The sequence below is a fragment of the Lagopus leucura genome, unplaced genomic scaffold (assembly GCF_019238085.1).
Source record: "Lagopus leucura isolate 7727_CA_CO unplaced genomic scaffold, USGS_WTPT01 Super-Scaffold_100001, whole genome shotgun sequence".
In the NCBI taxonomy this organism is placed as follows: domain Eukaryota; kingdom Metazoa; phylum Chordata; class Aves; order Galliformes; family Phasianidae; genus Lagopus; species Lagopus leucura.
The window spans coordinates 102613843-102685166 of record NW_024962262.1 but is presented as its reverse complement, the minus strand read 5'-3'; the positions used below and the strand labels follow the sequence as shown (position 1 = coordinate 102685166).

The window sequence follows — 71324 nt, the reverse complement described above, 5'->3', positions numbered from 1 at the left end:
AGCTGACCTGAGGTATGAACTGTTTTGGAGTAAATGAAATAATCTTGAGAGAGAACTCTGGATGGAGAAATGCAGACTGGAAGGAATGAGCTGTGCAGCCATGATTGTAACCTCTCCAGTTTACAAAGCTGTCTCTTGGGAGAGGCCTGGGCCAGAGCAACCACTGGCCTATCTATACTATCTAAGTGATTTCCACGGCTGGGAGTTGCCACAGAGGAGTAAGCTGTTTGCTTCCACTCTGCATCCTAAACTAATGTTGGAAGGAACAGTAGGAACTCCAGTTGAAAGATCTATCTGTCCATATGAAAATGAAAACGTGTATGCCAAATCCTGCAAGAGGCTTTATCAGGAATAAAATGAGGACATCTACTAGAATAGCATTCCCTGTGCACCCTGTGTGACAATCCCACTTCAGAGATATGAGGAATGACCACATACCCAGTCACTTCAAACACCCTGTTTCTCAAGCAGACATGCAGAATTTTGCAGGGACTCCTCCTCTAGGCTAAGCTTAAAAAATGTGCTAATGTACTGAAGTACTTTCCATGCATTGAGTAGGTATCATGGAATCATAGAATGGCTTGGGTTGGAAGGGGCCTCAAGAATCAAGTTCCAACCCCCCAGCTGCAGGCAGAGATGCCAACAGCTAGATCAAGTATTAAATGAGGTTGCTCAAGGGCCCATCCAACCTCACCTCAAACACCTTCAGGGACAGGGCATTCACAACCTCTATGGGCAGCCTGTTCCAGCTCCTCACTGCCCCCTCTGTGAAAAAACTTTCCCTTGACGTCTAATCTAAATCTTCCCTCCTTTAGTATAAAACCATTTCCCCTTTTCCTATCACTATCTACCTGTGTGAAAAGTTTATTTCCCTCCTGTTTATAACCTCTCTTTAAATTCTGGAAGGCTGTAATGAAGTCTCCCTGCAGCCTTCCCTCTCCAGACTGAACAAGCCCAGCTCTTTCAGCCTGTCTTCATAGGAGAGGTGCTCCAGTTCTCCAATCATCTTTGTGGCCCTCCCCTGGACCTGCTCCAACAACTCAATGTCTTTCTTGTGCTGGGGGCCCCAGAAGTGGATACAGTATTCCAGGGCTGGTCTCATGAGAGCAGAGCAGAGCAGAGGGGCAGAATCAGCTCCCTTGGCCTGCTGGCCACAATTCTCTTGATGGAACCCAGGATATGATTGGCCTTCTGGGCTGCAAGCACACACTGCCAGCTCATGTTGAGTCTTTCATCACCAACATGCTCAGATCCTCCTCCTCAGGGATGCTCTCAAGCCATTCTTCACCTAACCTGTACCTGTGCTTGTGATTGCCCTTACCCAGGTGCAGGACCTTGCAGTTAACCTTGTTGAACTTCATGAGGTTGACATGGTACACCTCGCAAGCCTGTCCAGGTCCCTCTGGCTGGCATCCCTTCCCCCTAGTGTGTCAACTGCACCACTCAGTTTGATGTCATCTGAAAACTTGCTGAGGATGTACTCAAACCCACTGTCCATGTTGCCTACAAAGATGTTAAATAGCATCAATCCCAGCACTGATCTCTGAGGAATATCACTTATCACTGGCCTCTATTTGGACACTGAGTGGAGACACTGTTGGATCACAACTCTCTGAGTGCAGCCATCCAGCCAGTTGGATTTGAACAAGTCCAGGTAGATGATGTCAGTTTTTCTTCCTTTATACATTGATGCTGTAACTCCATCATAAAAGGCCACCAAGTTTGTCAGGCATGACTTGCCCTTAGTGAAGCCATGCTGTTTTTTTACCACCAATCACATCATTTCTATTTTCCATATGCCTTCTGTAGCGCCTTCATGATTTTGCCAGGCACAGAGGTGAGACTGACTGGCTTGTAGCTCCCCGGATCTTCCTTTTTTCCCTTCTTGAAAATGAGGGTTATGTTTCCCTTTTTCCAGGAACTTCACCAAATTGCCATGACCTTTCAAACATGATGGATAGTGGTTTGGCAGCTTCATCCACCAGTTCCCTCAGAATCTATGGATGCATCTTGGCAGATGCCATAAACTTGTTCACCTTCAGATTGTTTAGGTAATCCTGAATCTGATCTTCACCTAAAAAGGGCAAATATTCCTTCTCCCCATTCTTATCTTCACTTTCTTCAGCTTGGCCAGTGTGGCTAGAGCCCTTGCCAGTGAAAACAGGCAAATAAGTCATTGAGCTTTCTCCATACCCCTCATGACCAGGGCTCCAGTTTCCTTCTGGAGAGGGCCCACATCTTCTTCAACCTTCCTTTTATCACTGATATACCTGTATAATTTTTCCTTGTTCCCTTTTATGCTCCTGGATTTAATTCTATCTGGGTTTACCCTAACCTGATCCCTGACTGCTCAGACATCTTTGTAATTCTCACAGGTAATCTGTTCCTGCTTTCGTTCCTTATAGATTTTCTTTTGAAACCTAAGTAAGTCCAGAAACTCCTTGTTGATTCATGGAGACCTCCTAGCATTCTTGCCTGCCTTGTTCTTTCTTGGGATGAACTGCTTCCTGAGAAATGAATGGGATCTAGTGCATCAGCAACTTTCTGAGGATGCACTAGATCCCGTCATGGATGTCATTGATAAAGATGTTAAAGAGAGCTGGTCCCAAGACAGTCCCTTGGGGAACACCACTCATCACCAATCTCTACCTGGACATAGAGCCACTGACCACAACCCCTCTGACTGTGGCCTTCCAACCAATTCCTTATCCACCAGCCTTCAAATTTATATATCTCCATTTTAGAGATAAGGATGTGGTGGGGGACCATTTCAAGAGCCTTGCAGAAGTCCAGGTAGATGACATGAGTTGCCTTCCTTTTGTCCATAAGTGTCATCACTGCATCAAAGAAGGGCACGAGATTGATCAGGCATGACCTTCCCTTGGTGAAGCTTTGCTGGCTGTATCGAATCACCTATTCATCCCTCCTATGCGTTAATATGTTTTCCAGGAGGATCTGTTCCATGATCTACCCAGGCACAAATGTGAGGCTCACAGGCCTGTAGTTTCCCAGATCTTCCTTTCTCCCTTTCTTATAGATGAGAGTCACCAAGGACTTTGCCTGACAGCCATGACTTTTCAATAATATGGTGAAGAGCAGCTCAGCAACCACATCAGCCAGCTCCATTAAGACCCTGTGATGTGTGTTATCCAGCCCCATAGACTTGTACACAGCCTTTTGAAGCAGTCTTGGACTTCCTTTACCCTTATAGTGGGGGTCAATTTGCTCCCCCAGTTCCCACTTAGAGTTTCAGGGATGTGGGGTTTAGGAATATGAGAAATAAGAATCCTAGCTGACAGTGAATACTAAGGCAAAGAACTCCAATGAACTACTACGAGTACCTCAGCTTTGTCCCTATCTTTTGTTGCCAGTTATGCTTTCTCATTTATCAGAGGAGGTATGTTCTCTTTGGCCATCTCTTCTGACCAGTGTACATGTAGAATCTCTACTTGCTGTTACTAACATCCCTCACCAGGTTCAGTTGCATCTGTGCCTTGGCTTTCCTAATCTCATCTCTGCATGTCTGGACAGTATCCCTGTATTCTTCATAAGTGACACATCCTTGTTTCCACTGCCTGTACATGCCCTTCTTTTCTCTCCATTTGACAAGCTGGTCCTTGCTGAACCATGGTTTACTGCCTCCTCTGCCTGTTTTTCTGTATGGGGGGACAGAGAGCTCTTGTGCTCTCAAAAAGGCATCTTTAAAGGGTAAACAACTTTCCTTCACTCTTTTGTCTCTAAGGACAGCTTCCCAGGAGATCTCATCCAACAATTCCTTAAGTATCCTGAAGTTCGTTCCCCAAAACTCAGGGTCCTAACTCTACTCTTTTCCAGGCCCCCATTTCTCGAGATCACAAATGCAACTAGGGCATGGTTGCTACAGTTGAGGCTGCCTCTTTAACAATTTTCTCACATTGGTGAGCACCAGGCCCGGCAACACTTTGCCTCTGTTTGGTCTGCCCAATACCTGAACTAGAAAGCTATCATTAGTAGACTCCAGGAGTCTACTGGGTTGCTTGCAGCTCACTGTGTTGTTTTTGCAGCAGATATCTGGATGATTGAAATTCCCCATCAGGTTAAGATTCCATGAGCACAACATAGTAGCATGCAGACAAGTGTTTTAGATGTTTTAATGTATTCTCAGATATAAAAGCATGAGCATATATATATATTCATCGGTATAAAAGAATAGACGCATGCACATTTCAATATTATGAATTAATGCACTGGTAATCTCAGACACTAGTATTTGTACAGGAAGTAGCACAATATCACATATCTGTGTCAGAACTGAGAACATTTTATAAAGAAAAGCGAGAGTGATGTAGACCTCTGAGAATCCCCCCCAGCAGTTGTGTATTCAGCAACCTCACATAGCCAAGTGGATGAAGGTAACCATGCTACTTTTCAAAGAGATGAGGGGGGCCACAGGCAAGCAGATACATGTGCGTAGAAGTGGAAGTGAGCAGCGGCAGGCAGAGTGCATAGATATTCAATGCAGTGTGAGGAGTACCTAGAGGGAGCAATAGAAGAGCCAGATTGGTTTGCATAAGCAGGACAAAATACATGGCAGGATTATGTATGGTGATGAAGGTGGCTGTAACCCACTGGGGCCCCACATAGCCCTCCTGCAGGGGCTGCATCCTGCTCATCTCAAGCTTCTCTAGCCAGCCCTGTGCACACCGGGGAGCAGTCTTGGGTGTGCTCCCCATCACTGTCCTGCTTCTGTGGTACCATAGCATGGTGCAGTTGTCCATCTGCCCAGAAATGTCACTGACCATCTTCCAAGAGTGGCAACACAAAGCCTTAGAAAAACAGGCTGTCTCTGGAGGGAGGCCTTTCTCCAAATGTGTGGGGTGGGGGCAAGCCCAGCAACTGCGCTGATGGCCTGAGTTTCGCAAGAAAAAGGAAGGCAAATGAAGCATATGCAATCGATGTAAGGGAGATGCCCACTCCAAGGTTGCTAGTGTCCTGGATGAGAGGGCAGAATTGCTGAGGTGGGAAGGAAGGACTGTGTGCCATGATGCTTTCTACCCTCTCTCTGATGGCTGGCAATGTGGAGCTAGACTGGTGATCTAAGGAGGCTCGTCCTAGTCATGATTTATCCTCATTCTTCCTGGTGCACTGTGCATGGAGAGGAGCAATGTGTTGCACTTTAAAGTACTCTTCACATCACCTCCTTTTCCATTCTGCTTGTAATAGACTGCTGCTTCTACTCATTGCTACTGAGCAGCAAATACAGGATTCTGTATGACATGGGGGAAGGGGTAGCACTGCTATGGGACAAGTCAGAGCATCTCCCTGTTCACTAGCTGGCTTAGCCACTGTGAGAAACACTGTGTGAAACACTGTGTAAAAGAAGAGAGCATGTCTCAAATCCCATCTTCGCTGAGTTCAACAGCAGCTGATTTTAATCAGCAGCAGTGAGGTGAACAAGACTGCAGAGCAGAGTGGTTATCCAGAAGTTTTATGTCCTTTATTTATTTGTGAATCTAATTACACATGGTCTTACTGAGGCAGTTTTCACAGTCCCCGCTTTCTCCCTCCAGGCTACAACCCTGCATGGAACTGCTGGGAAATACAATGTGATTCAGGCCATGTACTAGGGAGCAGAATATATGGCATGTTGAGAAATGTCTCCAGCAGTGGTATTTGTGAATCTACAGCTATGCTTGAGCCTAGTTATATGTGAGTGTGTTTGTGTCTGAGCTGCTGTATTAATATACTTATTTGTCTAATATATGTAACTGAGGGAGAGTGTGTGCATAGTGGGTGGGTTTGCCTCTGCATACTGCGTGTGTATGTACTGGCTGTGTGCATAGCTTTCTGTTGCTAATGTTGGGGTGTGAAAAGTATGCCTAAATGGGAACAAGAGATAAAGCGGCTTACACTGCTGAAATGTCTCCACCCCATGCCATGGTGTGTGGGCCAAGACTGGCTCTATGTGCCAGCAGACAGCATGCCCTGGCACTTACTGCACTTCTGGATTGGCCAGGCTAGGCATAAAATGCTGTGAGAAAGCAAATGCTTTCTGGATAGTATCTGTATTATTGCAGTGTTACATTTCTTTAAGCAGAAGAGTACACCAAACTTCCTGTCATCTGTCTTTTGGGCTTGCTCAGTGCTCTGCATGTACTTGAGAGGTTTTCTTTTTATGCCTTCCAGAGGAAAACTGTTTCCCATTAAGAAACAACACCCCCTTCCCCCCCACCCCTTCTGAATATATTGTTCTGCCAAGAATATGAAATGAAGATTATTTTGAGGAAGACTAATAAAAAAAAAAAGAACACTCATTATGATGCTGTTCAATCCTCAAGAAAAGAAGGGAATGGTCTCAGCAGAAGATTCAACTGAACTGCAACCATTACTTCCTCATCTGTCACCTTCTATTCCTCCTCTGATCTCTTTATGAATTGATCCCCAACCAACCACTCTACTGAACCTAGTATGCTTTCCTGTTGCCATGATGCTGGTCAGCACTTTGCTAGTAAAATATCTTTTTAATTTTACTAGTCTGAACTTTTTTTTCTCCATTTATGATTATGTTTTTAAATTGAATTTAAACAGCCAGTATGTTTTCATCCATTGCCTCTCAAATTCAGTTTCTTGCTTAGGGTAGAGAAAATTCTAGTAAGATCTATCGACTGTTAAAAACCTTGCCTCAAATATTTAGGCCAAAGACTTTTCCTTTTGTGCTGCAGCCTCCTGGCAACTTACCCTTGAGTTACCAGCACAGTTCTGCCAGTGCCTTCTACTTCCACAGCCCCTGCAGCTTCTCAATCCTGAGAAGCTTCTGAATTTTTCAGACAGCTCACCTGTTGCCTGTTGACGCTAGAAAAAAGGAAGCCAAAATGGAGAAGGATCATATAAAGGACTGTTGGTTATGAAAACATTTGTACAGCATTCTCCACGAGTCTCATGCATACACTTCATTGTTGCTATTCTTAGATATGAACCAATATTAAAGACTGATAAAAAGACAGTACAAGGAAAAAAAAAAAAACATTATCAAAAGCAACAAAAACAATTACAGAAATATATGGCTTCTGTCTACAGTAGAAAGCCTGGTTGCCTTTCTAATTTAATCAGAAAAAGAATAGGTAGGTGGCTTAGAGCGAAAGAAGTGGATGAGGCCTGAAGTGCCTCAGGTGGAACAAGGGAACCTCAAACTACTCTCTGGGTGTCACATCTGTCTTGTACTGAAGAGTTGGGTGCAGGAAACAGTTCTCACCATAATGCTATTGTTCATGGTTTGCTCTCCTACATGTTGCAGAAGCAGGTTTGTTTTTGTTTGTTTCTTTTGTTGTTTTTTGGGTGTTTTTTTTTTTTTTTTTTTTTTTTCTCGAAAGAATTACTTCCCCTTTGCAAGTGATCATTAAAGTATTAGAAGCTTTTGACTGTAACGACTTGATTAACAAACTGGGGTAATTGGGTAGGTTTTAAGAAGCCTCATCTACATTTCACCTTGGAAAAACGCAGAGGTTAAAGTAGACTTTGGATTAATGATAGTGCTGTGTGTGTGCTCTCCTTCTTGATGATTCCACAATTTCTTCCTGTACTTCTGCCTGCTTGTGCTTGCCTTTTCTATCAACTCACCTGTTATCCTTTTTCTCTCATGGTCTGCTGCTGCCATTTCCTTTGTTTTCTCTTTTATTTCTCTGCTTTGATCCTCTAATCTGTTTAATTCTCTCTTTTTCACTTTAATATGCATTTTCGTTTCTTGTTCTGTTTTAGTTTGGTTTTGTCTTCTGTCTCTCTCTTCTCTATCTCTCTTCTCACTCTTTTAACATTCTGCTGTCTGCAGACTAACCTTATTCCTCACCCATCATCTTGTTTCTCCCTCTTATCTTTTCTTCTTTCTCCCACTCTTTCTCAGCTCTTCTCAACAATGAAAGTTACTCACGGGTTAGTGGGGGATGCATCTGGCCCCTGCTGGCTCTTGTTCTCTCTCCTTTGTTCTGAATACGCTTTTGTTAGAAACACAACAGAAAAGTGCAAAATCATCTCTCAAGGCAAACGCTGCATAATAATTCTCCTTGTTTATTCTCCTCTTATCTCTGAAGAATTTGTTCTCCAGGCAAAACGGGAAGAAACATGAGAAGGGATTCACCGCAATCCTTTGGAATTTGAATGCAGAACAAAGAGGGGTGGAAAGTAACTTAAGGAGAAAAAGAGGCAGGAAAGAATTTCGTGGAACATTCCCAGTTGACTAAATACTGAGAAGATATGACAAAGCAGCTAGGCTAAGGTGGAATTTATTTTGCCAGGAGCTTACTTGGACAGCAAGTGTAATGATGCTAAGTTGATCAGTTCCTGCCGATCAGTTCCTTCTCCCAGTAAGTCGTGGAGGCATGGATGATATAATTTTTTTTTTTTTTTAGTACTCAGCTTCCTATGTCTTCTCATTGTATTTTCTGAGCCAAGACCTTGTGGATATGAAATGTGTTTGCCAGAGAGAACCATGCCTCTTGGTGCTCCACTGCTATACTCAAAAAGACAAAACAAGGTGCTTCTGGCTGGACCATTTTCCAGCTCCAACCCTTGTGATAAAATATGAATAGGCTTGCTTGTTGTTGGAGTTCTTTCTTAATGCTGAATAAGCATTCTCTGACAAAAACAGCTGGAGAATGTAGGTTACTTGGAAATGAAACATTATTTGGCATGCACCATTTTAGTTACGTAAGAGTTCCAAGCAAAATAAATGAAGCTTCTCAAGTATACAATGAGTCTTTCCCAATTCACATTGTTCTATGGCTAGGATACTAGTGTATCCTATTGTGGGGCACTCAGCATGAAGTTCTGCCTGGCCCTTTCCTTGAAAAACTGGCTGGCTGACAACTGGTAACGTGCAGTGAGCCTCCATCTTCATGCAATTAATACACTTGCTCTCTACAACTACCTGAAAGCAGGTTGTGGTGAGGTGTGGGATCAGTCTCTTCTGCAGCCTAACTAGCGATAGGAATAAAGGGAATGGCCTCAAGTTGTGTTCAGGAATATTAGGATATTAGGAATAATTTATTCTCTGAAAGAGTGGTCAGGTGCTGGAACAGGCTGCCCAGAGAGGTGGTTGAATCACCATCCCTGGAGGTGTTCAAGAAACGTTAGATGTTATACTAGGGCAAATGGTTTAATGGGGAAATATTGGTGGTAGATGGACAGTTGGAATAGATGATCTTGGAGGTCTTTTCCAACCTTGATGATTCTATTATTCTATGATTATATTCACGTACATAAAACAACTACAACAACACACACACACACAAAAAAAAACAACAAAGAAACAAAAACCCAATTCACCCTTATTAAGTAGATAGTTTTAATTGGTGCAGTATCAGGTATCTCTGCTAAGAAGGCCTTAAAATACTTTCCCAATAGCTACTCAAAGGATGATCTTCATAAAAACAATGTGGGAAGTAGATGTGTGTACTAGGAAAGAAACAAAAGTGTTATTTAAGAGGAACAGACTGTGATGCAAACTTCAAAGCTATGTATTTCAGTACTACCAGAATAACTGGAGGAAAACCAACTGAAATGGGAGAGTGGGGTATTTTCTCCTCATTTCTTAAGGAAATTTCTTTCTCAGTGATGTATTTTCAGCTTCTGTCTCTTTTTTACTGCTGTTTACTCCATCAGCTCTATAAGGATAAGAAACCATCATTCAGTTTGTTCTGCATCTTGTATCAGATATGTAATTTTCAGTCAAACTTGTATTGCTTCTAAGTTGGACTAGAAGTTAAACATGTATTTAAACTAATTTAATCAAACTTTGTGATTAATGCAATCTTGAAATATGAATTTCCCAGCACTTGCAACTGAGTCATGTGAGCCAAGAAGAAAGTTGTGATGCAATTTGAGCAGATTTTTTTTCTGTCCGGAGATTTCCTCTGAAATTTAGAAATGCTTGGACTCTCTTCAAATATAGCAACTTCACAGATTAGCCAGTAATTGAATATTCAGAGCTATGCCAGAGATTGAGACATCTATGTAATCAGATTTAAGGTGGAGTTTGTTATGCATGCAATTAAGTGGAAAATAAGATAGGAACAAGAAAAATAAATGTGATTCAAGATCAGTCAGTGTTAGGGAACTAGGGCTAGATCTGGCAGCCCTGTAGAAGCAAGGCTCCACAGCTCCTCGATCCCAAATGCAACCAGGCCTATAATCCCAGTAGTGACACATACATGAAAAGATATATTTACCACATAAATACCTATATATGTGACCCCCACACAGGCACAGCATTTACATGAGCAGAAGGGCAGTCTGACAACGTGGCATTTGACATGGAAGTGTATGTGAAGGAAATGAATTTCTCTACGAGGGAAAAACTGCACATGTTGACATTCATTAACCCTTGCTCAGTATTTATGGAAACTAAACAGTGGATGTGAGGACAGTGGATGGTACAGTGGATGTGGTGACGGTGGATTACCTCCACTGGTACAGATTTTTACAAGCACAGCATGAAGGCTCTTTCTCATCACAGGTGAAAATGCATAGCTAATGGTGGTGACTGTGTTGAAAAACTGTGCTTTGTAGCTGAGAATTTGCTCTATCCAACAGTGTTATTGTGCCCTTTGTGTCTGCTGGGAGTTTCCATGGAAAGAAACAGGAGGCATTACTTTTGGAGTAACCTACCTACAGATACTCAATCCATTCCTGAATCACAGTCTTCCCTTTTGCTGGCACCCAGTCATTTGAGACCTGAAGCCTGCAGCCATAGTCCAGTTTCTGACACAGATAGCTCTCTGGCAGCTGGTAGGCTCTTCTGATCCACAGTCCTACTGCAGTGGCTGATACTCAGGCTTTCATGCACACACCCAAAATGGGGTGTTCATCACATAGAAAAAGAGTCGGAAATGAAATTTAGTGGCAAGTCAGGACAGACTGTGCAGGTGAGGCATAGTGAAAAGCACTGGTCAGCCACAGATATAGACGGGACAAAACCTGATTTTCCCTTATTTCTCCACTTTCCCACACTTGTTCCTCCCCAAATGACCCAGACTATTCCCTTCTTCCACTTCTGATTCTTCCCCTTATTGTAAGCCCTGTGAAACGTGCGTCCCGTGCCGCAGTGCACATCCCCACGCCCCCATCCCGGCCTGAAAGGTGCTCCGACATAGCTCAGAGCTTTGGGTTTCACACCTGGACAATGGAGCAGCCCCGGGAGTGGCCCAGTCAGGTGATGTTTCCTCTGAGCCCCTAATTGCTTTCCCATATGCCATTTTGCCCCTCTGGGCATGTAGAGATAACACTTTGATGTGCTGATGGCTCCGGTAATGAGCCGAGGAGGATCTGGGCAGGGCTTTGTTGTATATCTCCTCCCGTTATTGTCTGTCCGTGCTCCTTTGTGGGAGTGCAGAGGATCTTTTATCATGTAACCTAAGAAAAAGGAACATTCAGACTTCCTTTTACACAACAGCTTTTCTTTTTTTTTTTTAACTTTTCCCCTAATGGCGACAGGATTTCAGCAACACAAAAAGGCCCGTAAAAGGAGTGAGGCAAATTGTTACCCTATGTGAACTATAAATTTTCAGTTATGTACCCATCTGCGATCAGGTGGCAAAGAAACAGTAACGTAGTAAGTAGTAGCGAACTTAAAACGTCCCTCAGATTCCTCGGAATCTGGTAACAAAAATGATGAGCAAACCCCAGATGATTTTCCATTGCAAGGAAATGACATCATGACAACCTCCTCTGACTGCAACTTCATCCCTGCCCCGAGTCTGATCTGCTACCATTCCCAAAATGTTCACAAGAATTCAGTGAAGATGTCTGTTGTTTGACAATATTTTTGTCTGGAATTGGAAGTACAGCTCTTCGTTGCTCTCCTGGTAGTTTTGGCAATTTTTTTTTCTTAATTTAAATTTAAATTTTATTTTTTACCTGAAGGATGGGCTGCAAATGAATTTATAATATAGGAGCCAGGATGATTGGAAAGTGTGCTAGTATGGGACTAAGTGCAGCTGCAAAGACACACCCCAGGCTTTATAAGCCATTGCTTACAGCTTTTTTTTTTTTTTTTTTTTTAAATATATATATATATATATATATATATATATCTTTAAGCAAAACAAGTAGCGAACAAAAACCACACCCAAGCATCCAGAATTCTCCTCCAGAAAGTACGAGTTAGGAATTAGCACCCAGCGCTTTTGCCCATGTGCGCTCGTTACCGTGTCCAAGCATTTTTAACTACAGCTTCAAAACAACGTTCTCCACGCAATCCACTGGCGTGTACTACCATCAGCTGATACCTGCGCAGCGTCAAACCTGCAGACAACTGCAGGAGCTGCCCCGCACCCTCACAAATTTTTCCTGCAGCCGAACAGCATCAACAACTGGCTGCGCATCCCGAACCACTTCGGCGCACGGCAACCGAGGGGCGGCACCGGCCGCCGCGGCCACTCCTCCCCCGGCTCCTCCTCTGTCCCCCTCCCAGAACTGAGCCCATAAACCCCCTCCCCTCCCCCCCGGGGGGCTGTTGGGTGCGCTGTCACGCAGACGCCGCAACGGTGCGTGCGCGTGGGCGGAGTAGCTGTGGGGTTCAGTTAGGCTGAGTGCGGGCGCTGGAGCGGTTCGTTGCGGGAGATGGCTGACAAGAAGGTGAGGAGTTGCGGGCGGTCTTCTCGTCAGAATTGATGCAGAGCTGGAGCCGTTGCCCCGGAGTGCCGGGGGCCCTCAGCGGGAGCGGGGGGGATCTGGTCGCGGCTGGCGGCGGGTCGCGGTTCATCGCCGTAGCGTCACGCGCCGCCTTCGGGTTGCGAACGAGGAGAGATGTGGTGGCGGGGCTGGCAGGCCGCGGTTCTCGGCTGGCGGCTCGGCGAGATTCTGTATGTCACGAAAGGACGGGGAGCTTATCTGGCAATGTTTGTGCAGGCCGTGGGGTTGATCCGTTGGTGCGTGTTACCGGCTGCCCGCGTGACGCCGTCTATATTTAATTCGCTTCGATCACGACGTGTCTTTTGTTGGCTGGGTAGTGGTCATCTGTCCCAGAGTTAATAGCAGCGGATTCGTGATACTTAAATGTTTTGTTGGGAGCGTTAAAACTGTCCTTCGATTTCCAGAAGAAAATAGAGCCAAGCCCTTTCCCTGCTCTATTATAGAGAACGGGGTGCGCTCGGCCACGATGATCTGTGCAGCCGTGGGCTGCGGTGAGTTTAGGCGCATCCAGAGAGAGAAGCGGCTATCCTGGAGCAGGATATCGAGGGATTTCTACTCGGCGAGAAGGGGGCAGGGTTAGGGAGCCTCGTACTCTCGTCTCCATGTTAACGGGACGTGAGGGGAGTGTGAGAAGCTGAGATAAAAGGAGGGATAGAGAACCGACGAAAGTCACTCGGAGTGTGGCAGAGGCATCTCATGCTGGATTTAACAAATTGTGCTACTCTGAGGTTGCTATTAGTGAAGGAGAGGGGAGCTGAAGGAGAGGCTGGGTCAGGCCATGTGATATCTTGGATGGTATGAGACTGGATGGGAGTTGAATAACTGGCGATAGTCAGGAGAATGGAGCATGAAAGGTGGTGAGAAAGAACTAATCTTATTATAATTTGATTCTGTATAGACCATATAGGCAAGAGGTGCTCACAAAGCAAGTGTCCTATAATTCCTGCTGTGTCCAGAGGAAAAGGGTCAACTATGACTACTACAAGCAGGGCCTTGAGAGGAAGGATGCTCTTATGTCAGTTACTGTGTTGGAAGTGTGGACAGGTGAACTTTGATCTCAGCTTTGGTATACCCGCTAAGGGGAATAAGGCCTGGAGTCTTGAAAGGGCTTAGGTGTCTTAATTGGTGTCTAGGTGCTTTGGAAGATTGGTTCTGTGTCAGAACTTCTTGCACCGAAAAGAGAATGGTCACAGGATGGCAGATAGAAGGCAAACCTTGTTCAGCTGTGAATAACAGCATGAGAATCATCTGCTCGATGCAGGAATATTGGAATATATCCCTTTCCTCCAGCATTAACCTTAGCAGGAAGAGACCTTAACATGAGATATTTAAATGATGTAGCCGAGGGAAACCATGCATTAATTTACTTTTTTTTATTGAGGCTTAACTGGTAGCTTTGTGGGGGGTGTACTGGCCAGAAGCACTTGCATGCCTGGAAGTGTGGTACAGATAGCATGAATACTGACAGGTTTCTGAAGTCAGCTGGAAAATGAGAGACTGGAGGTGCTGTGACAGCAGGCCCCATGGACTACTTCATACTCCTCTGCCAGCCTTAGGAGAATAATTGAAAAGCCTTGTAGTTCTTGAAAGCTTTCAATTGCTCCTACAACCAAAACATGGTATTTCCAAATAATGCCCTGGAAGTATTGGCTGTGTAAGTTCTAATTCCAGAGTCACTTGCTCCCTCCTGCCTCCTTAACAGCTGGGTTAAGCTGTTTTTAAGCTGCAAACTTAAAAAAAAAAAAAAAAAAAAAAAAAAAAAAAAAAAAAAAAAAAAAAACAAAAAACAAACCATATAGAGAGATTCATATGTACTCAAATTCCAGGAGCTGTGCTTTGTTTTGAATATTCACTATTAACTCTGTGGCAAGAAAAATAAATGAGGAATGCTGGCAGCACAGCCTTTTCTGTGAGGGAAGCTGCTGTGCCAGCTTTAGGGGCAGTGCTGGGGACTTCTAGCCTGGGAAAAGCAGATCTGCTGCTGAAGAGTGCAAACTTTAACTCTTAGAAGTGACTGCCAGTGTAGCCCTTATGTAGATTTGAGAAGCATTAGCAATATTATATCCATATCCCACTTATTTTTGGGACTTCCTCAGTTGGAATGAGGAAGAGTAAGACCCTTGTTTCATTACATGTCAGAGATCAGCAGAGCTTTTTTACAAAGCAGATCAACCTAAAATAACAGCTGCTGATGGAGCTGGTGTGTTCATTACTAATGAGCTGGAAGTAGTCAAATGTCATGATGTATAGATGTAGGACCTGGCAGGCTCTCCTTCTAATCACAGAACTGTTACTGTTCAGTTGCACCTGTTTCCAGACTGTTGTTGGTACTTACCCTCACTGGATACAAGCATGTTCCTTTACCTTTTTGCTCTTCATTGAAATTGGCCCAGCTGTGTCTTTTATTTATGCTGAAGAGAAACTCAAGTTATGTAGAAAGCATGAACTACCAATTAACCAAACAATTGCTTTCTCTTTTTTTTTTTTTTTTTTTTTATTCAGAAAATCACTGCATCCCTTATCTATGCTGTTACTGTTGCTGCCATTGGATCTCTCCAGTTTGGATACAACACTGGTGTCATTAATGCTCCTGAAAAGGTGAGAGGAAGAATGCGCTGGGGAAGAAAATGTGTGTAAATGTGCTAGGGAGGAAAAAAAATAGCATAGGAAGGAGAGAGGAGCTGACAGGCAGCTAATAGTTTAGTTGTGGTGTTTGAATTAAAGGAAAGAAGACATTCAAATGACAGGAAATTTACTGGCGAGGAGAGAGATCAGATTTTAATTTGGAGTGCAGAGTTTTGCTGAAAGGAAGGGGTCCATCTGCCATTTCCTGGAATGCCACCAAATTCTGGGGTTGTCATTTTATTTTTAGTAGTTTTGATCTTTCCCCTTCTCCTTTAGGACACAAGAGGAGAGGAAACACAATTCAGTTATTTCTGCCAGGTGCTACTCTGCTCCAAACTCTTACAAATTGAGTAAGAACATGCTTCTGGCCTGTTGCACCAGGTCAGGAGATGAGGCAGGATATTCTGAGTCAGAATGAAACAGCTGGGGCAGAGAACGCATGTAGAGAGCAGTGCACAGATAAGATGAGAGGGTTGGTAGGGATTACTGTTCCTTTAGTTTTCTCTAAGGGCCTCTGACTTGTTCATTTATTTGTGTTAAGTGTCAATTCAGTGTTTGTAAAAGACAAATCATGCTTATACCATCAGAAAAAAGAAGATGAAGAAAATGAGAAATGTGTTTTTCTTGTAACTGAGATGGTTCTTTCTCGGGAACTGAGTCACCATTACCACATCCACCCACCTCCAGGAATAGATGTCACATCACATCCTGGGGGGGTAGGGTCCTTCCTAGCTAATGTCCTGCTGCCATCTGCTGGGAGCTGGCATTCTGAGGCCACATCCCCTTCAGTTCTTGCAGTGTTCCCTTCGTTATCAAAGAGGATACCTCAGATTGAAACATAGCCCTGTTAATGTTGCATCTCACTTTGTCCCAAGGAACAGTGAAGAATTGTTTTGCATAATGCTTCTGCTTTCAGGCTTAACTTGGAGGAACTTATATGTTTCTTGAACTATTTTCGTTGCAGAGAGCCCTTCTCTATTGCTAGATTTCTGGTGTTGCCAGAAATGTTCCTCTCTGTTCTCTGGCTGTTTTTCTTATTCTCTTTCACTCCCATCTCATGCCTGAAACATCAGCAGTGACCCTGATCATCTGAAAACATTCAGAAGATAAGCCCACTTTCCTTAATTATGCCAGCTCTATGTGAAGCAATCCATTTCTTATCATTCTACTACCAGTCTCTGAACTTCTTGGTGAAACCTTTATTCCTCTTTCATCACTCTGATCTCTTCCTTGTATAACCTACTGCTTTCTACTGAATTCTTAATGCCTATTTTTGCTGCATAACTCCTTGAAAATAGACCATCCCAAATTTTTTTCCAAAATTCCTCTCCCATGGGGTTGGAAACCTTTCTTATCTATTTGGGTTTCTCTTGCAGATTATCCAGGCCTTCTTCAACAGAACTTTATCTCAGCGGAGTGGGAAGGCTATCTCCCCAGAGCTTCTTACCTCACTATGGTCCCTTTCTGTGGCAATCTTCTCAGTAGGAGGTATGATTGGCTCCTTCTCAGTCAGCCTTTTCGTCAATCGATTTGGCAGGTAAGTTGGGAAGGTAAATACAAGTTATTAGTGAATTTATGCTCTGCAGTTGAATTCTGGGAGGAAGAGGGCAGAGATGAGAACTGTTGCAGGCCAAGGCTGAAGCTGAACAGGAAATACGGTTCTCTCCCTGCTCCTAAGATAAGAGTCATGGATAGCTTTATCTTTCTCCTTATGGTTTTCTTGCTCTGTTACTAGTTAAAGCTCAGCCTTGGTATTTCTGTCTTGGCAGGAGAAACTCCATGCTGCTGGTGAACATCTTGGCTTTTGTTGGGGGTGCTCTCATGGCCTTATCCAAGCTTGCAAAGGCAGTGGAGATGCTGATAATTGGGCGCTTCATTATTGGCCTTTTCTGTGGTCTGTGCACTGGCTTTGTTCCCATGTACATCAGTGAGGTCTCACCCACCAGCCTTCGTGGAGCCTTTGGAACCCTCAACCAGCTGGGCATAGTTGTAGGCATCCTGGTGGCCCAGGTAGGCTTGACAGACTTCTACTTGGAGGAAAAGGGTATGTGAGGAAAGGCTTTGTGGACTTGATCTTGTGAAGTTGTCTGACTTTGTCATTAGGAGCAGTATCTTGTCCTCTCATACTCTATTTCAACAACTTTTTATTTCTCTCAAATTCTTGGTGTAGATTTTTGGCCTCAAGGAGATAATGGGAACTGAAGCACTTTGGCCACTGCTGTTGGGGTTCACGATTCTCCCAGCAGTTCTGCAGTGTGTGGCTCTTCTTTTCTGCCCTGAGAGCCCCCGTTTCCTGTTGATCAACAAGATGGAGGAAGAGAAAGCACAAACAGGTAAGAACTTGTCTCTGAAGGGACAGGACTGTATTTTGATTCCCTGCTCTGAGCTTGAGTGGAAAGCCGACATTGTCTATAGAATCTGTGGTAGACAAGAATGTGAATCCCAGAGGATACTAACCTTTCCCTCCCATCTTTTAAATTGTACCAGTGTCAAGAGTTGAGAAACCTGTAATCCCAATGAACTCCTGGTGGGATTAAGAAGCTAGGAGTGGCACCTGGCCAGGTGGGATGTGGCAGTACCAACTGCTGCAAATGTCAGCTTCACCTAAAGCAAATTTAACAATGGATTAGGAGGGATCTACTCCTACCACAGAGGCCTGGAATCGTCTCTGGCAAGAATTAGGGATCAAATGCAAGTTCAGAGCACAAGTAACATGAAGAGTGTCTAGGGTCTGAGTTTGGTTTCCATGGTGATCACAGCTCCCTGAACTGTGAGTTGAAAAGATGAGCAAAAGCTGCACGTAGGGACTCTGTCTTTGCAGCAGAGCAGGCCCAAGCACAGGCTTGTATATGGTTCTGTCTTCCCAATGTGCTTTCCCTCAAATAGCAGAATGGTCTGGGGGAACTTACTGGTTCCCCTGTGCTGAGGTATGGACTCTGTTTGCAGAACTCGTGGGGATGTTCCATGTTATGCTTTTGGATTCTTTCCTGCAGTTCTCCAGAAGCTTCGTGGTACACAAGATGTATCTCAAGACATCTTGGAAATGAAAGAAGAGAGTGCTAAAATGTCTCAGGAAAAGAAAGCAACTATACCAGAGCTCTTCCGCTCTCCAAACTATCGTCAAGCCATTATCATTTCCATCATGCTACAACTCTCTCAGCAGCTCTCAGGCATCAATGCTGTGAGTTACCTTTGTCATGTCTATTGGACTTCTGGGTGTACTTGTGCTTCAAGGTAGCTGCTTGCTGTTTGACTTGCTGCTTGCTGTCTTTCAAAGACGTCTTTTGTCTGGAAAACATTTCTTTGTGATAGTGTAGAGGTTGCGAAGATGAAGATGACAATCATTTTGGCCTTTATGTGTCCTGCACATACCCTGGCAGGACGTTAGAGATATGCATCAAGCAAATGGAACTTGAATGGAATTATGCTGTTGATTGCTTTTACACTGCTGAGTGCTTGTTAGGATTGTGCCATTAAGTAAGGAATGAGGAACATGCTTTCAAACTCTAAGACTGCAATGGTATCCAACTTTTTGCTTCTCTTCCTAGGTATTCTATTATTCTACAGGGATTTTTGAAAGAGCTGGTATCAGACAGCCTGTGTATGCCACCATTGGAGCTGGTGTGGTAAACACAGTCTTCACTGTTGTATCCGTAAGTAGAACAAGGCCTTCTCGTGAGAAAAGTTGCTTGTCTGCAGGTGATCTTTTGAGAGATGTCACTGAAGACAGGTAGCTGTGCTGTGGTAAAGCAGTAGTTGATTACTGGTCTACAAGAGCAAAGAAAAGAATGCATTAAAAGTATTGTGGGAGAAGAGAACATATTTTAAGAGGGAAAAAAATGAAGTAAAGGATGAACGTAAGAGTGTTGGTGGAGGTAGAAGATGAGGGAAGGCAGTAAGAAGAGAAATACTTGTACTGAAGAGCAACTTGATGAGTTAACGTTGAGGAATACAGGAAGATGTGAAAGAGGTGCAGTGCATGCTAACTGAGGGAGCCTCTTCTGCTTTTGTTACTTAACTTATTTAATTCTTTGTATTTTCAGCTGTTCCTGGTAGAGCGTGCAGGGCGCAGGACCCTCCATTTAGTTGGTTTGGGTGGCATGGCTGTGTGTGCTGCTGTTATGACTACTGCTTTGGCTCTGAAGGTGAGTAATTTGTTTTATCCAGACTGACCCTAGTAGGGGATCTATAGTTGTAGAGGGCTGACTTTCAGAGCAAGACATTTATAGCTGGGGCAAGGGCTTATCATGGGCTGTGGCTAGAAGTGCAGTTTCTTTATGGCAGGAGCTGTGCTATAGCGTTAACAGTACAACTAAGAGAATGATGTGCTGTGTCATGTTTGCTTTTCAGATTGCAGTTAATTGTATCTTATTTCCTTGCAGGATGCTGTAGTGTGGATCAGATATATCAGCATTGTTGCCACTTTTGGCTTTGTGGCCCTTTTTGAGATTGGCCCTGGACCTATCCCTTGGTTCATTGTGGCAGAACTTTTCAGTCAAGGCCCACGGCCTGCAGCCATGGCAGTGGCTGGTTGTTCTAACTGGACCTCTAATTTCTTAGTGGGAATGCTATTCCCCTATGCTGAGGTAAGGACTCAGTTTGCAGAACACTTCAAGAGAGCTGCAGCATTGTCATGGGTATCCAGATTGGCTGTAGAATTCTTGGTGTTAGCAGCCTGATCTCGTTGAATTTTGGCTCTGCTTTGGGCAGATGGCTGAATCCCTTGAGGGGTCCCCAAGTCTGTATTCTGATTGTTATTGAAGGTTAGAGTGTTGTAGCTAGCCTTACATTCTGCTTTGTTACTTTTTGTAGTCTAGAGCCATTTTAATACATTTAAACTTTTCCTTTAAAAGCCTTAGTTCTGGACAACCAGAACCAGTATTAAATCATTTCAGAAGTCCACACAAATGTGGTACTTTGAAAAAGATCTTTGTGTTGAGGACAAGTCAATGAGGGCATTGCAGGAGAAGGAAATGACTTCACTTCTAATTTTTTTTTTTTTTTTTTTTTTTTTTTTTTTCAAATTAAAACCTTCTGTTTTTATTCTTACTGCAGAAATTATGTGGCCCCTATGTCTTCCTTATCTTCCTTGTTTTCCTGCTCATCTTCTTCATCTTCACATACTTCAAAGTGCCAGAGACCAAGGGCAGGACTTTTGAAGACATCTCCAGGGGCTTTGAAGGACAAGCAGAAACATGCTCCCCATCCTCGCCACCTGTCGAGAAGAATCCCGTGGTGGAGATGAACAGCATAGAGCCTGAGAAAGAAGTTGCCTAAGATTCGTGACACACCCTTTCTTTTGACTCTTACGTATTCATAGAGTCATTAAAGGAATGAGCAAAGAAATTACGAGAACTGGAACAATTTATTTCTCTAACTGCTGCTATTTTCTTCTCTGTATTCCTCTATACTTCTCGTTCCCCCTATTCTGCTAGGCTTACCAGCGTTAAGCAAAACTGATATATAGGCCATTTTAATTTTCTTAAATACTGGAAGGTACTTGGCACTCTAGCAAAAATAATCTCATTCTTTGCCACAAACATCAGGTGAACATGTTGGTAATACTGTTACTTTTCTCACCTGTAATTGCTACTTGGAAGTAACATAATTATTTATGCAGTGACTGTAATGTAATTTAAATACTATTTTTGTAGTGAGTTAAAGTTGCCCACTAAATAAGTCCCCTGCCCTTCATGTCTACTCTGTGTGGGTGTATGTGTGAGCGTGTATGTGCAGTGTTACACTGGAATTTAGAAGCCTACTAAAAAGCCATCTCCTTGCTTTTTCCTTTCCAGTGTGCACTTTTTTTCAGCCTCAGGAAAAGGGGGACCAAGTTGCATGCCTATTTTTTTCTTTTATTTTTTTGTATAGACAAACAGAACTTACTTTTACTTAAGTTTATTTATTTGTATGTCACCTTGTAAATATTTATTTTTTTAATAGTGTACAAAAATGTACAGATAATGAAGTTGAAGATGTTTGACTTTGTTATTCTAACAGAAGATGCTGTAGACTTGAGGTGCAATAAAACTGTAGAGAAGGAATACTGTACTGAAGAGTAAGTTGGGTGTTTTGGATGGTAGAACAGAGCCAATTGTGCACGTCACCTTTTAAAGTTAATTCTGCCCTATGAAAAGTAATTCAAGTAACTGAATGCTGATAAGAAGCAGTATGTATGTCCACCAAAATTTGTATGCGATTTAGATATTTTGGGTGGTAACTTTAAATATTGCTCTAAAGTATTTGGAAAGTGATATTGCAGCAAAGAGGTGTTATTATTTTACATTTTCAGTAACAGTTCAGCATTGTTCAAGATGATTAATGGTATTAACTGCAAACCAGAACTTGACTTTTGCCTTCTCTTGACTTTTTGGCCTCTCTGCTTTATTCTAGTAAGCCAGGAAGTTTGATGCTTGCAGGTAGTTACTTAAGGTGCATGGGGCTAAAAGTTGTTTTCCAAAGCTGTTAAATAATTATTTATAAATATTGGAGGCAAAACGGACCATTTATCTACCAGGGTCATGCCATGGCACATATACATACATAGAGCTGCTGAATTAGGGACTAGAGCTACTGGAATATGCTAGTTTAGCAGCTTGAAAAATTCAGTCTATAGTTGGTTGTAGGCCAAATGTTTTTGTTCTGTGTCCTCTCTGGAAGAGGCAGTGTCCAGCGTTGTTCATTGTTCTGTGCAAATCTGTAGTATTACCTCTGTTAGACCTAACAAGGCAGACACAGGGAGTATTACATAGGTAATGCTCTCTCCTCTTTCTCATTGCTAGGTAATCAAAAGTGTATATTTACCCACAGTTATTCAGCTAAGTATAAGCAATCAGCTCAGTTTAGGAAGAGAGGAAAAAGTAATATATGATATTTTGGGGACTGTTGCTTCCTCTGACTATAGTGCTCTGAGTTTTGGCCTGTATAAGCTAGGAAAAGTAGTGGAGGGGGGTGGGTAGACTCATTATCGTAGGCCTGCATTCTGCTTTTTTTGTCTTAATCAAACTCAGGTCTACCTGTAAACTCACACCAGAGTTCATTACTAGGCATCTTTTATAAGAAACAGGTTTGCAGCAGGTTAGATGAGTAGAAGAAAGAAGGGCCCCGAATGAGAGAAATGACAGCAAAATTGGTAATAGAACACACAACCCAAGTTTTCTTCAACTTGCTATGAAACTATGTTTTCAGGATTGTCCCTTTAGTTCTAGAGTTGTCTTTAGCATTTTTTTTTATAACTAGTGATGAGACCTCTTTTTTTTTTTTTTCTAACCTTCCCTAATGAGGAAGAGTTAGAGAGATCAATAAGATTTGCCTCTGTGAAATACTTGCTGTGATGTTGTTTGAAGTACTTCCGTCTTTGCACAATATAGTCCTATTGCATCCAAATTTCCCCTGCTTTCCATCAGGCTTCTCTAGGAGATATTTATTCTGAGAGGTATTAATAAGACTACTTCACTCCTGACTTTTGTATTTTTGCCCATTTATACAGTTTGTGCCCTTTGCAGGAAAATGTCCTCTGTATGGACATCTGCTGTCCAAGGAAATTTCTCCCACAGCTGTGTATTCTATACTTTGCTTACAGAAGTGTGTTGGCTTGGATCAAAATGTACAGGTCTTTCTCATATGGTATCTTTTGTTATTGTGTAATAGCATTGTGGATATTTCTGATGGGTTTTATAAGCTTATTGTGATTTGTTTCATGTTTTTAAAATAAAGATTACAGGTCTAATTAATAACTGCCATGGGTTTTATCTTAACAATATAGTTCATAGGTGTCCAACCTTTTGGCTTGCCTGGGACCTACCAAGTGAAGAATTGTCTTGGACTACATATAAAATACATAATATAGTTACTGCATATAAGCAATAACTTATGCACAAAAACATAAAACTAGTGAAGTATTTGACCTTGTTTTTTGCAAAACTAATGCATCAATCTGTTTTGGCAGTGGTGGCAAACTTGGTGAGTTCTCAAGGTGATTATTGGAGATTTTTGAAATTTTACTTGTACTTAACTGTTGAAAATAGTTCACAGATGTGCATACTGCCCAAAAATTGAAGACATGAATAAGGTGTGACTATGAATTGAGAGAGATTTTTCTGTTAAGATAGGTCTTGAAATCTACTTAAAAGGAGGGATCAGATTTTTCTTTGAGTTGAATATCTGATTGCAACAGTAAATTCCATTTGAGAGTTCACAGGTACTATGTCAACTGAAAATGGGGTTGCAGATATACAACAACATTTTTTTTTTTTTAGCAGTCTTGAAAACTTCAATTCCTTTATCAATAGAAAGGAGGGCTGCTTGCTTGTCGTTCAGAGGACAGGTTAGTCAGTGTATCAACATGCATAAAATGATTTGCCATAATTTGACTTGGCACTGCACTCTTCCTATGTGCTTATTTCAGTCCAGATAGTGCCAATTGCACACTGATATTTGCTTCCTGCTGAGTAATAGGTGCATGCTCAGGGCTGGACCTGGCTGGTTGGTGAGGAAGAACTGTTGCCACAATGGTGTGCGGCAAAGGTTAGGAGGCCGTGGAGGCCACAGGCTGTTAGCTGGACATACTTGCTATAGTTGTTTTGTACTCCTAACAAATGTAGGCTATATCCTGGTATGTCACAAGCTCTTTCTCTGGATAGCTCAGCAGCCCGGATTTGCAATTTTATTCTAGTGTAAAGGGCGATTTCCCTAAGCCTTCCATGCTTAATAGCTTAATGAATTCCTTCACTACTACTCTTCCTTAGTACAGACATACCTCTTACCAGGATTTGGGGGTCCTGGTAGATGAGAAGCTGGACATGAGCCAGCAGTGTACACTTGCATCCTGGAAGGCCAGCTGTGTTCTGGGCTGCATTAAAAAAAAGTGATGGCCAGCAGGGATAGGGAGGTGATTGTCCCCCTCTACTCGGCTCTTGTGAGGCCCCATCTGCAGTACTGTGTCCAGGCCTGGGGCCCCCGGTACAACAAAGGCACAGAGCTCCTGGAATCAGTCTGGAGGAGAACCACTAAGATGATCAGAGGGCTGATCATCTTAGTGCACCTCTCCTGTTAGGAAAGGTTGAGGGAACTGGGCTTGTTTAGCTTGGAAAAGAGAAGGGTGTGGGGAGACCTCATTGCAGCCTTCCAGTACTTGAAGAGAGCATACAAACAGGAGGGGAATAGTGATAGGACAAGGGGGGGGGATGGTTTTGAACTGAGGAAGAGGAGGTTTGGGTTAGATATTAGGAGGAAGATTTTCACACAGAGGGTGGTGATGCACAGGAACAAATTGTGGATGCTCCATTCCTGGAGGCATTTAAGCCAGGTTGGATGTGGCTCTGGGCAACCTGGTCAAGTGGTTGGTGACCCTGCATGTAGCATGGGGGTTGAAACTAGATGATCACTGTGGTCCTTCTCAACCAAGGCCATTCTATGATTTTTGTGATTCTTAGCCCAAATCCCCTAAGCATGGCCTTCAGCAGTACCTACCCAAAATTTCTTGGTAAGGGCAGGAAGTGATTAGAGGAGCAGGATCTGGGCTAGTGGGTGGTAAAGAAGAAATTTCACTGCCTTCGCAAGCAGGAACTAAGAGCAATTCATCAAAAAGTATGAAAATATCCCTCTTAGGAAGAATATGGAGGAAAGTGGGGAAAAAAGCAAAAAAAAACCTGAAGACAACGAGCTATGCCAGAGGTAAGCCAGTACAGCTTCAGCATCAGCAGATACTGCACAAAGTGTGCACATCAGGTGGTTTGAGTACTTAAAGATTTTTTTCCAGTTGAAATGTTAATTACACCCAAGCCAAGGGAAGGTCACGTCACTCCCATTTATAAGAAAGGGAGCAAGGAGGACCCAGGGAACTACAGCCTGCTCAGTCTCACCTCTGTACCTGGGATGATCCTCTGGGAAAAACAGATCCTCCTGGACAACATGCTTGATGAATGTCTGATTAGGGACAGCCAGCAAGGCTTCACCAGAGGAAGGTCATGCTTAGCCAATCTGGTGGCCTTCTATAATGGAGCGATGGCATTGGTGGACAAAGGGAAAGCAACCAATGTCATTTACCTGGACTTGAGCAAGACTTTTGACATGGTCACCCACCGCATCCTTATCAAATCTGTGGATTTTATGTGATGGGTGGACCCCCTGATGGATAAGGGATTGATTAAAAGGCCACAGGCAGAGGGTGGTGATTAATGGTTCTATGTCCAGGTGGAGGCTGGTAAAGAGTGGTGTCTCCCAGGGGTCTGTCTTGGGACTGGTCCCCTTTAACATCTTTATAACATCTTTATTAATGACATCGATGACAGAATTGAGTGCACCCTCAGCAAGTTTTCTGATGACACCATGTTGAGTGGTGCGGTTGACACGGTGGAAGGAAGGGATGCCATTAAGAAGGACCTTAACATACTCAAAAGGTGGGCCTGGGTGAAGCTAACAAGATTCAGACAACAAAGTGCAAGGTTTTGCACTTGGGTTGGAGGAATCCCAGGCATTTATACAGACTGGAAGGAGCAGTCCTTGACAGTAGCTCTGAAGAGAAGGACCTGGGGGTCCTGATGGATGAAAAACTGAATGTGAGCCAGCAGTGTGCTCTTGCAGCTCAGAAAGCAAATGGTATCCTGGGCTCCATCAGAAGAGGGATGGAGCTGGGACAGGGAGGTGATTGTCCCTCTCTACTCTGCTCCTGTGAGGCCACATCTGGAGCCCCCAGCACAATGAAAACAGAGAGCTGTTGGAGAGGGTCTGGAGATGCTACAATGATCAGAGGGGTTGGAACACCTCCCGTCTGCAAAGACAAGCTGAGGGAGCTGGGCTTGTTCAGCATGGAGAAAAGAAGGCTGTGGGGTGATCTAATTGCAGAATTCCAGTACCTAAAGGGAGTCTGTAAACAGGAGGGGAGTCAACTCTTTGAAATGGTAGATAATAACAGGACAAGGGGAAACAGTTTTAAGTTGAAGGAGGGAAGATTGAGATGGATGTCAGGGGACAGCTCTTTACTATAAGAGTGGTGAGGTGCTGGAAGAAGCTGCCTAGAGAGGTTGTGTATGCCCTGTCCTTGGAGGTGTTCAAGCCAGGTTGGATGGGGCCTTGGGCAGCCTGGTCTAGTATTAAATGTGGAGGTTGGAGATTCACGATCCTTGAGGTCCCTTCCAACCCAGGCCGTTCTCTGATTCTGCGGCATCTCTATTTTTGTCTTTCATTACAAAAGCAGCTCTTCCAGCCTCTTCCTGCTTTTTCTTTTCCTCTTGCATACATACTTCTTCTATTCTAATTCATTGTGCAAGTCCTTCCTTAGCCAGGATATTTTTCTGGCAGAGTTCCCAGACTCTCAGCAACAAGGACGGTTTGAAGAAGTTTTTCATTCCTCATCTCTCTGCATGCGCTAAGACCTTGGGTGTTGGCAAGCAACTACTGATGCTGCTGTCACTGTCCTTGCAGTTCTGATACTGAACAGTGGAAAGTCATTGATGGTACAACTGGAACTGAGGGCTTCTGGGGCGCTTAAAGGCAGAACTCAGCAACAGAGATAGTTACTTGCCTTCCACCATGGTGCCAATTCAAAGTGGAGAAAAGCAGGCTGCCTGTGCTGAAGGACAACATATTCCCAGGGTCTGATGAGTACGTTCCACTGTTTGAGAGAAGTCAAAAGAATTTATCGATGTCAGAGATGCAGTATGCAGAGCTGGTAGAGCATGAACAAGGGAATGAAATAACAGAAGCAGGCTAAACTGAAAATGAAGTAGGTATTAAGGGAGCAGAATCATAGGAAGCCAAGGAAGGATGGAATGGAGGGAATCACTAAGAGATGATGCAGCACAAGGCCTGTCAGAGACAGCGTTGACTACAGAAGGGAGTCCTAGAGCAGGCAAGAGTTGGGGATTGTTGTCACAGACCCAGGAGGATTATCATAGCCAGAGCATGTCTCTCACTGTCAGTGTCTATCAGTTAGAGCAGAAGACAAGAGGAAGTTCTGCGTGATCACTAGAGGGAAGAACTTATACAGTGAAAATCGGTCAGGTCTCTGAAGGCAGAAGGGATCTAAACGACCAGTACAGGAGAATCCTTGAAAGCAGCATGGCTGAAGGGAAGTTAACAAAAGGAACAGAATAGTTTGCAGCTGGCGTTATCTAGCTGTTAGCTGTCCCATTGTGAAATATCACTTGGGGGTTTCTTCTGCGATAAGTGCTGTCTGAGAGCACGCTGCTGTGAGGCAGAGGAAGGAAATAAATTCTATCTCCTACAACAAACTGCAGCTCAGTACTTGCTGTATCTCAGCAGTCTTTGTATCTTTGTTACCAAGTGCCACCCAAACCAGTGTTTTCATGTCCAACCAGGAGTGTTCTGCAGTTACAATGGCTGCCAAGCGTGCTGGGATAGTGGGAATGAACTAAAAACTGCAGGCAGATCTGGAGTAATGGATATACTGAAGAACAATCTTGTTCTGTTAGCCAGATACAGGGCTTTGGAATCTGTGGGTAAAGCAAAGCCTGAAGGCAGTCAATGTTCAATTGAGAGGAGAGTAGGGACACACGGGTGTGCTTGCAAAAATATTGGGTAAGAAAATGCAGGCTGAGTTTGATGTTTAAAAACAGACAGCAACATCACAAGACAACGCAAGTGTTTAGAACATGTGTGTAACTCTGGCAGGTCTAAGATGAGAGGCAGGGGTAAACAGGGACTGAAAGGAGACTGAAGTAGATAATGAGAGGAGTGACTGGCTATTTTGGATGCCGTAAAATGCTGTGACGCTGTGTGTTTTCTTGTCCAAGCTTTTACTCTGAGAGACCTTACTGGAAGAAGGGATAGTCAGTTGAAACCTAGCAAACAGAGCAAACCAAGTGACTTCGGTCTTATCATGTGGCAGGGGTGGTGGAGGAGATACCAGGCATGCAAGGCACTGGCTGTCCTGTGCGGCTGCGTGAAAATTGTGCCAGCTGCAAGTAGGAGGGGCTGGCAGTGCCATCTCCTGGTCAGAGCGTGCAGCGGGAACCTCGCCTCTGGTCCTGCTGCTGGCCTCACTGCACCAGAGGAATGTTATGAGCAAGCCGGCTATGAAAAGGCAGTAACCAGAGCGCCCATGTTCAGCTAAATTAAATATTGACGTAGTAAAAAACGTAAAAAAAAGAAAAATGGTACAGAGCTACCCAGGTGTTGGCAGTAACTGCTGGAAGAAAGGCTAATGTTTTCTGGACCATTCCCCCTCTTTCTCCCTGAGTTTCTGTAGACACAACGTTTCTTTGCTGCAATTCTTTCCATCGGACTTTCTGATGGACCAAACTCCATCTGTATCACCTCTACATCACTGATGAAGTCTATTGTATCCTGTTGCTGCAGAAATTGTATTTGGTTTGATAAATTCAGCACTATCAGTTTTAATAACCATCACTGATAAGGCAGCTGAGTGTTGTCGGGGAAGGCTGGCAGCCTTTGAAAGTTTCCAATAAACACAGCATAGCCATGTTTTCACAAGGGCAAGGAGGCAAAGCATTTAAGACTGTCTTACCAGCCACGTGGACTTAATTATAAATAAATCTGCAGGATATGAGCAAGCAGCTTCTGTAGAAAGTTTCTCACATTTTGCAGACTTAGGATGCCCATATTTCAGCAAAATTAGTTTTCATGAGAAGCCAAAATGGCACATGTTTTTTCCTCTGTGAAAAACTGCTAGAATTTATTGTCAGCTACCTGCAGAAAGAGATCAAGGCAAACTGATAAATGCAGAACCTACTGATTGCTTAAAGCTTACTTGAGTAGTGTGTCAGGAGTGGTGTGTCAGGAGCAGCCTTTCCATACAAACAAAGCAAAAGTCTATTTCTAATCATTAGATCATGCAAGACAAGTTTCTGTTAAAGAAAACTGGCCAAGACAAGTCAGTTAAGTCCAGTCCTGACAATAAATATGTTTGCTTTAAAATATGCAAGGGCCCATCCATCTCTGAAAAACAGCCTCTTCAGAAGCATTGAAAGAAAAGTTTTCCAGCTTCCTTATTTCATGCCAGTCAAAACAGAATGCTGGAGCAGCATCACATCATCTTTACCGTTAGACTTTTTAGAAATTCTGATGAAGCAGGACACAAAAATCATTCACTGTAGGGAATCATAGAATCATTAAGGTTGGAAAGACCACAAAGATAATCTTTCCTCACCACCAGCCCATCACAACCGCGCCTCCTAAACCGTCTCCTTCAATGCCACATCTAGATGTTTCTTGTAAACCTCCGTATCGCCATCCCCAGGGAGTCCTTTCTGGACTGGAGCCAAAGAGCATATCTAACGTGTGGTTTGTGGATGTGATCAATTCAGTTGCACGCACATGCAATGTGCTGGTTTCTCTCCAGTGGTGAAAGAAAAGATGCAAAATGTTCACAGACGCAACAAGTTCTTGTAATGCAGTCTAGGGAGGACTTCTGAGATCAGCATTATCGATTATAAAATGCTGACGTTTATTGGAATGTATGGTAAAAGCTGAATCATCGTCATGACAGAGCCCTGCACCAATGAGCAGTTGCGTAGGTGTAAGAGTCAAGGTTTTCATCCAGTTTCATCAATGACTCACCTATCACACTCCACCCTGTGGGGATCTCTGCAGCAAAGGGGCCACAAAAACACTGCTGAGCTTGTGGCTCACCTCTGAGGGTAAACGATAATTTGCAGGAAGAGCACAGTGTGATGGTAAACTTCCAGCAAGAGACCTGAATCTGTGAGGAATCTTCTGTTATGAGAACTGATAAGACTACATGCTCCTTGCTAGCACTGCCTTGGGTTATTTGTCCCCATCAGAGGAACACCACACGAAGGGAGATAAACAGCGTGGCAAGGGTGGTGGAGACTCCTTCATTTGGCAAATTTGGATCTTCTCTCCCACCCCCACACTTGTGAGACTGCTTCCCTGTTTCATTAGAGTCACTGCAGGCTAGGTTCAGTCCATGTGGGATCCTCAGCACCAACAGAGTTCTTTCTGTCATCTCCTAGGACCTTGGAAGTAGCTAGAATTTTGCTAGTCTCCTCTCCTCCTTCCAATATGTAGTGTGTTTTCTTGGCCTTAATGGTCTCTTAATACATCCATCTCTCATCTCACACCTTTGTGAGGATTACTATGCACTTTCACCAGGCTGACATCTCCTCCCAAGTTTGGGAAGGACAGAGAGGGCTGAATAGAAAGTGTAGAGGTTAGCTTGCACTACCTTGTTGGCTCTGGGCTCTCTCTTGTATCTCAAGGCCTTTCCTTTGTGACCCTGAATCTCACTTGCTCATATGACGTGGCATTTTCCCAACTACTTTCTGGTGCCTTTATATGCCTCCTGCAGCCTCATGCTGTGAATTGCTGCATCTGATTGTATTTCAACAGAACTGAAAGTGATCCAGTGTTACATTCTCCTACACTTCTGGAAACCTCTTGGTACTTTCTCTCAAGTTTCAATTCATTGTTCCTGCTCTTACCCACTTCTCTTCATCCCCTTTTCACTGCCAGTCCTTAGAGCCATTCTTTAGGCCTTATTTTATGTACTTCCCTTGGCTGAGGATTTCTTCAAAATATACAGCTCTGTGAACAAAACTTTGGGTGTACATGTGGAGATTTGTGCAGCAGCAGTAGCACTAATCCCACCTCAAACTGCATGACACAGGGGTCCTGTTGAGCTTAAACAACTTGCCCCTTAGAGATCAAGGCCCTGAGGGTGCTTCTGTTACTGTGCCTGGTATGCCACATCACCTTACAAGTGCTACTGCTGCCTGGGAAGGAAAGATGGCCAGGGGAAGATGCCAGGGTGCAGCTACAGGTGGTGCTGGGCCTGGTGAGGCACAGGACATGGCTGCGTCCTCCTTCCACAGCTTGAGGCAGGAGGTCTATCACTAGGGCAGTGGGAAAAGCCAAGGGCTTCAGTTTCTGCAATGATCCTGGGAGCTTCTTGACATTTGCTTCTTCTGCAATGAACACAAAGTAGCTCTTCAGATGCATTCCAGAAGGAGAAATGCAGTTTTTGAAAAACTCCCCAATGTTTTTCCATGCTGGTATTTTCACCTACTATTTTCCTTGTTGTATTCCCAGTGAGTTAACCTCCCCATAAAAACATCACCTCTAGGCAACAAATTGCTTTCTTCCTCCTGAGTCCTCTCATTCTTTACTCAGAGAGAGATGAGGCACTGCAACAGGTTTCCCAGAGAAGCTGTGGATGCCTCACCCCATTCCTAGTCATTCAGGCTGGATGGGGCCCTGGGCAGCACGATCTGGTAGGCAAGGGAGTTGGAACTAGGCGACCGACACTGTGTTACCCTCTCTGTAACATGAAAACACACCTGTTTATTTGTCAGTGTGCTAAGAGCATTTATGTTTCTGAGGCATCTCACCTGTAGCAACTATTTCATATTGATGATTGTCATCCACTCACCCACCAATTCTCCTTGCAAGGCGTAGACTAATCTGCACTGCAGTTATCAGTAACATTTTTTCAGACAACCTGAGAGCTTGAAGAGGCAAATCTTGACTCTGACCACGATAAAGCATGGGACTGCTCTGAAGTATGAACACCATGACAAAATCCCTTGAAACACTTGACCCCCTCCCACAGTGTCTATCATCTCTAAAAAAACCCCAACAATAAAAACCCATGAAACACTCCAAATCAGCCAACCTCTAATACCCAAATCAGACCACCACTCAGCCATATTTCTGTGCCCCTCCACAGTGTACACCTGCGACACAGCAACAGGCTTTCCTTGTCAATGGATTTTTCTACACATTCGATGACCTGGCTCCTATTTGCTTTGCAAAGCTAACACAGCTTGCAAGAAGGAGCTGAATTTTTGTTGTTGTTGTTGTTGTTTTTTGTGTTTTTTTTTTATTCTTTTCTTATAGGAAGGGCAACCTGAATGGAGCTGGCAGTGGGAAAGCTTTCAGAAAAACAAACAAACAAAAAACCAAATCTTAATGGTAAACAGAGATTAAATCCACAGACAACTGAGAAGTAGAGAGAATGAGGTACTGCAGTTCTAGTTGGAATTCTGAATTTGCCAAGCAAGTACATTTGGGATAAGAGATGAGCTGGTTTATAACACTCCTGTGCCTGCTACTCTTCCTTGGGACCTCCCTCTTGTTTTTCAGGGCATGCACACAGTATGTAGCCTTATTTGGATAATCTCACTATAACTATGCATAACACTGTCCTTTTGACCCTAAGACAAAAGTTTTCTACCTTGACAGTCTCATGTTTCTGCCTCACCATGGTGTGGCAAGTGCTGTACAACAGACCTTTTACTGAGTCCATGCCATGCCTCAGTTTCTCCATCCATGAAAATGTGATGATACAGATCTTTGTCAAGTGCTTGCATGCCTGCAAAATTCAAGCTATTATTTGAATTGAATATACCTCAGCTAGTAAACATGCATCTCTTGCTTGTCCTTTTTTTTTTTTTTTCTTTTTTCTTTCATGCTCTGCATTCTGCACATCCCTTTGGGATTCTTTTTCCCCAGGTATATGACTCATTCTCACCTTTCCTTCTTCCTCCCTGCCCAAGAAAGATAGGTTCCTTTTGCATTTTTTCTTTGTTCTCTGTGGTATTTGCAACACTATCCCAGCCTTGTATCACCTGTGAATTCCATTCTTTCTGGTTGTATTTTCCCTGTCTGTGAAGCACCTAGAATGTTGTAGCTTTTTGTTCTGCTGTTGCTGCAATTGAACCTGATGCTTGAAAGGAGGAGAAAAGGCTGGAATAAAGTGCTCTGATAATTCAGCCCTAGGGCTGAGTGATTTGTTTCTTTGATATCAGTCCCTTGATCAGAGCTCTGCTATGTTATCTCAGTTTGTCTGAGGAGAGTTAATTCCTGGCACATTTGGGCTGGTGGAATCCCAGATGCCAGAGCTGGTGACATGAAAAGGAGCACATTGCATTCTTCTCCCACTCTCAGATATGTCAAAGAGTCTATGGAGTTTGATGTTCCAGGGCCTATAAGTACCTCAAAACAATTTTTTTTTGCCTGCATTTAATGTAACTGAGAAACCTCTAACTTTCTTCCAGCTGCCAAAAGCCATCACATCCTCTCACTCTATCTTATTCCCCTGCAGAGAAGTCCTAATTCAGTTTCTTCCTCCTGTCTTGTTCTGTGGATGGAGTTCCTTATCAATTTATCTATACTTGCGGGCCATTTGCTCAGATGTTTAGTGAGATTTCACTAGTCCTTTATAAGACTATGTACTGAGCATGAAGCATGATGAATGACTACCATAAAAAGAGCATTGAAAGCCTAGCTTGAGCCTAGCCTAATCTTGCCAAAGTCAAAAAGTGTAGAACCTAGCCTAAGTTAAAAGCTTAATATCAGTCAAAGGTGAATGAGTGGGATGGGTTTCCAGGTATTGACATCTGCATTGGAAGAATGTCTATGGAAATCTATGATCCAGCAAACTGGGCTTACGTGGAAATTCTTTTGCAAATCTGCCTAGAACCAGCTGTAGAAAGGGATCTCATCTCTGGAGGACCAAGTGGGGTTTTCAGTGGTAGGAGAGTGTTTTGTTTATGTGTGCAATTTGATTACAGTGTTCTGTGTTACATTAAATGGTTAAGCATGATTTGAGATCTCAAGGTCTCAAGACAGCTTGGTGCCATGGCAACAAGCACCATTAAAATCTTTGCAGCATTTGATAAAGGGGAAATAGGTACAAATGTAACTATTAGAAAATCCCTCATCCTCTTACTTTTAAGGGAGAAAATATATGGTAGATAGCATGGAGTACTGCGTCCAGTTCTGGGCTCCCCAGTACAAAAAAGACAGGGATCTCTTGGAAAGAGTCCAGCAGAGGGCCACAAAGATGGTGAAGGGCCTGGAGCATTTCTCTTTATGAAGAAAGGCTGAGTGAACTGGGTCTGTTCAGCCTTGAGAAAAGAAGACTGAGAGGGGACCTGATCCAGGTCCTAATCCACTCTAAGGTGTGGGGGGCAGAATGGCGAGGCCGGACTCTTTTCAGTGGTGAGTGGAGACAGGACAAGGGGAAACGGCCGGAAACTGCAGCATAGGAAGTTCCGCACAAATATGCGCAAGAACTTCTTTACAGTGAGGTGACGGAGCACTGGAATAGGCTGCCCAGGGAGGTGGTGGAGTCTCCTTCTCTGGAGATGTTCAAGACCTGCCTGGATGCCTACCTGTGCGACCTGCTGTAGGGAACCTGCTTTGGCAGGGGGGTTGGATTCGATGATCTCTGGAGGTCCCTTCCAACCCCTACAATTCTGTGATTCTGTGATTCTGTGATTAATGACAGTTAAGATTCATTCTTCTAGGGGAGTTAGTTATAGTGGATCAGGAGTATGACCTTGTTTTTACCTCATGTGCAAACTTCAAAGACAAAACATATACTGATTAGGGAGAAGAACAATTAGGGAGGAAAATGTATCTTCAGTTTCTGATGTTGGACTCTCGTAGCACTTTCTGCTGCTGGTGAATACATGATATGAACTAGCACTCTTGGAAATGGGAAAAACAGATCAGCATTAGATTGGCTGAGACATCGCTGTTTCCTGACACTGCTCATAAGCTCATAGTAATATCATGACAGAAATTCCTTTGGCTACCAACGACAGATGTCTTTTAAACATTAAAAGACAGAAAGTGAATAGGAAAAACTTTGTTAAACATGAATGGAAGAAAGAAAATCAACCCCTAAGTTTCAAGAAATGTTGGAAAGAGGGTTCCTGTGGTAGATATGGTGACACTTTCCAGGGCCTTCCCTTCAGCCTAGTTCTCATCACATTTTTTCCTTAGCGGGGTATAGGTTTTTGTACTTTCAGAATTTCTTACCTTAGCATGTCACACATTTAAAAAAAAGTTAGAAGTAGCTGCATATTGGATGCTATGATCATGATGGTCCCTTCTAAGCCTTCTAAGAGTAAGTGATTCCGAACATTTGTTTGTGGGTTTTTTTTAGTTCATTTTCCTTTATAATGCCTATCTTCAACACAGCAGAACAATATGTGGCAGAGGGAAAAAAAAAAACAAAAAACTCCTCTTCTGGTACAGATTAATTAAAAGAATCTTCAAGGAGGACAAGGGCCTTGTGAAAAATACCTAATGTGAATCTGACTAGATTCCAGCACAGTCACACACAAAGCAAGGTAAAAGTGTAGGAAATATTAAATCACCAAAATTAAGTCTATAGAGAAAAATACAAGCTTTAAAAGAATTAAGTTCAAGCTGAAGGTGCAATTAAGTAATTAACATGCTGAACTAAGTGATTAATAGGAAGGTAAACAAACAAATCATAACAAAATACAATACTGAATGCCAAAAACTAGAGAGCATACTCAGGCCCTGAGGTCCTTCCTGTCTGCACAGCATGAAAAAGAGATGGTATCATGGCAGCAGAAATGTGCAGTTATGTGACGTGTGTTGGATGATCTGTCCATGTTGTTTCAAGAGCAGCTGTTTTGATTTTCAGGCTCACTCACAAGCCAGTCCTGCAGTTCTTTTTAACTTCCCAGTAAGAGATTTCAGAATGCTTTTAAGACACCCTTACTGTATAGTCAAAGAAGCTCTGACATAATCTGTCAAGGGATGCAGAGCAGTGCCAGAGTTGCTGATAGAAGTGACGGTCCATATTCTTTAAGCTGATATAACTCGCATTTCTTGCGGCCTCGCTTACCCCACCTGTCTTCTCCCTGCGGATACCCAAACATTCTCACCAACCAGATTCTCCTCTCTGGCCTGCTGGGCAGGTAGTGGGTGCAAGCACAGGCTTGGGAAGAAGGCACCTGTGGAGCAATGAATTGTCAAGGAGAACAGGGATAGTCCAGATTTAAATTATATAAGAATACTCCTGTGAAACTTCATACTAAGGCTTGAACTTAAATTAGTCACGCATGTGTACTTAAACCAAGGGTGGACTGATTCCAACAACAAATATTTAAATCAACTCTGGAACTTCACTTGGGCTTAGTACCAGAACCAGTGCTCTTTTTAACATCTTCATCAGTGATGTTGACAATGGAAATGTGTACACCCTCAGTAAATTTCCAGATGACACCAAGCTATGTGGCACAGTTAACATGCCTGAAGGATGGGATACCATACAGAGAGACCTAGACAGTCTCTAGCAGTTGGCTCAAGAGAACCCCATGAGTTTCAATTAATCCAAGGTCTTGAGTCTGGGTCACAGAATCAATCTGGGTCACTATCAATATAAGCTGGGAGCAAAAGGATTGAGCACAGCCCCGATGAAAAAGGCTTGGGGGTAGTGATGAATGGCAAGCTGGACATGAGCCAGCAATGTGCCTCCACAGCCCAGGAAGCCAACTGTATCCTGGACAGCGTCAAAAGAAGCGTGGCTAGTTGCTGGAAGGAGGTGACCATGCTCCTCTACTCTGTGCTGGTGAGACTTCACCCAGAGTGCAGGATCCAGATGTGGAATTCTCATTGTAGGAGACACATGGATCTATTGGAATGCATCCAGAAAAAGATCACAAAAGTGATTCTAGGGATGGAAGCCTCCCCTATGAGGACAGGTTGAGAGAAGTGGGGTTGTTCAGCCTGGAGAAGAGAAGGCTTAAGGGAGACCTGATAGCAGCCTTTCAGTAGGGGACAGACTGTTTAGTAGGGCCTGTTGTGATAAGACAAGGGGAAATGGTTTCAAACTAAAGCAGGAGATTTAGGCTGGATATAAGGAAAATATTTTCTACAGTATGGGCAGTGAAGCACTGGAACAGGTTGCCCAGAGATGTGGTGGAAGCTCCACCCATGGAAAAATTCAAAATCAGGCTGAACAGGGCTCTGAGCAACCTGATCTAGCTGTAGAAGCCCCTGTGCGGAAAACGCTGCTACATCGGTGTGGGGGTAAGGGGAAGAGGATCTTTTCAGATTCTCACTCTAATACTAAGCAAAGGTCTCAGAATATCCCACATAAACTGGAGCTCATGCTTGGGTTTGCCCAGCAGGATAGTGCACAGCTCAGCATCAGATCTATCTCCTCTTCACTCCCTTCTGGTGGAGATGGAGTTCGTTTTTCCAAAAGTCAGCAGCCCTCTTCTACACGACATCCGTGTTCATGGGATTATTTTGTGATGGGACGATTTTAGTTGAGCCCGAAGAACCAAGCAGGAGGTTTCCTAGGGCTCTGAATCAGAGCTGCTCGGGTGTGACAGACCTGCAGAACGGCAAGAATTTCAGCTCTGGTGCCACTTGTACTCCCACCTCCGCCCTGTGCCCGGCTTTGTTCCCACCCTATCAAACAGCCCTCTTTAGCATGACAAAGAGCCGTGAGGAGCCGACGATGGTAGATACCGCAGTCCCAGGCAAGTTAAGGTGAGCAATAAGGGTAACTGCCTGTCTATACTTCACGGCTACTGCAGCTTGCTGGTAAGACCTGCCCCTCCCAGTGGAGGTGGCATCTCCTGAAAGGTGTGGGAGCCACCCCTTCACCCGCCTCCCCCGCCATGTGTGCACGTTTAGCTCTTCCCGTTTGCCATCCGTATGCCGGCGGGTCAGGCATGGGATACTTGGATCTGTACTGGAACTCGGTGGGGGAGGCAGGACATGGCCCTGCTTCAGTTGGGCCAGCAGCAGCAGAGGCCAGTAGCAGTCTATCTCCGGAGTCAGGAGAGAAGAGGCACGCTGCAGGTAAGGCATTTCAATAATTCCTAGAGCTGATGATCTTCAGGATACCTGTGGTCTCGGCTTGTTCATTTGCTTAATAACGGCCTTGAGTAGATCTTTTTCTATTTATCTCCTTGCCTTTTTTTTTTTTTTTTTTTTTCCCAATATATACGGGTGCTGGATGAATAATGGTGTTCTAGGTGAGAAGGATGGCCTTGGACTGTCATGTCATCTTTCCATGCTGCTTTTGTCTCTGTGAGTTGATTTTGTAAATCTCACCAGGCAGTGCAGGCATAGGAAAGTCTGTGCTCCAGGCTCAGATGGTGTGACAGCATGGTTTTACAGATGTTTGTAGCTCTCAGAGGAGGAATGCCTAGGCCTCTTTTTAGACAAATGTTTTAGTTTGTTGTGTTTACATCTGTTCGACTGCTGTTTATTTCCTGCTTCCTTTTTCCTTCAGTCTCTTCTTATGGAAGAGGGGGAACTAAAGCTGCAGGTGATAATATATGGGCATTTTGGATGACTGTCTGAGCAGGGACCACATATGGGAATGTTAGCAGGATGGTATCTTTCTGTGCTTCCTGTCTGACAGAAGATTCTCCTATTTTCCTAACCCATATTCTTAACACACTTTCCTACCTACAAAGTTTTCACTTGCATGATCTACAAGATCCAAACATCCTTTGGGCCCACATGAAATATTAGCCTCCCGTGTACCCAGTTCCCAGAAGTTCAGCCTTCTCTCAGGCTCTACAGTCTACCCTCATGCACATACTCCTCAGAACTTTGCATCTCCTTTGTTTGCTTCGTTGAGAGCCCTTGTCTCCTTGTAGACAGAAACCCTTTGTAATCCTCATGCTCCCCAGCACCAAAAGTCTGCTCCACTTCACACCTGCCTCTTCCCACAGCTAGCACTTCAGGTTATCATTTCCTAGGGACAGAAAACAGCTAACAGCAGGCCTAAAGGCAGGAGCAGATGGCCATAGAGTGTCAAGTATCAGTGGCAAGGCAGCTTGTATCTGTCAGGAGAGTAACAGGAAAATACACTACACATGTGGCTCCTTGGTTTGAGGCTGAGAAACTTTCTGAGTGTAGTTTAGCTCTTGGCTTAGGATAAGAAGAAAGAGTTTTGGAAGATAGACAAGGGAACCCATTTGTCAGAAAGGCAACAGTACTTTGTATTGAATATGTATTCAGGAAGAGGAGGAGCATGCCTCAGTGTTTTTCAGACTTATAGCTCTCAAGATGGCCAGCAAGGAGTTTGGGAACCATGGGGATCAATAGTCAGAGGATGTGTACTGAAATGGCACTTCCCATTCACTGCATCTCCTCTCTCCTGAAATGTCAGTAGGAAGAGAAGGGATGGACCATGCAGCAGGGTTTGTAGAGGAGTATCTGGAGGAAGAAGGAATTAACAGATTTATCATTGGAGATATGTGAAGAAGATTGTTATCACAGCCTTTTTGTCAGGATTGTCTTGAGAAGCTCTCAGCCTTTCACAGGCCTCAGAAATCAGGTACCTAATGGAAATCACAGAATCACAGAATTGTAGGGGTTGGAAGGGACCTCCAGAGATCATCGAGTCCGACCCCCCAGATATGACAGGGATAATCTGTCCTTATCATTTTCCTATCCAGACAGCTGGAACGACTTTGTATTTTGGCAGCTTTAATCTGGAAAAGTGGTTTGGATTATTTAGGATTTTTTTCCTTTAGATTTTTGTCTTAGCTTTATCCTTCAACATTGGCCTCTTCAGGACTTTTATCAGAACAAACGAGAAAGGGCTCGAACAGCTTCCTCTGTACTTTCAAATTTTGTCCCCTATGACCCTGATACAGGATTGAGTCTTTTCCTCTGTCCTACATTTCTACCTTCCCTCTCTCCCTTCCCATCTCTATGTCAAATATCTCTCCTTTGTCCTTGACAGAAGGCTCCCTAGCTAAATAACCCTTCTTCATTTGCACACTTTTCCAGCATTGAGGCAGTTGTAGGTGAGATCCTTTGGAGTGAATCAGTATCCGAGGGCTGGCTTTGATAATCTACATCTGTCCCCCCCTTTTAAGCACTGTCTGTTTCGCCCCATCATGCACAGTGTCTATGTAATGTCTTGAGATTCCTGGGCTTTTGAGAACAGTTTTGGGGAGCATATTATCAACTCAAAGCTATGTTTGCAGTCATGACTGAGCTTCTTTATACCACCAGAAAATGAAATATTACTGAGGCCTTTTGAAGGAGAGTAATAACGCTAAGCCAGTGCTTAGCATTCTCCCTTCTGTGCCTTTTTCCATCTCATAAAAAGGAGCTGTGGAAATTCTGAGAGTCTGAGCTGGAAAGCTGCTTACTATCAGTGAGCATGTCTGTGTTCACAGATTCATGAACATAGAAGTGTGAACTTTCCTTCAAGTAGGCCCCTTTTAGGTAAACAAGGAGTTCTGATCTTGTGACTTAATACGTAGGAAGTGTGCTCATATCCATTCAGGTATACTTCTGACATTGTCTTTTTATTTTCAGATGTTTCTTCATCTTCTTCCAGTTCTGGGAATTTCAGCCAGTTCATGCCAGACTTAGCCATCAGTCAACACTCAGCATCCTGATCCCCTCAACCTACCACTAGGTCTCAAAATGGCAGAGAATATGACATGGGGACAGTTAAGAAGGCCAAGAGCCACACAGCTTTCTCCTAGGAGCAGCAGCAGACCCTGCATCAGCAGTTTCAGAGCCAGAAGTACCTCAGTCCCCATCAGATTCAGGAGCTGGCTGCTGCCCTGGGGCTCACTTACCACATATGTGAACATAAGGTATATCTGTCACACAGTGGCTGAATAGTCACATAAAGCAGTGACAGGATGGGAAAAGTAGTTCCTGGTAATGGGCAAAGGCTATGTAACAGTTGCTCTCCCATCTATTCATGCCAGAGATCTGAAGTATTTCTGGGAATCAAGAGAGTCAACAGCACTTTACTCAGTTCTCGGTGAGGAGTCAGCTAAGGGGACTGTTGCCAGTACTTGTAGTAGAATTACAAATACAGTCACGAATATGAACATACCTGGAATTCACCCTGTGAGGACCTTTGAATTCTGAAACTGATAGATACAAGTAGCAAACCTTTCACTTCACTAATAAGCATGCAGAATCAATGTTTCAGAAGTTTTCTTACAGCGCAGGGTGCTTGTGGAGGCCTGAGTGGGTCTAATTCATGGTCATTCATGCTCACGACTGAAACTTATCTATGTCACAACAATAATTGTCATGTGGCCATAATGTTGCTCCATCCACTCCTCCCAGTGCACAGATGCACTAGCCAGAAGCTGAGGCTGCTAGACAGACATTTCCCAGGCAATAACCTCAGGGAACACTTAAAGGGCTTTATCTACTGCTGCCCATGTACCATCTGGCCACTCTCCCCTAGTTATTGCTGCTTGTAAATCTGATAACATTCACTATTCCTTCTCTCCTTCCTAATATCTCCTGATATTTTCCCTGCTCTCCCTTCACCACCTAAGATGAAGGCTTGGTTTCAAAACCAGAGGATGAAGCTGAAAAGGTGCCAGAAGAATACCTTGTGGACTGCTTGGATCAGTGCCTCATGCAAGTAAGAACGTGGGCAACTTAACCGTACATAAGTATCGGCATACCCAGACTTCTGGTTTGTTCAGCACAGAGGCACAGCCTTAGCATGATTCTCCACATTCTGTAGATAGCCTGGCAATATGTTGACTATGCCACTTGAATACTGCCAGAGTAAGAGTGTGTTTCTTATATATTGTATTTGATTCTGTATCCACCCTGAACTATAGGGGATGGATATAGTTTTCTTGCTCTTAATCCCCTTGCTGCTGAACAAGAAACAATATGAAATGTGAAGAGACAGAGTAGAGCACAAGTAGATGTTAGGTCTGTGGACACCAGTGGAAGATATGCATTTTAATTCACTGTATTTCCTTTTTAGAACAGCTTCCAGCCAAGTTCTTACCTGGATGTGTACCCAAAATTCCGCCAGGTCTACCCGTCTAGCCAGCAACATCCAAAGAATGCCTACCCCGTGTCAACATTACAGAGCAGGGCAGAATGCTTACACCATTTTGACCAGTGAGAATGGAGGAGTCTTCTACAAAGGTGGAGAAATCTGCAGCATCCAGCAGACGGTGGGCTTCATTGCCCAGCACAAAGTAGGCTTTTGTCATAGTTATCCTGTCAGTGTGCACAAAGAAAAATGATGGTTATAACTTTCACAAGTCAGCCCCCATGGGGGCATCATTCCCAGCCATTGCTGACCACCATCTCTATTGTTCCTAAACACTGTGGATGTGAGGAATTTGAGCACCTGGGAATAAAATCTAATTCTTATCTTTCCCTTTATTCATGTAAGCTCCATTTTGGGACCCAAATATTTGCTTGCAAGCATAGCCAGATATATAGATGCTTGCACAGACATGTATACGCAGCCCTTCATTCATATGCCTTTAATGTTGTAAAAACGGATTCCCTTATCACACTATCTGACTAGGCTGACTAGATTATACCCTAGATCTTCTGAACTGTGGACCTCAAAACTTACGTAAGCAAATACAGATGTATTTAATGTATACATATCATCATATGGCTGAATACACGTAACACATAAAGATACAAGCTATATGTAGAGGTGCTGGTCCCATACTTTTCAGTGACATTAAATAAATTTTTGTCATACACCAGGTACATATCTGATGATTAGATCACCAGTTCTGCAGGTTATCACAAGTCATACAATTGATAAAGTATATAGCAAAAGGAGATTTGACAAGCTGCTTGCAGAAAAGGTGTTGAGATGATCTTATAAGCATCAAAATGATAAATAAACTTTATTCTATCTTCCTTTGTCTCTTCTTAAGAAAACATAAAAAGTTCATTATACATAACAAATAATTAAAAATGTTTTCAGGTGGATTATGTATTTTCCTATGTCTTTTTCATTATAATAGGGCATCACTATTTGAAACCTAAATGGAACAAAACTAGCCATAGTAACCATATGCCATTGTTACTACTGATTTGAATCTGAAACTATAAACAACCACTTTTCTGTGCTATCAGTGGGTTAGCTTCATGACCATTGGCAAGGCCAGATATCTAGAGTTAAGAACCAGCAGGGAAACTCCCCACCTACCTTAAGAATCTTACCTATCCAGCAATGCTTATTTAATAATGGCACCAGACTCAGATATATAATATTATCATTTCAAACTTTAATACTGTATAGACTTCTTAAGTACCTCAGAGCAGATATGTGTATCCAAGTATGATCAACAGTAGGGTCACATTTCCCTGAGACACAGGTTTTCTTTAAGACTTTTATTACAATAATATTTTCTTCATGTGATGTAGTTGTCATGGTTTAAAAAATGAGCATAGGATGAAGGCAATTATCTGAGACTGGGGTAATAAGATGTGTGGTCTTTTGTTGGCAAAGCTGTTCTGTTTTTCTGCGTCTCACAGTTGTTTCCCACTACACCCATTCCCTCATGTAGCAACTCTGACCTTTTGGTTATACAGCTACACTGTTTACAGGTCTGTACTTACAATACTTGATGGGGAAAAACAGCTTTTTGAAGAATCAACTTGTATCTCAGATCATCTCGGACGTCAATTTTAAAGCACAGCTCCACCACCACACCTATCCTACTTCTATCAAGTGGTTAAACTTGGGAAAGATTTGTTCTTGGAACTCCTACACTAATAGAGGGGTTGGGATTGATTGGGTTAGCTTAACTGAAAGCAGCATACAGGTGATGGTTAACATCTCAACAACAACAACAATTATCAGGGCTCTGATGTGAACTTTTCATGCCATTCCAATAAATGCTGTTGTAGGTTAAAAAATAATTTAAAAAAGAAAAAGAAAGGGGGAAAAAAAAAAAAAAAAAAAAAGAAAGAAAGAAAAAGAGTTTTTCCCTGTCACCTAGCAGCAGTTTGCTTGGCTGTGTCTTGAGTCTCATGCCAGGCAGAAGGTCCAGTGTTGTGATATTTAAAAGACTAAGTGACTCAGATACAGCCCCACTGCTAGAGATGCATGCTGTGTGCAAGCAGCAGAATGTCCATTAAATGTGAGAAATTAATTTGTCTTGTGGAAAGGGATTCAGAGACAGGACATGAGGGTGCTCTTCAAAACAGTGGATGACATGTATATTGCATGGCTGTTGCATGAAAGGAAATTTCTTTTTTTTTTTTCTCTAAAATCCACTGACATTATTTTGGATTCTTCATCACGCCTCTTCATATGTTCAGTATTGGTCAAGATGCTTTTGGCCACTGATGACAGGTCAAACAATAGATGTGTGGCAATGCTTAACTGAAAATTTCCAAAGCCCTGTTATTTAATATTCGAATCATTCAGGGTAATTAGATGACTTAACATAGCACTTGCGAATTCCTGTAGGGAAGAAGCTATTAAATATTACACCTTTTACCCACGCTGCAGAGACAATTGGGGTCAGGAGCCCTTGCTCAAGGGCTCCAGCAGCATGAAACTGTGAAGTCCTGTGACTTTCCACAGCTGTCAGAAGCCCTTCCTGAACCCTGGTCTTTCTCAGTCCACATGCCAAAACTCCAATAGCCAATTTGCATCTTCCTTCCATCTATGCAATGACATGATTACCAAGCCCCAATGCACCCTAGGGGCTCACCAACCAAAGGAGTAGTTGTTTCTGTGAAGGAACATTCAATTTCTGCAGAACACATGGCAAATGCAGTAACAAACCATAGTTTCAGAGAAAGCCACCTCCATCCCACAGTTATTTTAGCAAAAGGTGTGTTGAAAAGTTTAAGCTTTGTTAATATCTCTCATACTTAAATAATTATTAAGCACTGCAGATAAAGGTCAAACACAAGCATGTTACTGGACTGTCATTAGTGTAAGCCAAGCAACTAACATCTTGCCTATTCCTGGAGCCCACCATGCAACACACCTGAAATAGAAGAGGCTTAAGAACAAAATGTCCTTGCAAACAAAACTATTTACACAGAGGCTTGTGAACAAGATGCTGTGCTTGCAAACTTGTTCAGAAGCTTGCAAATTCACTTGCACTTGGTGTCTGTACACTCTCATCAAATAAGGTTTTAGTAATACAAAATAACAAGAACTTTTGAACTTTGTATAGGCTTAATGGGTTAATTAATATTAATTATCTCCTGGGTGGCATAAAGTTGGAGTTAGTTTTACATGTGATGTGTGATACAAAAGGGGGTCACATACAAGGAAGAAAACATAATAGGCATACCAGGTAGCCTGTAATGTCCAAGTACTCCAGCCAGAAAGAGAAGGAGGAGAAACAATATGGTTGGGATATAGGGAAAAAAGAGGGGCTGTAAACCCTGATATTATGAGAAATCCTGGGGGAGGGCTTTCCCTGTAGACTTTCCCTTCATTGGAATAAAGAAAGCTGGAGACTTTCTTCAATCTCTTTTTGGGATAATTAAGCAAGTCTATTTGAGCAAAATTTTCCCAACACACTTATACCTCTCTACTTCTAGGCTGGGCTTGTGTGAGCAAAATCCCACTTACTGTAAGTAAACAGCATGTTCAAGATCCCCAGTGAGACTGAATGTGTACAAGTCTATGGGGACAGATGACATGCATCCCAGGCTCCTAAAGGAATTGGCTGATGTGGTTACCAAGCCACTCTCCATCATAGTTGAAAAATCATAGCTGTCAGGCTATGATCAGTCCCTGGTGACTGGAAAAAAGGGAAACATCACTCCCAATTATAAAAAAGGGAGAAAGGAAGACTCATGGAAGTACAGGTGGGTGAACTTCGTGTCTGTGCCTGGAAAGATCATGGAGCAGATTCAAATGGAAGATAGGATAAGGCACATGTGAGGGGAAGAGGTGGTCTAAGTCAGCTATCACAGCTTCAACATGGGCAGATTATACCTGAGCAATTTGGTGACCTTCAGTGATAGAGTGATGTCAACAATATATAATAGAAGAGCAACTGATGTGGCCTACCTGGACTTGTGCAATGCCTTCAATCTTGTTCCCCATCACATCCTTATTTTTGAATTGAAGAAAGATGTTTTTGAAGGTTGGACTATTTGGTGGATAAAGAATTGTTTGGATGGTCATATCCAGAGGATTGTAGTCAACGCCTATATGTACAGTTAGAGGCCAGTGATGAGTGGTAAACCCCAATGAGGCAATCTTGGTACCGATACTCTTTGATATCTCTATCAATAACGACTTAAACAGTTCGCTGATGGTACTAAGTTGAATGGTGCAGTTGACACAATAGAAGGAAGGGATGCAATTTAGAGTGACCTGGACAGGCTTGAAGAATGGGCCTATGTGAATCTAATGAGGTTCAACAAGGCAAAGTACAGGCTGTTGCACTCAGGCTGGGGACTTGGGTGTACTGGCAAATTTTGGTGCTAGCCAATGGTGTGTCCTTGCAGCCCAGAAGGCAAACTGTATCCTAGGCTGTATTAAAAGAGGAGTAGCTAGCAGGACAAGGGAGGTAACTATTCCTTTCTACCCTGCCTTCCTTAGGCCCCATCTGGAGTATTGTGTCTGGGCCCTCCAACACCATATAGATGTAGAGATTTTGGAGACAGTCCAGAGGATGGCCATAAAAATGATCAAAGAGCTGGAGCACCTCTCCAATGAAGACAGGCAGAAGAAACTGGGCTTGTTCAGTCTGGGGAAAAGAACGCTGCAGGGAGACCTCACTACAGCCTTCCAGTATTTAAGCAAGATTATAAACAGGAGGGAAATCAACTTTTCACACAGGTAGGTAGTGATAGGATAAGGTGGGATGGTTTTACACTAAAGGAGGGAAGATTTAGATCAGATGTTCAGGGGGAGTTCTTCGTTGAGATGGCAGTGAGGTGCTGGAACAGACTGCCCAGAGAGGTTATGAATGCCGTGTCCCTGACAGTGTTCAAGGCCAAGTTAGATGGGGCCTTGAGCAACCTCATCTAATACTTGATCTAGTGGTTAGCAACCCTGCCTGCAGCAGGGGGGTTGGAACTTGGTGATCCTTGAGGTCTCTTCTAACTCAAGCTATTCCATAATTGAAGAAAAGACTGACAAAATCCTGTGACCTAATCTTAAACAGCTGTTTTAAAGGAGTATGTCCTTTTTTTCTAGTTGCCAGGGGAAGTAGTAGAGTCACCATCCCTGGAGATGCTTAAGAAACGTGTAGATGAGGTGCTTAAGGACATGGTTTAACAGGCAAGGGTAGTGATAGGCTGACAGTTGGAATTCATGATTCAACCTTATCCAACCTTGATTCCATAATTCTACAATTAATACCACTTCTTCTGGGCTAAACACAGCAAGGTTACATTTTACCTCCCTTTCTTCTCTACTGTGGAGCTACCCAAATAATTATTTCCTTAAAACACCATTCTGGTAAGAAGTACAAGCAAGAAACACTGTTTCAGCATTAAAATAAAATCATTTATTTTCAATTCAATCAAGTTGGTAAAAACATCAGGCAGAAGCAGAGCAGCAGACAACACACATATGCCATGGAACATGGCCATGATTACTGCAAGCATCCATCTTCTTTGTAGTGGAAGTTCAGCTATGAAATATAATCCTTTCAAATACATTAAAATACAGGATTTCAGTACAAACTGCATTAGTGAAAAAAATTATTTATGCTTTTATCATTTATTTACTCTTGCCAACTCAAGACATTTTGTATTCTTGGGCAGTAGCAGACTGGACTCTCCAATCTCACCACTTAAAAAAGATCCAGTTTCACACAGGCAGTCACTGAGTTCTAGTAATCTCCATACTGAAAAGGATGATTCAGTTCTTTTTAAAAATAAAATGAAAACATTTAATTGCCATTTTCATTCTTTCGTTGTCTATCTAGGTTTTCCTAAACTTGTCACCTCACCCAGAACAGCTACCAGAAGAGGTAATTGATAAACCTTTCAGCAGTAGAATATGGAAAAATCGAACTAAGCGCTGGAGATGGCATGAAAACATTTGCTTGCTATCTTAAAACTAGGATTAGACAAGAGATTAGGGAAAAATCCTGCTCTAGCCCCCCTACTATCCAACAGGGTTTTCCTCACTGACATTCAGGTTTCAAAATAACTAACCATGATTTAACTTAACCATGCCCTTTACCTTTGCCTACCCTCTGCCTCTGAGAAAGCTGCCCATGATATTTTCACTGTGTTCACAAATTGCTAGTGAATCCTGATATACAGATAAGCAAACTATTTCTCAGCACTCAGAAGATGGCTGAATATAGCCACTACTCACATTTCCAGCAACGGCATTTTGGTGTACCATCTGCTGCAACATTCAGGCTGGGACAAGCCAACATTTTCTCAGCAGAGAGATTAGGGAAGACAAGATCTAAACTGTTACAAATAGTTCCAGAGATTAATTGTTAGTTATTTGACAGACATAAAGCATTCAGCAGCTTTGGAAATCAAAACATTTCCACAACAGGTACAGACAACACTCTCTCTAACTTCTCTTTTCTCCTCCTCTTTAAACTGCCCTATGTACATAGCAAGGCAGGAGGCAAAGGGTAGGCAGGTACTGACCTTTCCAGGTGGAAAGACGGAGTAACTGAATCAAGTTAAGATAATATTTAGGTTTTCAGTTCAGAGATGAGAGGACCCAGGTGAACTTACTAGATGACGGAGGTTGCAACAGAAAAAGGCAAGACAGCAGGAAAGACTCTGGGCTACAAATAGGGTATTTGTTGCAGAAATTAAAAGTTCTTATCCAAGTTTTAGCTGCAAGACACGTGTCAAAGACCAGAGAATCATCCGCAAAAGAGGCAGCAAAGTGGATGTTGAACAGTAAACATGGATCTTTGCCATCTCCACTGCTCCTGACTTTGGCATTGCACATTCCCCTCCATAAATGCAATTTCACCTGTCCACACACACCCTTGCAAAGGATTAGCTTTGCAGAGATGCCTTTGAAGAGAAAAGAAACCCAAAGTAGTGGAGTGCTAAACCCCACCAACAGTTAAAGCAGGAATTGAAAAGGAGAGGCAAAAGGAAGGAATAGAAGTTGGATCTCTGAGTCAAGACCCTAGAAACCCCATGAGACAAAACAGGAGGAAGGGAAAGAACAATACTTAGGTCTAAGTCTCATAACCACTCTGGGTCCCCAGGGTATGCCAAGGGGCCTGGTACTGATGCCGTACTGGAGAGCTCGAGAACTGTGTGATACTATCAGAGGTGCTCTGGAAGCCGTAGGTGTCTTCTGCCTGCAAGCTGTCATAATCCACATTGGTAGGGTAGCCATGATAGAAGTTCATCTGCTGACTTAATAGGCCCATGGCCTGCTGGGTGCTGCAGCTTGTTGCACCTTTTCCAAAGAACCCCTCATCCTCCATAGCCATGAATGGGTACAAGCCCTGCCCATTCCCATAAGTCTGGCCACTGCTGTAAGCCTGGTGTGCACTGGTCACAGCCTGAAGATTTCTGTTGGCACCAACAGGGAAGCCCTGGTGAAATGTAGGGGTCATATCCAGATACGCAGCTTGATGAAACCCATTCTGGGAAAGACAGAGAAGAGTCCATTCAGTAATTATTAGCACCACACCAACTGTACCCATTGTACTGTATGTATCCTATTTTCCACCTCCTCCAAAATATGGTCTTTTCAGTCCAGTGTCTTCACTATGGATAATTAATATCAGAGATCACAGATCTTAAGTTAAAAAGCCTACAGTCCAATTCTGGGAACACCATGCTGGAAGAAAAACAAACAAACAAACAAAAAAACCCAGCAACATGAACAGCCTCATTGGCCCTCCTGAGCTGTTTAATTTTTTTACCACTTCTTAACTAAGTGTAAAAAAAGATACCTCAATGGCCAAGGCAGGCTTAAAAAAAATAGATGCTGCTGTAGAATTCATTATGAAAAATGAAACTGGCTTGGACATGATACACTTTTCCCCACAGAAAGCAGGAACCCTGACTAGTAGTAAGGCATACTTGGGCAAGGGGAATTCTCTCACCTGTGGTAGATAAATCCCTTTATCCACCCACTGACTCTCCTTTTGGCAACGTTTAAATTTCATCCGTTGGTTCTGAAACCATGTCTTCACCTAGAAGAGAGGGGACAGAACATGGAACATTAGAAATCCATTCCTATTTGAATCTTACTATGTATCCCCCAAATTTTTCTTTCTACAGCAATATACATTGGTTGCTCCAGAAGTAATGTCTCCTATTTATTTCCATGGAAACTCCAGTAGTTAGAAAGAGCACAATAATGCTATTGGATAGAGCGAATTCCCAGATACGGAGCACTGTTTTTCAACATAGCCACCATCATTAGCTATGCATTTTCACCAGTGATAAAAAACAGCCTGTGTGGCACAACTCATTAAAATATACACCAATGCAAGTGATCCACATTGCCAGCACTACCCATGGTCTCACTGTGCAAATGTCCATTGCCTGATTTCCATAAACGTTCATAAAGTGTCAATGAATGCCAGTGGATTAAGTGAGACACGTTTGCTTCATTTGCCCTTCCATGTCAGACACTATTTTGTCAGATTGCCCCTCTGCTGCCATCTGTCGCACGGCAACAAAACGTAATGGAATACTGGCAGGAAGCTTCTGTCTCTGAGGTTGTGATCCAACATAATAAAGTGGGAGGCATTACTTTTGGAGCAGCCCTCATAGTTTCTGCCTTGCTTCCAATACTATCCACGGTTCCATCAGCTAACATTACACAGCTGTAGAATCAACGCTGGGACTAGCGCACTTATAGCTCCGGTCACCGGTTTTTACACTCAAAGCATCAAAACCCCTGCCTGAAAAACATGCCAGACAAGGCAACTACAGCAAAGTTGCTTGAATGGCGGCAGCTTCTCACTGCTGGGCCGACATCAGTGCCGATTCACAAATCGCTTCAGTCACACGAGTAACTGGTGGGGCAAGGACCGTATCTCTGACATAACCAATATACTGAGAAACACTCCTCCCTCTAAGTCCAAGAAAAGAAAAGATGTTTGAGATGACTTTACATTTAATGATGCAATTTGGCTGCTCAGAGGAAGATGTTACCTGCTTGTAGGTGAGCCCCAGGGCAGCAGCTAGCTCCCGGATCTGATGGGGGCTGAGATACTTTTGGCTCTGAAACCGCTGGTGCAGGGTCTGCAGCTGCTCCTGAGAGAAAGCTGTGCGGCTCTTGGCCTTCCTTGCCCCACTCTCACCTTTATCCTTGACCTTCTGAAAAGTGGGGTGGTGAGATGGGTGGTCTGCAGTGGGGCTAGTGGCAGAGTCCGGGGTATACTGAATGAGTGTCCCAGAGCTGGAGGAAGCTGGAGAGGCATCTGAGGAGAAAGAACAACTAGAGTGAGCAGTCACTCCAGATGAAGACTTCGAGGTTCAGCTTCTGGAACACTGGAGACCGCTGCAGATTCCGTAGCCAGGGTGAGCACGAGAAGCAGTGGTAGCCGGCAAGACAGCCCGCAGCTTCGCCAGGACACGAAGGCCGCGCCAGGTCTTTCGCGGCGAGCGTCCGGCAGCAGCTCCCAGCCCTTGCCCACCGCTTAGCTCCCGGCGGGGCAGGTGAGGAGTACTGCCTACCCTCCCGCCCCACGACACGGCCCGGTCATCGCTCCTTGGCAGCGGACAGCTTTTGATAAAAGCCGACGGGCGCTAGCGGAGCACCAGGGGCTTCGCGCTGGAGGAGGAGAGACAGCAAGAGATACGGCCACCCCTTCGGGTCCACATACCTGGGTGGCTGGGCGTCTTCTGCGCTGCAGTCAAGGAAAGGTCTGCTGCTGGAGCTTCCTCAGTGGACGCGCTATCCATGCTGTCCGGGGAGGGCCAGTAGTAGTGCCCGCACCTAACGGCGCCGTAGGACGGCATGGCCAGGTGAGCGCTCATGGTCGGGACGGCACCTCCAGCTGTAGCTGGCGGTGAGCTGATTGCGGACGGACCTACTGCACGGAGATACCCCATTAGGCGGTGAGGGGCAATGTTTTATGTCCTCCCCAGACTGGCTTTGGCCAAGGGATTGTCACGACCATTGTCATGTTAAAAGTCAGTTGATTGGGGGGGAGTGGCTTTGGGGATATTCGGAGAGTGGGGGAGGACTAGGACAGAGGGGCCAACTTCCCCATTTGGGTCCTCGGTGGGGGTCAGTTCTTTGCTGCCCGCACACCCGTCCCCTCGGGGGAATGGGAAGAGACGCTTTGTTTCCACCTCAGGCCTAGCAGGCGTGAGCGAGGCTGTCCCGTACGGCAAGTTAGGCTGGGCTGGCACCCCCGCCCTCACATTTCACAGTCTTGCTCCCCACCTACGCCTCCTCATCGATCCCCACCCAAGTACAAAGAATGGAGGGGGAGCCCAGAGATCCCCCCGGGACATGCGGAGGCTTTTCGTGTCTGCATTGCAGACTGCAGCCATCATTGTATACAGATAAGCATTCCTCCTTGCAAGGAATACAGACTGGGGCCGGCGGGGAGGGCGGTGTTTCAGGATGGTGTCTGCATCACAGGGAAGCAAGCTCAAAGAAAGACGAGCTCCTCAGGTTTTCTAAATGCTAACCCAAGGATGAGACAGACAAGTCTATCTTGGAGGAGCACAAAGAAATGTCACTTCTCAAGTTTCTTTCCTCAGATATTTGTCACTACTTTTCATGGCATTTGAAATAAGCAAGAGTTTACAAAAAAGAAGAGGAAAAAAGTTTTTGGTAAGCTCCAGGAAGAGGTGGCAATAACCCTGTTGAGGATAATATAAAAGAACCCTTCAGAACTTCAGCACTTGAAGCCAGGGACTACTGTTTCCACTGTCCCACAGTCTACACCAAAGTATTACTATTTTGTTTAAGGAAATTATAAAGTTACTGGAGTGATAATCATAATTGCTCAGGGGTTATAAAATGTGGAAAACCATCTGAGAGATCTACAAATGAGAGCGTGTGACAAATCAAATTCCTTACTTCACCCAGTGAAAGGACAGGACATGGCTCCTGCCTGTCTAAAAAGAAACAGGGGATTGTTATTGGCTGCTAATTATCTTCTAAGGCAACAGACATATGCCTCTCTTGCTTCCTTACATTTCTTCTTCCCCAGCTTAGTCATGATGAGCTGATGAGCCCCATGTGTTAAGTTAAGCCCCCCTTCCCCCAGCACTGCTAGGTAGTGGCAGAGAGTTGCTGGCCTGAAGGTGCTTTTGCAGCTTGGAAGGGCCCTCGTTGGGGTCATTTTTGATGACTTTCTAATTTATGGTGATTTAGTTTCTCAGAATCTGGATAGGGTTCAGGTAGACAGGTGATTAGGAATGCAGGAGAAAGTTGTTATAACTCGATGAGGGGGTAAAATATGGAGGCAGATGGTATCTTGCCTTGAAGCAAGTGGTGTAAGCTGTGGGTTCCCTGCTTCCCTTAGGCTCTTCCCTGTCCCCACATTTTGGGCTGCTGGTTTCACACATGGTTGCTTGCTTACTGTTATGGGCTCAGCCACTGCACACGCAGAAAGAGTTTATGTGCAAAATCATTGTGTAACTGTTATGGTAGTGGTGGCCACTGAGCTGCACAGTCCCTTTGCTGATAGGGCTTCACTGGAGATATGCATGCTGTGAAATAATGTCTGAGCTCATAAAAAAAACAACAGCCTGTTGCAAAAACAGGGAAAACTACAGGGTTTCAATGTCAGGGAAGCTGTGTTTGCAAACCAAAGTGCTTATTTAATTGTCTCTTGGCAATGATAGCTTAAGGGGCTCCACTTATTTGCCTCTACAGTGTGCATTAAGTGAAATAGTAAATACTGTTCTGATAATGTTTATTGACACAGACAGAAGGCTGGAGGCCATGCCGCCTGATGCTGTGAGGTTCCAGGATGCATTCTTGCCATCTCACAAGCTGCAGACTGAGTCATCAGTGGCAACACAGCTTGTGTAGGGGCACCCGTAGCAGAAAGATTAGCGTTTTACAGCCGGAATAACACCTTCACTGCCACCAAATCCCCACTCTCCCTTGGTTTATAATTTTTTTGCTATTGAACTGTTTCCCTCCTAGAGATGGACCTGCTTTGCTGTCTGCATGGAACTGATTTCATTTTTTCCCCCTTAATTTTTCCATAATCTTTGTTTATCCTTTGATTTTGTCATCTTGCTCGTCTCTAATTCCCTTTATTTTCACTGCTTTTTGTTCCACTTGTCGCCCTCTAGTGACATGAGTTTGCTTCCTCTCCCTAGCCAAACCTCTTATCAAATTATCAGACATCTTTTGAAATGTCTTAGTAGGATAAATAAGGCTTGTGTAAGTGTATAAAATCGTGTCTAGAGCTAAAGTCGGAATTTATGAAAAGAAATTCAGTTATTTACCCCCAAATAAATTTTACACATGATAACATATTGGGAAGGTAAATCCATAAGTCATACAGGCCCAGAGAATGCTATGGGAAGCAAGATGTAGACATTCAAGAGGCTCCCTGAGGTGCTGGGTCTGGGACCTATGCCCTGCGACACTATTAAGCTGCAAAGTAGATGTACTGCCCATGAATGTATAGAGATGATGTGTTTTTTAAAAACACCTGCTGAGAATGACTCTGAGAACAGACCCAAATATTCACCCATATTCCTTTTTGCTGCTGTTTTCAAGTGGAGCAGCATCGCAATTCAGATCTGTTTTGGTCCTATTCTTCCCAACAGATTGAAATCGATTTGTTTTTAAGCTGAAGGCTGTGTCACCTCATTCTTAATGCTGTGGTCACTCCCTGCTTTTGCAGTTAACGCTTCATTATGTGCCTAATATGATGGGACTAGTCACTATGTAAGCATCAGCTGGGTCATTAAGCATATGGAAGGGAATGTAAGCAGTTACTTGGCAGAAGTATGTCCCACGGAGCCTTTTCCATAGTCCTTCCAGGGTAAAAATAGAAGCTGATGTCTAAAAGCTCTCTTGGCTGAAACACAAGTGAGATTGGACAAGGGCTGTAAGGTGTTTTCATGCAGGTTCCTTCTACAAGGGTTCACCTATTAGTATAAGTAAGGTCACCACTTTCAGAAGGCTGGAGCTCAAACTTGCACTGAAGTGATATAGACAGACCAGCTTACAGAGGCTGAGGAAGCACCAGCTGACTTTAAATTCAGCTTTGGAGCTTATACCTCTGGATCACAGTTCTACAGGTTCCTACTTCATAGCCCTGCTAACCTCATTTTCATCAGCAGATCACTGTTATACTGGTAGAGTTGTCTCAAATTTTATGTAGATCAAGTGTTCTTCTGTAGCTGACTCAAACATGTCTCATCTGTGTTTCAGTGAATATTTTGAACTGAACTTTTGAGAGTTCCTGTATTGTTCATGCTCATGTTCATGGTGCTCTGTGAGCCATAACCAGGGGTCCATGGCTGAGCCTTGCTACTCCTCAGAGGTTTCCGTGGGAGGCATCAGGCTCAGTCAAGTATGTGCATGATGGGGGAAGGCAGGTAGAAACCTGTTCATTGTATTCTCTTGAGCTTGTCCACCTTTTCCTGCAAGCAGGCTCACTTGGTACTTTTCAGATTGAACTTTCTTCAGCTAACCCTCAGAAAACATCTGTTCCACAGCCTTTGACTCCGGACAGCCTCCCCGGCATGGCTTGGTCACAGCTAGCAGTCTGGATCGAAAATGTCATGTTTGTGGAAGGAAGGCAGCCAACAGAGAATAATAAAAATTAGACCCTCATTCATATTAAAATACAGCTTTTCTTTCTCTTGACTTTTTAGGGGAGCAGGTCAAGAAAAGGACAAAGTTTCTCCTTTCCACTGACAACCCTGCTGCTTAATCACCTGAGAATTACTGGTTGATGTGACCCATTGTTAACCGTGAAGAGGCAGACTTGAACAGAGGGACCGTGGAAGCAGGCCGGCAGGAAATCTGGAGTGTCAAAATAAGGTGGAAAGAAAGCTAGTGAGACCACGCAGATGGGCCTGTTCTTTCTTTATCAGCCCTTCTTTGCACTAATGCTTGCTACATACAGAAATGCTGAAGTGCTTTATTTGTAAGTACTTGTCTCAGGAAGCATTCCCTATCAGTGCTTACAAACTCGAATAAAAAATGATCTCTTTGGGGAGTACTTGAGAGCCATGGTTGTTCAGTACTGGGGAACATGTAGAGATTGCGTATTAGACAAGAACCTTCCAAATGGCCTCCCCGATCAACTTCTTCACTCTCCCTTTTGGTAATAGTGACTGTTCTCATAGGCCCTCATAGTTAGATGTGCTCTTACTAAAAGCAAATGCACAGTGTTAGCTGTGTTCAAATGCTTGCTTTGCGTAGAGTTTCTGCCATTTCCAGCACCGGGGGAGGGATACCTAGTGCTGTGTTTCTCATTGCACAAAGACCTTGTGTAATTTAAAAACGTGACACCTCCTAAGCTCTCCTCCTAAATGCTGCTCCGTATCTTACAGTTTGTGATTTCTTCCCTTGAACAGATTTCTTTTATGAATTTTTAAATGAAGCAGAGGCGCTTTTTTTTTTTTTCTTTTTTTTCCCCCTCCCCTCAGGTTTCTGATCCCTCTTTCTGATGGGGACAATTTTAGACAACCCACTCAGTGGGAAAAGTTTCTGCAAAGTCCATAGCTACTCAGAGCCTACAGTTAGTGGGGCACTTGAGTGGTAGGATGTGTGTTGAATGTTCTCTTGGGTTCACTGTGTATTGTGGCACCTGTTTTCTTCCACTTTTTCATCTGAGGCTAATCCCATGTTTTTCAGTGTTGTTAATGGGGATTGCATGCCAACTGGATGACTGTAATTATGCTTGTGCAGGCTATAAGTGGGCACACCATCTGAGAGTCATTTTATTCCTAATACATCTCATGAACCAATTAGCACATAGTTCTCGAGCAATTCATTGTGCTGATTCTGCTACATCTGGATTTTTGAAGTCCAGAAAGTCCGCGTAGGAGCAGATCACCTATAAGGCAAGTGTCTGGTTGCAGGATGACTGAAAACGGGTGCTTCTCTTTCAAATCTCTTACAGGTAGGGACAGAGACCTCCACACTGTCTGGTCCTTACCCCCATCGGTCCACCGTCTCCCTTCCTCCAAGACTGGCTCTTGCACACACATTCATGTGTGATTAGCAACTGTTAGAGCCTGAGGCTCCCTGGCTGGCACCCGCTCTACATCTGAATGGCAGCCGGTGAAACCCAGTGCTGTTCGACGGGATCTGCAAGTGCATATTGTCTGGGACTGACGGAAGAAAAAGATTTACCTGCTTTTGTCTAACAATATTTATGTGGCCGACTTCGCTGAGATGGGAAAGATAAAGAGACAAAAGGAAGAACAGTGAGTGACAGTAGTTTTTTGTTTTGGTTTTTTTTTTTTTTTTTTTTTTTTTTTTAACAGAATGTCTTTTATTTAGAAATTGCCTTTCAGTACTTAAAGGAAGCTTATAAACAAGATGGAGACCGACTTTTAACATGGTCTGATAGAGAGCAAGGGGAAACGGTTTTAAACTAAAAGAGGGAAGATTTCTATGAGCTTTCAGGAGGAAATTCCTTAGTCGTTTGGTGAGGCACTGGAACAGGTTGTCCTGAAAAGTTGTGGATGGCCCGTACCTGGAGGTGTTTAGGGCCAGGTTGAACTGGGGCCATGGGCAGCCTGAGCTAATGGATGACAACTCTGTCCACAGCAGGGGGTTAGAAATGGATGAGCTTTAAGATCCCTTCCAATCTAAGCCATTCTATGAATTAAATTGAGTGGAAGTTGGAGGCTTGGGAAGAGGATATAACATTTACATTGAATCAAAGAAATCAGTGTGTAGAAACTTAACAAAGTTTTGTTACTGTTAAGTCAGGTATTCTTTATTAGTAGCACCAGCAAGCACTGGGGATATTTCCACCATAAGTGCTTCAAAGATTACATGATTCAGAGTCCATTATATTTCCACAGGTGGTACATACTCATCAATTATGCATGAGACAATGAACTTATAAATGCCTATTTCAGGTAGTGATTTATGAGGTCTCCAGTCTTCTATTCCATGGTCCTTTCAATTGTCTAGCATTCTCTTAGCATCATGACAGTCCAATCGACAGTCTTTTACTTCATCCAATGGTCTTCATCACTTTTCCTCTAGATGAACTTTCTCCACTGACACATGCTCAGTAGGAGAATGCCTATTGTAAGTAATTTATAGGTACCAAAATTTTAACATTTGCTCACTCAGCACTCAGCCATTATTTCTGGGCATCTGCTCATCCTTGAGATACACTTGGCAATCTGTATTTTAATGATATATACTGGGTTGTAGAAGATAAGGAGGATAGAGGGGAGTATCTTAGTGTCTGCCTGTTGCATCCCAACTTAGTCACAGAGTGAGACAATTCAGTCTTGTGTGGAGGCCCTAGTTTCATTATTGTATTTCTTTTGCTGAGGGTCTCTTGTCAAAACAGAATAGCTTTACAATGTGCTTTCTAGTTTGTATTATTAGTAGTCCATACTATTCGCAACATCTAAAAGCTATTACAGTTTTGCAAGCAAGATCTAATCACAGAATACAACAATTCAGCAGCTATATTTCTAAAAATACAGTACTAAAATATATGGTATATCTATTTTTCCAAATCAATTATTTATAAAAACACTTTACAAAATATATTGTGGCCTGCTTCTTCAAATCAACATCACTAGTGGTACAAAGGTAAAAATTATCTGTTCATCTCCTTTGGATCGTCCAGAGAGAATTTTTTACATCAGAAAGTGAAAACACATCTTTGTGGGCAGCAAAGAAATAAAGAGACTGCATATTTGACTGTGTGTCGTCTCAGGCTGCAAGATCGGGAAAAACACAGAATCATACAGTGGCAGAACTCTAGAACCTCAAACTCATCTGTGAGAATATAAAAATGCTTCCTCAGAACAGCTTAGTTATGAAAGTGGAGGAGGAGCCATGACTATTGGGAACAACATCTTGCTAAAAATTCCAGTTCTGAAGTCAGTCGTGAACTGCATGCAAACTCTGGGGCTAAGACAGGCCTGAGAACACCTTATTTTAATCCCACTCATGACTAAATCATGCCACTGTAGTTGTAAACAATCTATTAATAGTGTTAAAGCATCTGCAGATGCAAAGTAACCTTGCAGAATGTTACGTATTTTGGTGCAAATATGCAGGTCTTGGCTTGGGATCCAGCAGGGCCCTCTGACAAGCTTAATACCTCAGTTATCTTTCTTCATTTACTGCAGCTGCTAGATGTCCCCACTGCTGCAGCAGAAATGGTCCAGCAGGATATAGGTTCATCTCTTCTCAGCCACTGCAGTCCACAGACAGCGTGTTAAAATAAACCACTGGAGATTTCAGTTTCTGTCAGTACCCACCTACTCTGCAATCCTATGTGCTAGCCAAAGCTGGTGGGGATCTCTGAGCTGCCCACTGGCTGCATCCACTGTGGGAACAAGACAGTAGTGGTGCCCTGCAGCAAGAGCAGGACATTGGTGGTATGCTTCCCAGCACAGTTCAGTGATTGAGGCCTGCTGCTGTTGCATGAGCAGCCAGATCATGCCTCTTCTATGATTCAATCCCCAGAGAATAGGTTGTTCACCAGTCATTGGCTTCAACACCTGCTTCCTGGACATGTCTTTCATGGAAATGACTTGAGACAGCTGTGTGGAGCACTTAAACATGTTCCTTGCAATGCTGAATGATACAATCAAAGTAATGCCAAGACACAGGGCTGTCTAACCACTGCCCTGCTGTGACCACCATTGGGCTTGTGGTAGTCATGTCTCGGGGAGCTGCATTGCCTGCCTGTCCCCTCCCCCTGGCCTCTACTGGAGAGGTAACAGAGTTGTGCTTCAGTTTCATTGGTCAGTGGCCCTGGGAGAGAGGTGATGGCATGGGGAGAGGAAAAGGCAAAGATAGCCAGGTGAGAGATAGGATGTGCCCTTCTTCCTGCACCTCTTGAGATGCAAGATAGTGCAGCAAAAGCCCGGGTGCAGAGACCTCAGTATAACCCTAGAGTCATGGGGATCCATGTTCAAGGCCGTGTGTGGAGCATGACCCACTTGACAGGCACATAGTGAAAAAATGCCAGTAATTTCTTTCATAAAAAGCCCAGGGTTGGAGATGCTCACTCTTAATGCACCAGTGTCTCTTGCTGAGAAACATGGAGTGTTGCTCTGTGTCCTTTCTTCCTATTTCTGAATGGCAGTCTCCAGGAGATATCAAGCTGGTGACTTCACAAAGAAGAAGAGCTACATTTGCTTGCACATACAAGTAACTGTTTCAAAGATGTGTAAGCTCGTGTGTTGCTGAACTGCAACTGAAGGACAGGACAAATTAAATGTCCTAACAATGAAGAAATGTGTCTCCTCTAGGAAGAAGGAGCACTAAGTATTTATCTCTTAGCATTTTCAACTATTCTCACATGAATAAAATCTTTAGTGTTATGAACTTTCTTCCTTTGTTCTTCTTTCTTTTTTTCCTATGTGTTCCCAACAGGATTGGCATCTGAAGGCTCTTTTTGAGAGAACAGATCCATCCAGTGGACATCCAGAAAGTGTTGTGAACCCGAACAAAATTAAAGCCTTCAGCTCAGATGGGAGAAGGATTTCCTTCCCATCCACTGCTTGTCATGCTCCTCTGCTGTCTTCTCTGCATGTTGGACAAGAGAGCCACATAACGTAATGTACCTAGCATTTTCTTCCCCTCATTCTGAATCAACTGTGGCAAGAAGCCAAAGAAGTCAGAGAGGCTTTTATTTGTCTGGCTGATTTCTAGTCTTCCCTCAGATTGTTTTTCTCATTCTGATTTTCTCGTGTACTTGTATTTCTCTCATGCATTTTCCTGTCCATTCTGCACTCCAAGTGGCCTCCCATTTAAACTGTTTTCTTATATTTCTTTTCCTTCATGACTCCTTAATTTCCTTTATGCTGTGATTTCCTTTATCTGTTTCTGTGGTACTTTGAGTTTATTTCTAGCTTGGAGACACAGCAGTACATGCAGATACGAGAGCTGAGCTGATTATAACTGGCTTTTCATTGAGAATGGTTATTTGGACAGAAGCAAGAAGCTTCTTTGGAAAGTTTTGGGTTTTTTTTTTTTATTTCCCCCCCCCCCCCTTATGAAGCCTTCTCCAGGGTGAAAAGAAGGAGATTAATTGTATAATCAGTCCTAGGTGAGACTCAGGCTCATATCCCTTTCTAAAGCCCTGGGACCTGGACAGGCTTGAACAGTGGGCCTCATGAGGTGAACCTCATGAGGTTCAACAAATGCAAGTGCAAGGTCTTGCACCTGGGTTGAGGCAAAAACCATTAACAGTACAAACTGGGAAATGAAAAGATTGAATGCAGCTCTGCTGAAAAAGATCTAGGGGGTATTGGTGGATGGCAAGCTGGACATGACCCAGCAATGTGCCCTTGCAGCCTGGAAAGCCAAACAAATCTTGGGGTGCATCAGAAGATACCTGGTCAGCAGGTCGAGGGATGTCATCCTGCCCCTCTGCACTGTGCTGGTGAGGCCTCACCTGGAGTATTACATCCAGATATGGACTTCTCAGTACAGGAGAGACACAGACCTGTTGGAGCATATTCGGAGAAGGGCCACAAAAATGATCCATGGAATGGAACACCTCTCCTGTGAGGACAGGCTGAGAGAGCTGGGGCTCTTCAGCCTGGAGAAGAGAAGGCTCCAAGGTGACCTGAGAGTGGCCTTTGAGTATCTGAAGGAGAACTACGGGAAGGAAGGACACAGACTCTTTAGCAGGTTCTGTTGTGATAAGACAAGGGAAAATGTCTTCAAGCTTAGGGAGGTTAGATTTAGGTTTCATATGAGGAAAAAATCTTTTACAGTGAGAGTGGTGAGGCACTGGAAGAGGCTGCCAAAGATGTGGTTGATGCCCATCCCTGGAGACTTTCAAGGTGAGGCTGGATAATGCCCTGAGCACCCTGATCTAGCTGTGGTGTCCCTGTTCATTGCAGGGGAGTTGGACAAGATGGTTTTTAGTGGTCCTTTCAAACTCTAAGGATTTTATGATTTTAAACCTGGTTCTATTAGGTTGCAGCTGAAAACGCCACAAACTATTAGTTATTTTGGAGCATAATACAGTATGTAGGTGAAAAAATCAGGGAAATTTTGACAGGAAAGGGAGGGAGAGCCCCTGTTTCAGCTGTGAGTCACACTAAAAATCAAATTATCATTGTGATGCTTTTTGAAGTCAAGAGAAAGCTTTCCTGGTTTATGTTGTATTTTACTACGTCTTAAAACTCAGGACAGACTAGGGCTAGTGAGAAGGAGAGGATGCTTCCTTGTTCCTTGTCTCACAAGGCATTTTGCCTGAATTGGGATTCTTTTCTTGTACCAAAACACTTGGCTCTACTGCACCCTGCACAGCCACCATGCCCTACGGAACTTCTCTGTCCCTTTATCTCCTTCCATTTGTCTGCTGTGGCTTAAATTTTCCTTTTGGAGACAGGGATCCAAGTGAGGAGATTGACTGACTCATGGACAGATATCAGAGAATTGAAACTGAGTGGCTTTGTTGCCTCTGTGGTTGTTCATTTATTTGTGTCTGTAAGGAAGCCTGCAGATAATGCAGTTGAATTGCAGGTAGGCTATCAGGACAGGCAGGGTTACCCCAGAGCTATTGGCCCTGATGCACCAACACGATGTTAATGGGCTGGAATGAGACGGGCATTTTCAGGCTGAGGACAAGAACAGCAAGGGTTGTGAACATGCCTAGGCAGATTGCCTATTGGTTGTACCTAATGTGGACTATCCTATAGGATATGGACCTATCCTGCTTGAATTTTCTCAGCTCGGCAACTCAGGCCTCAGTCTGCCATGCCATGGGTGTCTGGAAAGCTTCTTGTGCTGAGGGGCTTCCGTTACTACAAATGTCTCCAAGAAATTCCTCTGGTGATGGAAGGGCTTTGCAAATGGACAACTGGAGCTGCACAGATATGTGTTGTATTGCATTATGGCTTTCTTTGCCTCCCTCTGACTCATGTTGTGCCTTCATGGAAAGAATTTCCCTGTCTGTCTTACTGAGGTGGAGTAGCTGAATGGCAGTATCACCACTCAGAGTAATCTTGTGGCAGTGAAGAGGAGTTTCTGGGTGGCATACAGTTGATACAGGACAGAGAGATCTCCTTTAAGGAGAAAAAGAAATCTTTTATCCTGTTACAATGGCTAGGCTTATAAAAGGAAATAACACTCCTCACTCCATTTTTTTCCCTCTCAAAGACCACCTTTCAAAATGGAATCTAAGTCACTGTGTGCCCCCAGTATCATCCAATTAAAAGTCTCTGGAAATCACTGGGGCAAAAAGGAAACAAGCTTGATAACATGAGATCAACAATTTTCCTTGGGGCATTTATTTGCCTAGTGTTTTTCTGTGCTCTGAACTGTCCCTCCTGTTCTTTGTCCAAGGAGCCTAGATGTCAGATAAGTGGCTGTAACATAGTATGAGAGTAGAGCAGCTGGGCTGTAAGGAAGGCCAGCACCTTGACAGCAAAGGCAAACGAAGTCTAAAGTACTAGAAAGAGATGTGCTAAGAAGTGCTGTTGCTCTGTGATATAAGGATTTTCATGACATTTGTTGATTTGTATGCATTCTCTTATCCTATTCAACTTTGAGAGATGATAAATGCTCCTTTAAAAAGTCAAAAACAGAAGATGGTGACAGAAAGCCCCAGCTGTTGGGAGATCAGCATCCAATATATGCATAAGAAACATTCCCTAATATTTGTTAAGCTCTTAAAAAATGTAAAGGAATCACGTAAATGTTCTTATGTTATGGCTTCTATTTCATTGAGTAATCAAGATAAAATATGAATAACAACATATTAAACGATAAATTTAATTAAAGCTTAGAAAACCTTTGACTCATATGTTCCAAACTGTTCTAGGATTCTATAACTAGGCAATCAGAAAAAGCCTAGACAGTTAATGCCAGGCAAATGCAGTGCTGTCAGTCATCACTAGGTGCCACAGATTTGACCCAGCTCACATGTGGGCCTGTGGCAACATCCAGACAGGACACTGCTGACTGCCCCCAGCTGTGATTTTTTTTCCAGCATATATGTCACTGGCGTTGCAGGTGGTACTGAGCATGGCTCATGCTATGCACTGCAAGGATGTAGGCCTGTTGCACAGATCAGATGCTTAGGCTGCTTCCTAAATGGCATGAAAGTTCAGAGTGATTGTGTTCCTGAAGATGCTGGTGCTAAATGGTTGTGTCCCTGGAGAGAGACTCTACTTCAATGAGTAAGTCCAGATCTTTGGACTTTGGGATAACAAAAAAGCACACACACACAAAACCCACCAAACAATCAAACAAAAAATCTAAGTAGTTTTCTGACATATTGTTTTTAGTGAAATGGAATGAAATACATTTATGGTTAAGTAGGTCATTACACATCGGGAAAACCCACTTTTTGTGACATCGGTAGAAAGGAAATTTTCTGTGCTATTACTGTGTCCATTTTAAATCACAGCAAACTCGAAGTATAACTGTTGAGGATATAAATGTTGTATTTTAGTTTTTGTTTCAGGATTATCTGTTTCACAGAGAGTGGCCATTTACTTTCTTATGTCTAGAAGACAGTAGTCATAAAGTGTTGCTTTCTCGGTTTCTACCAATATTGTGCACAATCAGCTTGTCACTGAGGGTCTTGAGTACACTGCACCATGCTAAATGTTCTTGATGAGAAACCTCAGGGTGTGGAAATGGAGGCATAATGAAGAACAATGTTCAAGGCCCATTTCTCTTCTAAGGTAGTTCCTCTGTACTGTTACTGTACAGCCCTGCTCTCAGTACTAGATGCTTGGGAATATAATCTTTCTATGTCTGCTTTTCCCAAGGCTAGGTTATTTTTGCAAGACTAAAATAAATATTCATTTTTTATTGCCCATTTCAGTCATTAAACTCTAAAGCTACAACTGGGTCTGATTTTTCTCTCATTTATATGACTAATCTTTTAACACTGTCAGAAGAATTACTCAGAGTTATGGATAGATCTAACCTAAAGACAATCTGGCTTTACAGAAACTAAAAGATGTCTACCTGTAACTCACAGAACAGTAGCATTCTTCTGTTAAGTAAAGTCCAATTTATTAGATGCATACCATTGATCACATACAGATTTTTCAATCTTAGAAAAACAGGAACTGATGCTTTCAAAATACTTCAAGAAGCAGAGAAAATGGATCACAATAGTTGTTATGGGGGGAAGAAGAGCAGCAGAAATGAGACACCTCTAAGTGCAATTTATGAAGTGAATCAAGTAAGGGATATCAGGAAAAGTTTTACATACGTGCATACATGCACATCAACAGCCTTACTTTCATCCACTAAGTGGGCCACTTTGTCATAGAACAAAGTCAGGTTTGTCAAACAGGATGTACCATTCATGAACCCATGCTGACTGGTCCTGATCCCCTGCTTGACCGTTAATGATCCATGATGGTTCCTGAGGTTATCTGTTCCATAACCTTCCCTGGCACCAAGGTAAGACGGATAGATCTGTAGCTACCAGGATAATCTTTAAATGGTTGGTCCCCCCTCCCTGCCCCAGCTCACATTTTGGGGGAGAATTGGAAGGGCAAAAGCTGATGGGCTGGTGTTGGGAAAATTTTGCTCAAACAGGCTTGCTCAATTATCCCAAAAAAGATACAGGGGAGAGTCTTCAGCTTTATTTACTCAAATAAAAGGAGAGTCTACTGGGAACATCTTCCCAGTAGGATCTCTCAAATCACTGGACTTTGCGGATTTCCTTTTATCTTAACTTCCCATTTGCATTGTCCCACTTCCTTTTCTCACTGTTTGAAGTAGTTGGAGGTTACAGACTTCCCAGTCCTCCTAGTACATGCTCCTCCTTGTATATGACTTATTAGGTCTGTACAGTAAGTCCGAAACTCATAAGTTCAAGTTCTCTATGGATCTTTTTAACTAAAACCTTATCTGATATGAGTGTATAGACTGATTGGAAAGGAGTTTGCAAGCTTCTGCACAACAGCTTATCAGCAAAGGCTTCTTGATTGCAAGCCTTCATGTAAATGATTTTATTAGAAAGGACATCTTCAAGCTTATTTTATGTCAGCTGGGAAACAAAAGGGAAGGAAAATAGAGCAAAAACCAAGAAATCTCTCAAATAATGTAGAAGTGATCACCACCACCAGTGTGTGTCTTATCTGCGGAAGGATTGATAAGGATAGAAAATCATAGTCCAAAGTACAGATGTTTTCAATTAAAACTTTTTTGTTTGCTTGTTTTTCACACTGTTTCATGAAATATATTTGATCCACTTCTCTGATTTTATAGCATCAACAGTTAATATGAAAGAATTGTATCATAAGGATATTGGGATGTTCTGTTTAGGTAAGAAAAAATAATACTGAAGTAAGAACACAGGTAAAAGTCCTGCCTGTGTTTTCAGCCTTCCATGGGTTAGGGCTCTACCCCCACATCCTCATGACTGGCTAAAGCTGGTTTATTGTTCAGAGTCACAGTTGTAAATCTCACTGAGTGATAACAGAATGCTACCTGTTATCTTAACCTGTTGTGCTACATACAGAAATTGAACAAGAGTGTCAGTAAATTATGCTGCTATGTAACCTGCAGTTAGAGGAAAGGACAGCAAAAGTGCTGAAGAGGGAAAAAGAACATTGGTGGGCATCCATATAGGTCGGATTTTTAAACTCCTATGCATTTAGGATTGAGTATTTGTCTACAAGTTTGTTTTTTGTGTGCATTATTGCACGTCATGGAGTTATTTCTAGATCTGTGTCCATAACAGGGGGCACAGGCCTGGAGAGGAAAAAAAAAAAAGAAAAAAAAAGAGGAGAAAAAAACCACTGTTTACTCCAGTCCAGCCCAGCCCAGTGACTAATGGGTGACTCGCAGGCCGGTGCATCAGGCGAGCAGGGAAGGGAGGATCGGAGAAGGGTAGGGAGACAGTAGATGGATCTAAAAAAAAAACAATGGCAACGATCTGAGGAGGGACAGTAACTTACTAAAATCCAACAAAATCAAAGAAAATGAGAGAGTGTGTCTGATATGAGGTCTTCCTCTAGTAGACTGCAGGGGAAGCACGTGCTTTTCTCCACAGCAAACCAAGCAGGAAAGAGGGAGACTGGCTGGCGTCCTGCCAAGAACTCCACTTTTCTTCCTCTGGACCTGAAGTCCTCTGGGAATGCCAATCCTCCCCTCCCCTCCTAGAACCAAAATACCCAAAAATGGCAGTCCACAGAACCAGGACATTAACTCTTTAACTCCCACTGCTTTACATGATGTTATGATGTGGAATACTGACAACAAAAATCACAAAACCATGACATTGTACTATGAGGAAACCTCACTAAGGCCTTCTAGTACTTGAAGGGAGCTTATAAAGAGGAGGGAGACCAACTTTCACGTGATCTGATAGTGATAAGACAAGGGGGAATGGCTTTAAACTAAAAGAGAGGATATTTAGGTTAGTTGTTAATAATTTACTCAGAAGGTGGTGAGGCACTAGAGCAGGTTTCCCAGAGAAGTTCTGGATGCCCCATCTCTGGAGACATTCAAGGCGAGGTTGGATGGGGCCCTCGGCAGCCTGACCTAGTGGGTGGTTTTCTTAAATTGGCAGCACACAGACTAAACTTCAACAAAATCTGTGGTTTTTCTTTCTATTTAAAAATGTAGGTATTTTCTGAGAAAACTCCATTAAGCATGAACATGTAATGGATTTTCATTTTTACTGTGAAATGCTTGAGCAACAGAATGTACACTTATAAGTAATGCCAAATTTGCCATTATAAACTGAATTAAGGAGTCAAGTTTTAAGTAGAGGTTGAGACCTAAGGCTCTGTGGCATAAGCTCTGAAGTTTTAGACGCATTTATACTTTATCCTCCTCCTTGGTTTCAGACTTCCACCTACTGATGGTCATAACTTTCCCATAGATCATTCAGCCAAAGATGTAATGCTCGCCTGATGCACCGGCCTGCAAGTCACCCATTAGTCACTGGGCTGGGCTGGACTGGAGTAAACAGTGGTTTTTTTCTCCTCTTTTTTTCTTTTTTTTTTTTGCTCTCCAGGCCTGTGCCCCCTGTCATGGACGCATTACATCTGGGAATAAAAATGGGGAAAAAAAAAAGGGAATAAAAGTTCAGGACCTGTAAAATCCTTAGAGATTTGTAGAATCTTGGCTGACTCAAACCTTTTCCTTATTTTTTTTTTTTTTCCTTTCTAAATTTCCTTCTTATGCATTCCACTTTCTCTTTCTTCTTAGCCTAGCTGTACTTCCTATTTTCTTTCATAAGATTTCCCTTTTCCAAGACTTCTACCTATGTCCAATTTTTTTTTTTTTTTTTTTTTTTTGGTATGGCTCTTTTTTTGTTGTTGTTTTTTGTTTTTTTGTATGAAATTGTTAACTGTGATGCTGGAATCAGTGCTATCAGACGTACAACTTGAGTTTCAGCTGTTGAATAAGCCAAAAGGTATTTGAGAAAAATTACATGCCATATGCCTCAAGACATACTGCTCAGTGAGATAATATGTCTAGTAGACACTGATACTGTAATACTGTCAAGTTGCGGGACTGTCATGTCAAAGTTTGTTTCCTGAGAGACATCTGTATGGAGCTCTCTCTCTGACACTGTCTAGCTCTCTATTACTTGGAGTATATCCTGGAGTCTCTGTGCAAAGTGTTCTCATGATTCTCTGAAGTTTCTGGATGATTTTCTGCAGTGACTCTAGTTATATATATATATATGTATATATACATACAACATGGCTCTATTACCACCGAAATAAGTATCACCATGAAGGCCTAGGGAACCTGGTGGCTAAAGGAGTCATTAATTGGTGTCTACTCTGTGTGCCCTTTGCAGTTTATGTAACATCTAAAATGCATATTTATTTTTTGGAAGTGTGTGTATGAAAGTAGGGGTTATTTTTTTTCCAAAAATCCATTTGCTGGTGCATGTGAGATATACTCAGGTGTTACCCATAGCTCAGCATTTTACAGTCTTTGCGTTTATCTCTAACATTACCATAAGCAACTTCTATAATGGACATAATTGATATTGTGAGAAATTATTTTCATTATGGCCATTTGAGTCAATATGAGGTTTAGTCAGCATGCACCAGGGAAGTGTTGAATAGTAGTACTGATGGTGAAACATAGCATGGCCATAACTGGAACTTCCACTTGAAAGGCTTCAGATGACAGAACTCTGTGTTTCCCACCTCTGCACTGCCCACTGTAACTGTGGCAGACATCAGTTTTCATTGCTGTTACATTCCTGGCACCATTTGTTTGGAAGATCGGATGGGCTGTGTATGTAATAAAAAATATATGCAGCATGTCTTAGTTACACCTCAGCAAGCACAGTAAAATAATGTTTCATTGATAAAGCATAAAAGGTAATCAAATGGGATGGAGGGAAACACTTCAACTGATGTATTTGCTGCTTCAGTGTTATAGGTGTTATATAGGCTACTAAACCACCATGAAAAAGAGGTGAAGTGACACTACAATATTCTTCTAATTTCCTTCTTTGTGTTATATACTTACAAATACGTAGTTGTAAATGTGGATGCTTTCTCTGACCTGAAAAGAATGGTTTGATAAGCAGTAGCGCTCAGTAACAGTGCCACAGGAAACAGAGAGAACAATTGATTCCAGAATAGCAGTTTTTCTTGGATTCCTGGGATTAGTGGTAATAAGGAGATAAAATTTCTATTCTGCACTGCAAAAATCATTCACCTGGTAGTGAATTTAGAATTGAGTGAGAACAAAGTCAAACCCTTAAAGTGTGCAAAGTTTCAGTGTAGTTTTAATGACCAAGTTTCATCCCAGGTAGAAGTACACCACTTCTGAATCCCAGAGTAGCAAGACTGCTACTGTGCTGTGCAAGGATTACTTATTAAACCCTTTTATATAAAAGAGATTTTATAAAGGAGTGAAAGGGATGAGAACAGGAGGTGCAGAGATGTTGTTTTCTGAGCTACTCTCCCCAGATGGCTGACAATTTTTTTTTTGCACAGGTCCTGCACTAAGAGTGAACAACGAAGGGTAAGAGACATTGTTCCATTACTATGTGCTGCCTGAGCCCCATGGAAATCTCCAGAGACAGACAAAGTTAAAAAGCATTGCCTCTTGTTTTCTTCTCATCACTCTTTTTCTATATCTTCCTTTCTAGTTGTCACACTGCTTTGACCAGTGCTGATCTCAGCATGGTGATGGCTATTGATGACTCACCCATCCAACATCTGTCCAGGAGGTGTTTCACCTTCTTTTCAGTGCTGTGGATATTTCACCAGGGTCACTATAGGGGAATCATTCTGGGATCTTCATCAAATTCCAGACTTAGATGGTTAGACTGTAACATTTTCCAAGCTATTCCTCTGTGACACAGAAGGCTGGGAATGGAAGAAAGTGTGGCTGATGTTGAGAACAGGCAATGCACAGTACAACCAAACATCCCTAAGCACTGAAGTCACAGAGATACTGCTGATACATTTGTTTCGGATGGAAGATTCAGCCTGATGACTTCAAAATGAACTATTTGCCTGACAGGGTGTTGTACCTTTTCTAAGAACTTAGGTGTAGCACAGGTATTATCTGGAGGAATTGGTTGGGCTTGAAAGGTACATACATATAAATAAGTACAGTACACAGTATACAGTAAGTATAGTAAAGGAGATACATCAGGCTGGTGACTGCTCACTATCAGGGTTCTCCAGGGCTCCATTTTAGGGCCAGTTCACCTTAATGTTTTCATGAATTACTTGGATGCAGCAGTGTTTTGAGAAAGAATGCTGCTGATACTAAATTTGGAGAAGCTGTTGACTTCCTTGAAGGTGGAAAAATTTTTCAGAGAGATCTAAACAGATTAGAGAGCTGGGCAATCACCAACTGCATGAGGTTTTTAAATGAGAGCAAGCACCAAATTTTGCACCTGGGATGGGTGGCTACAAGCAATTCTGACTGTACATACAGACTGGGGGGTGAGATGCTGAAGAGCAGCCCACTTGAAAGAAATCTGGAGATCTTGGTCAACAGCAAGTTGAACATGAGTCAATGAGTCAGGCTACCAAGAATGCTGACTTCAGTTAGTCTTGATGCACCTCCTGGGGTGCATCAAGCATGGCATTGCTAGCTGGTCAAGGGAAGTTACTGTCCCTCTCTATGCTGCACTGATGCTGCCTCACTTTGATCACTGTGTTTAGTTTTGGGTGCCACAGTACAAAAAGGACATAAAATCATTTGAAAGTGTCCAAAGAAGGACTACAAAGATGGTGAAGGGTCTAGTGGTGAAGATGTATGAGGAGTAGTTGAAGTCCCTTGGTCTGTTCAGCCTACAAAAGAGGAGACTGCAGAAAGACATCATCACAGCCTATGACTTCCTCATGATGAAGAGTGGAAGGGCAGGCACTGATCTCCTCTCTCTGGTGACTGGTAATAGAACCTGAGAGAAAGGCATGAAGCTCTGATAAGAGAGGCTCAGGTTGGATATCAGGAAAAGGTTCTTCATAATAATGTGGTCAGGCACTAGAACATTCTCTCCAGGAAAGTAGCC

At 43.2% G+C, this 71324-nt stretch overlaps 2 protein-coding genes, 1 long non-coding RNA gene and 1 pseudogene across 3 annotated transcripts; 3 read left to right on the top strand and 1 right to left on the bottom strand.

Annotated features, from left to right (window-relative positions):
• Positions 1-12466: 12466 nt before the first annotated feature.
• Positions 12467-23024, top strand: SLC2A3 (solute carrier family 2 member 3). Its single transcript, XM_042868006.1, has 10 exons — positions 12467-12606; positions 15166-15261; positions 16665-16825; positions 17058-17298; positions 17459-17621; positions 18282-18469; positions 18837-18941; positions 19332-19433; positions 19671-19874; positions 20344-23024. The coding sequence occupies exons 1-10, from the start codon at positions 12592-12594 to the stop codon at positions 20563-20565; spliced, it is 1497 nt and encodes a 498-aa protein (XP_042723940.1). The 5' UTR covers positions 12467-12591; the 3' UTR covers positions 20566-23024.
• A 14661-nt stretch (positions 23025-37685) lies between these two features.
• LOC122177248 lies at positions 37686-42141 on the top strand (annotated as a pseudogene).
• Positions 42142-47259: 5118 nt separating this feature from the next.
• On the bottom strand, positions 47260-51821 carry NANOG (Nanog homeobox). Its single transcript, XM_042867720.1, has 4 exons — positions 51561-51821; positions 50887-51155; positions 49827-49916; positions 47260-49361 (listed from the first exon to the last, which is right to left on the bottom strand). The coding sequence occupies exons 1-4, from the start codon at positions 51787-51789 to the stop codon at positions 48945-48947; spliced, it is 1005 nt and encodes a 334-aa protein (XP_042723654.1). The 5' UTR covers positions 51790-51821; the 3' UTR covers positions 47260-48944.
• Positions 51600-56857, top strand: LOC122177912. Its single transcript, XR_006178197.1, has 3 exons — positions 51600-51702; positions 55540-55814; positions 56796-56857. It is a non-coding gene; the product is annotated as an uncharacterized LOC122177912 (long non-coding RNA).
• Positions 56858-71324: the final 14467 nt, after the last annotated feature.

What these genes read in the sequence shown, in the direction of transcription:
- SLC2A3 (XM_042868006.1), top strand. An exon ending in CTACTGCTTTGGCTCTGAAG is followed by an intron (nt 19,434 to 19,670) that starts GTGAGTAATTTG and finishes ATTTCCTTGCAG; the next exon opens with GATGCTGTAGTGTGGATCAG. An exon ending in TGCTATTCCCCTATGCTGAG is followed by an intron (nt 19,875 to 20,343) that starts GTAAGGACTCAG and finishes TTCTTACTGCAG; the next exon opens with AAATTATGTGGCCCCTATGT.
- NANOG (XM_042867720.1), bottom strand. Translation starts at nt 51,789, where the DNA reads ATGGGGTATCTCCGTGCAGTAGGTCCGTCCGCAATCAGCTCACCGCCA. An exon ending in GAAGACGCCCAGCCACCCAG is followed by an intron (nt 51,156 to 51,560) that starts GTATGTGGACCC and finishes CTTTCTCCTCAG; the next exon opens with ATGCCTCTCCAGCTTCCTCC. An exon ending in AAGGGATTTATCTACCACAG is followed by an intron (nt 49,362 to 49,826) that starts GTGAGAGAATTC and finishes TGTCTTTCCCAG; the next exon opens with AATGGGTTTCATCAAGCTGC.